This window comes from Lutra lutra, chromosome 16 (assembly GCF_902655055.1).
Source record: "Lutra lutra chromosome 16, mLutLut1.2, whole genome shotgun sequence".
NCBI classification, from domain to species: domain Eukaryota; kingdom Metazoa; phylum Chordata; class Mammalia; order Carnivora; family Mustelidae; genus Lutra; species Lutra lutra.
This window is the reverse complement of record NC_062293.1, coordinates 19,562,370-19,628,831: the sequence shown is the minus strand read 5'-3', so window position 1 is coordinate 19,628,831 and position 66,462 is coordinate 19,562,370. Positions and strand designations below refer to the sequence as shown.

At 51.2% G+C, this 66,462-nt stretch overlaps 7 protein-coding genes across 13 annotated transcripts in view; 4 read left to right on the top strand and 3 right to left on the bottom strand.

The window, feature by feature from the left end:
• The window catches only part of AARSD1 (alanyl-tRNA synthetase domain containing 1), a 9,088-nt gene extending 2,086 nt beyond the window's left edge, over nt 1-7,002 (bottom strand). The window contains exons 1-10 of the mRNA XM_047706234.1: nt 6,862-7,002; nt 6,596-6,727; nt 4,261-4,420; nt 3,537-3,594; nt 2,960-3,116; nt 2,751-2,867; nt 2,402-2,532; nt 1,939-2,005; nt 1,660-1,751; nt 1,132-1,186 (exon numbers count right to left, since the gene is read on the bottom strand). Coding sequence (XP_047562190.1) covers nt 1,132-1,186; nt 1,660-1,751; nt 1,939-2,005; nt 2,402-2,532; nt 2,751-2,867; nt 2,960-3,116; nt 3,537-3,594; nt 4,261-4,420; nt 6,596-6,727; nt 6,862-6,900 — 1,008 coding nt within the window. The 5' untranslated portion in view covers nt 6,901-7,002. The remainder of the gene's footprint in view (nt 1-1,131; nt 1,187-1,659; nt 1,752-1,938; nt 2,006-2,401; nt 2,533-2,750; nt 2,868-2,959; nt 3,117-3,536; nt 3,595-4,260; nt 4,421-6,595; nt 6,728-6,861) is intronic.
• Nucleotides 7,003-10,814: 3,812 nt separating this feature from the next.
• On the bottom strand, nt 10,815-16,574 carry PTGES3L (prostaglandin E synthase 3 like). 5 transcript variants are annotated; one of them, XM_047706242.1, is made up of 8 exons: nt 16,404-16,574; nt 15,929-16,042; nt 15,756-15,822; nt 15,551-15,649; nt 13,391-13,480; nt 11,861-11,914; nt 11,320-11,347; nt 10,815-11,015 (listed from the first exon to the last, which is right to left on the bottom strand). In XM_047706242.1, the coding sequence occupies exons 1-8, from the start codon at nt 16,409-16,411 to the stop codon at nt 11,008-11,010; spliced, it is 468 nt and encodes a 155-aa protein (XP_047562198.1). In that variant the 5' UTR covers nt 16,412-16,574; the 3' UTR covers nt 10,815-11,007. The 5 variants fall into 5 exon arrangements, with proteins under 5 accessions (XP_047562198.1, XP_047562199.1, XP_047562197.1 ...); XM_047706243.1 differs by lacking the exon at nt 11,320-11,347 and having other exon boundaries at nt 15,929-16,064; XM_047706241.1 differs by having other exon boundaries at nt 10,815-11,347.
• Nucleotides 16,575-16,799: 225 nt separating this feature from the next.
• RUNDC1 (RUN domain containing 1) lies at nt 16,800-25,610 on the top strand. The gene is made up of 5 exons (XM_047706233.1): nt 16,800-17,438; nt 20,266-20,424; nt 21,439-21,637; nt 22,833-22,952; nt 23,345-25,610. Exons 1-5 carry the CDS (start codon nt 16,941-16,943, stop codon nt 24,208-24,210), a joined length of 1,842 nt encoding a protein of 613 aa, XP_047562189.1. The 5' UTR covers nt 16,800-16,940; the 3' UTR covers nt 24,211-25,610.
• Nucleotides 25,611-31,196: 5,586 nt separating this feature from the next.
• On the top strand, nt 31,197-34,899 carry RPL27 (ribosomal protein L27). Its single transcript, XM_047706245.1, has 5 exons — nt 31,197-31,299; nt 31,540-31,622; nt 32,522-32,691; nt 34,591-34,701; nt 34,812-34,899. Exons 2-5 carry the CDS (start codon nt 31,542-31,544, stop codon nt 34,858-34,860), a joined length of 411 nt encoding a protein of 136 aa, XP_047562201.1. The 5' UTR covers nt 31,197-31,299; nt 31,540-31,541; the 3' UTR covers nt 34,861-34,899.
• A 1,516-nt stretch (nt 34,900-36,415) lies between these two features.
• Nucleotides 36,416-45,337, top strand: IFI35 (interferon induced protein 35). 3 transcript variants are annotated; one of them, XM_047706238.1, is made up of 7 exons: nt 36,420-36,635; nt 43,253-43,351; nt 43,720-43,867; nt 43,962-44,068; nt 44,164-44,350; nt 44,449-44,567; nt 44,769-45,114. In XM_047706238.1, the coding sequence occupies exons 1-7, from the start codon at nt 36,621-36,623 to the stop codon at nt 44,958-44,960; spliced, it is 867 nt and encodes a 288-aa protein (XP_047562194.1). In that variant the 5' UTR covers nt 36,420-36,620; the 3' UTR covers nt 44,961-45,114. The 3 variants fall into 3 exon arrangements, with proteins under 3 accessions (XP_047562193.1, XP_047562194.1, XP_047562195.1); XM_047706239.1 differs by having other exon boundaries at nt 36,422-36,635; nt 44,449-44,555; XM_047706237.1 differs by lacking the exon at nt 44,449-44,567 and having other exon boundaries at nt 36,416-36,635; nt 44,769-45,337.
• VAT1 (vesicle amine transport 1) lies at nt 45,244-52,257 on the bottom strand. The gene is made up of 6 exons (XM_047706236.1): nt 51,773-52,257; nt 48,522-48,729; nt 47,949-48,119; nt 47,764-47,853; nt 46,982-47,223; nt 45,244-46,837 (listed from the first exon to the last, which is right to left on the bottom strand). Exons 1-6 carry the CDS (start codon nt 52,178-52,180, stop codon nt 46,754-46,756), a joined length of 1,203 nt encoding a protein of 400 aa, XP_047562192.1. The 5' UTR covers nt 52,181-52,257; the 3' UTR covers nt 45,244-46,753.
• A 1,295-nt stretch (nt 52,258-53,552) lies between these two features.
• RND2 (Rho family GTPase 2) lies at nt 53,553-57,252 on the top strand. Its single transcript, XM_047709136.1, has 5 exons — nt 53,553-53,788; nt 54,272-54,359; nt 55,164-55,273; nt 56,062-56,196; nt 56,442-57,252. Exons 1-5 carry the CDS (start codon nt 53,687-53,689, stop codon nt 56,694-56,696), a joined length of 690 nt encoding a protein of 229 aa, XP_047565092.1. The 5' UTR covers nt 53,553-53,686; the 3' UTR covers nt 56,697-57,252.
• The last annotated feature ends 9,210 nt before the right edge of the window (nt 57,253-66,462 follow it).

The following is a 66,462-nucleotide window of genomic DNA, read 5'->3' as shown; positions in this document are numbered from 1 at the left end:
ACCCTTGCAACCTGGCCACCGCCTTCCCCCATGCACCCCGTGCCTGCCACTGACTAAAGCTCCCTATTTCCCTCTGCCTGGCGGCCTTTGCTCCCCTGTCTGTCTGAGGACCACTAAGCAGTCCTCTGACCCCCTGACCTGGGGCCTCCCCACTCTTTCAGGTGACCTGCTCCTCCACCCCTAGCACTGACCACCCTCAGTATGTGGACATACACGTTTGCCTCCCAGACTCCAGAGTGAGGTCCCTGAGAATCAGTACACTCTACATGGAATTATGAAAAGAAACAGCCTCACAGAGGGGCTGTCCAGTTCAATCACACTCCGGACCCGCCCTAACTCCCTGCCAGAAGAAGTGGGTGGTCACCGGATGCTGAGGACGACCACAATAACATAAGACGGTTTCCAGAAAAGATTTGTATAAATTATCTTATTTAATGCTCACAAGAACTGTTTGGCCCAGAGCAGGGACCCCAAAAAGTGGGGTTTTTTGGAGTAAATGTAAAAGAGGGACTGGGAGGGGCGCCTGGGTGGCTCAGTGGGTTAAGCAGCTGCCTTCAGCTCAGCTCATGATCTCGGGGTTGTGGGATCGACCCACACACATCGGGCTCTCTGCTCAGTGGGGAGTGTTTCCCCCCTCTCTCTCTGCCTGCCTCTCTGCCTACTTGTAATCTCTGTCAAATAAATAAATAAAATCTTAAAAAAAAAAAAAAAGAGAGAGAGAGACTGGGAAATCACGAAGTTGTGACTATCAGGATGGACAGGGGCCCTTGAAGCCAGAGGCAAAGGGAAATGGAACGGACGGCCCTCAAAGGGCCTCACCAGCCCCATTACTTCTAAAACCAGGCTTTGAACACACGTCGATCTGTGTGGCTTAGAGGAGTTCCAGCTCTGGTAAGAGGAACTCAGAAGCTGGTAACTGTCGCAGCCCCAGAAAGGTCAATATCCTAGATCCAACTCAGCACCTAAAACAGAGCTTGGCTTTAGCTAGTGCTAAAAAGCTAAAAACAAAAACAAAAACTAGTACCAAATGAACTTCTATTCCCTGCCCTTTATGTGTTCATGTGAAGGACTTAAACTAATGTCCCTCACTTCGGTCTCCACTCAGGACAGAGAATCTCACGCTCCTCTTACCTCTGACCCAATCTCACTGGCGATGATATTCATGAACTCAGAATCACCCTCCTTCCTACAACAAAGGACACAGGCATGACAGCTGGCTTGGAGCGGGAGCTGGGAAATCGCACAGAGCCCCGTTCCTCCTCACAAGGCTGGCCTTGCTGCTGTCTGTGCAAAGTCCCCGACTCCCTTAGCGAGGGCTGAGAGTGCGGCTGACGGCCAGCAACAAGGCCTTCTCAGCAGCTCACAGCTTGCTTTGCACTCGTGTGTGCCTCTCTCAAACCAGATCACCCAGAGAAGGAGAGAGCTGGTAGACGGTGAAGGGGGTGAGGGAACCTGGCGGTGAAAGTTAGTCACAGCACCGCCGGGAAGATGCTCTTATCGAACCAAGGACGTCTGGGGAGTAAAGGTATACTGGAAGGTAATGCATCTCCTAGGGTCTGCTCAGTCTGGAGAAACCAGTGGGCAACCCGCCTCCCATGATGAACAGCACAGGGGAGAGGCTGAGCCCCGAGCCCAGCGCTCCCACGCCTCGTCTCTCACCTGTGTAATGTGACCACACCGCCCCAGTCCGAGCTGTTCCGGAGACTGTGGGCCACATGCACGGCCAGGTCTCTGAGCAGATTCAGGTTGTTCTGAAATGGATGCCATCACTCAGCGGATAGAAGGATTAACAGGCGAGTTCACCATCTTCCCACCACTTGGCTCTCCCCTCCCTCCCGCTCTGCCAAACCCCACAGCCAGCTGGGCCGAGGGCTCAGGCCTAGGGAGCCTACTCCAGGCAGAGCCGCTGCCCTCTGCACCCTCTGAGGAGTAAGTCACCTTTTGCAAGAGCTTAGTTGAGTTCTGTAGCTTCTTCACGGCTTCCACATGTTCCTCCACTCCACACCTGCAAGGGAAAGGCGCCTGGTCACCCACCCAGCTTTCCAAAAGACTTGTGGTGCGAGGCGTAAATCCATGAGGCCCTTCTTGACAGTGCACCTCCCTCCAGATGGGGACCCGGGGACGTTCCTAAGCAACTGAGAAAGAAGATATAAAGGAACAAGCCATTTTGTGTGGGTCTGACTCACTGTCCCAAGTGCTTGATCACTTATGATTGCATCTCACCCCACTGTGATCAGAGATTATGGTCTTCCCGACCGGTAGGAGAGCTGAGCTTGGGGCATGCAGGACCTCAGACATGGGGACAGGGCAGAGACAAGGAGCAGGAGGCAGGGGCAGGGAGCCAAGGCAGGAGGCAGGAAGGAGGGGCAGGGGGCTAAGGGGCAGGGGGCAGGGACCATACTTCAGCAGCGCAGTCAATGCTTTTTCACTTCCGTGGCTTCTCTCCATCCACTTCAGCACCCGGTTCCCGGCCAGAAACGCCAGGTTGGTCTTGTTCTTTTTCCCTTTCTCGGTGCCCAGAATTTTAATAACCTACATGAGGCAAGGGTGGGAGCATGCGCACATGCATGAACCACAGTGGGAGTGAGACCTGAGGGTAGGAGCTCCCTACACCTGCCCCCAGCTCAGAAGCAAGAAAGGAATGACTTCACCGAAGCCTCCTCCACTGTCCCCCTCGATCACTCCCAGCTAGTCATGATCCCCACTTCCCTAACACCCTCCCTCCCACTCAGGAGCCCTTCCTCACCTACCTGAAGGTCACTGAGATTGCTGACATGGGTCCCACAGCACATGTTGGCATCAACACTCTCGATGGTAACAACTCGAACGGGTCCGGCATGATCGTCCGGCAAACCCCGGCCCCTCACCTGGAACACGGAGGGAGAAGGGGTGTCTGACTTCTGAGGAGGGGCCCTCGGAGGGCCATTCTACAGACGCTGCCCGATCGGCTCTCCCTCACCTGCTCCACCTCCGGGTCACCCAGGCTCAGCTCTCGCACGTTCACAGGCAGCCGGGCCCTGATTTGTTCATTGACGCTCTGCTCAATGGCAGCCGCCTGCTCCGCAGTCACAGAAGGGCTGTCCAGTTCAATCACACTCCGGACCCGCCCTAACTCCCTGCCAGAAGAAGTGGGTGGTCACCGGATGCTGAGGACGACCACAATAACATAAAAGACGGTTTCCGGAGAAGGTTTGTATAAATTATCTTATTTAATGCTCACAAGAACCTGCAAGGTAGAGACTGTCATTTCCTTTTCACAGGCGAGGGCTAAGAAGGAATGTGAGCAAGACCGTGTAGCCAAAATTCACCCCCTAGGTCTCTGGGCTCCCAACTCCATGTCCTTTTCTTCTCCCATCCAAGTGTGTCCCCTGAGACACACAAGGTCACCCGCTACCCTATGTAAGGGGAAGAGGTGAACACAGCAGATTGTGAACACTACATTTTCTTTTCTCCCCTTACCCACTAACCCATTACTGGGAAAGGAGCTGGCAGCTGGGGACCTGTGACCTATGGTTAGTCTTCTGCCCCCTGCTCACCATGATGTGGTCTTCAACCCAAAGAGACGGTCAGCAACGGCTGTGATGAGATGCTGCCCTGAACAGAAAGAGCGAGAGACATGGACCAGTGAGCCGTGTAGCTGGCCATATATCCCCACGGTATCATCACAGACACTTCCGGCTGAAGACGTGCCGAGCACCGGCTCATACTCTTGACAGATACTTCACTGAAAATCCTCAAGAGGGGACACCTGGCTGGCTCAGTCAGTTAAGCACCCAACTCTTGATCTCCGCTCAGGTCATGATCTCAGCGTTATGGGATCGAGCCCCACACCAGGCTCCACTGTACATGGAGTCTGCTTAAGATTCTTTCTCTCTCCCTCCTGCACGATCTCTAAAAATAATTAACAAATGAATAAATAAATATGAAAATCCTCATGACAGGGCACCTGGGTGGCTCAGTCTGTTAAGGATCTGCTTCAGGTCATGATCCCAGGGTCCTGGGATCGTGACCCGCACTGGGCTCCCTGTTCGGCTGGGAGCCTGCTTCTCCCTCTGCCTGCTGCTCCCCCTGCTTGCTCTCTGTCTGCCCCTGTTCATGTTGTTTTTATACCACTTATCATATCCTGCCTGAATGGGAGCTGATTCTGAGTGTCTGTCCTTTACAAAAGGTTACTTCCTAGAGAACCCAAATCAAATCTCAATCATCACGGCATCCCCACGCATGGCAACTGGCCCTCCTGCCCCACGCCACCCCACCTACCCGAATGCTGTTGCATGTGGTCAAACCTCCGCTCCCAGTCCACCCGGACCTGGACCTCAGTCCCGGGGGCCAGCGGCGTCTGTGTGAAATGATCGGCCTGGGCCCCCCGGCGGGTCACTCGTAGCACAGAGATGTCATTGATTGTACCGCGGTCATCAGGCTGGAGAAAGACATAAAGTTAATCAGTGGCGGGAAGCAGAGATCACCTTAACTCCTGGATACAAACACCCTCTAGGGAGAGTGTATAAGAAATACTCCCAGACTTTGAGATTCCCTAAAGGAGAAGAGGCAATGGCAAATGAGGTGGTCGGTCCACTTTGTTCCATGAGAGACTCTGTTCTCTTTACCCTGAACACCCATACATATTGTTCTTCAGAACAAAATAACAGAATTGAAACAAAGATTATTAACTACAGCAATGAAGATTTTAGTAAAATCCGAAGAATCTTAATCATCACTCTCACTGCCTTAATTTAGATTCTTATTCTTCAATAGTTTCTAAAATTATTTGAATTTTCCTCCCTCCCTCCACTCCATCCTTGGCACTACTAACAGAATTAGATTCAAAAACATTCACTCATTTCAGGGACGCCTGGCTGGCTCAGTCAGTGGAACCCATGCCTCTTGATCTTGGGGTCTGAGTTTGAGCCCCATGAGGCACATAGAGTTTACTTTAAAAAAAAAATAAACAAAAACAGTCATTCATTTTAAAAAAAGAAAAAAAGGTATCTAGTGCCAACTGCTTACAAGACACTGCTACCAAGAATACAATGTAAACCAGACCAGGCCCCTCATGGAACTTCAGGGTCTAGAAAAGAACAGACATACGCCCAGGTCATTGCAATATGACCCACGACAAGTCACAGTGTAAAAAGTACACTGTTCTAGAGCTCAGAGGAAAGAGACCTAATAGTCTCAAGGAATTAGGGAAGACTTCCTGAAAGAAATGATGTATAAACTGAGTCCTCCTATAGTTGCCTGAGGTCACAGGTCTTCCTTCAGCAGAAAATCCCTATAATAATGATAACACCCAGGGGCACCTGGGTGGCTCAGTGCGTTAAAGCCTCTGCCTTTGGCTCGGGTCATGATCCCGGGGTCCTGGGATCGAGCCCCACTTTGGGTTCTCTGCTCAGCAAGAAGCCTGCTTCCCCCTCTCTCTCTGCCTGCCTCTCTGCCTATTTGTGATCTGTCTGTCAAATAAATAAAATCTTTAAAAAATAATAATAATGATAACACCCATATGACATCAGAACTTTCTATCAAGTTTACTAAACATGTTCTCGTGTCATTTCTTTGCATAAGTACCTCCATGGCTCACCAGAGCTTCTTTTTTTTTTTTAAGATTTATTTTTTTTATTTGAGAGAGCAAGAGCAGCAGTAGGAGAGGCAGAGGCAGAGAAAATCTCAGACTCCGTGCTGAGCGCAGAGCCCAACGCGGTGCTCAATCCCACGACACTGAGATTACAACCTGAGCCAAAAACAAGAGTCGAATGCTTAACGGACTGTGCCACCCAGGCACCCCTCACCACAGCTTCTCGAATGAAGTCCACACACCTTAACACATCCTTCAAGTCCCTCTGAACTGGCTCCAATTTACCTTCCCAAGGTCATCTCCAGTCTGCCATCAATACACACCACAGGACCCAACTACACTCAACGATTCAGTTAGCTATACATGTCAGATTCCTTCGGGCTTCCTTGCCTTTGTCTGTGCTGTTATCCCTGCTGGAAAAGCCTCTTCCATAATGCCCACCTTTTTGCTGCTATTACCCCCCTTTCCCGTGTTCACACTGGACCTTGTTCCTACCCCATCACAGCACCGATAAATCCATCTTCTGCTGCGCTCCCTTGGGGGAATCTTTTCCAGTCCCTGGCACACATCCTAAGCTAATGCCTAGTTCCTTTGCACTTGCTATTCTTGTTGCCTGGATATATTTGCCCCTCACTTCACTTAGGTCTATGAAATAACTTGCCCCCTACCTAGGAGAACATCCCAGCACTGTCTTTCCCTCAAGCTTTCATTTTTTTTTTTATAGCACTTACTATACCGGGCATTCTATTTTATCTATTTACCACTTCGTTTGTCTTCTCCGATAAGTATTCTACATAGGTACAGATGCTACCTTGTTCACTCCTTATCCTTAGTCCCTGAAATAAGCACACAGCATACGTTACAGCCCAACAAATATCTGTTGGGTGAACTAATGACCGGAACTGAACGAACTTCGATCTGTATCACGGCTGGGGTAGAGGGGCAGGAGGGCGTTTCCCACCTGAGCAGAAAGGAATGAGGGGCTTCCTGGGAGGGGATCGCGGTGAGGCGCGGGGCTGGTACCTGTCCCCCGCCCTCGGGGAAAAGCAGCGTGTCTTCCAGCACCACATGGAAGCCACTCAACACTTCTTTCTTGCCGTTGCTTCCTTCGGTCTGCAGCTCGGCGGGGCTGCAGGAGACCACGGTGGTGGTGAACTGCACATAGAGGGACAGAAAATAAGCCCGACGCCAGCCCTCAGGCCACCGGGACTGAGTCTCCCTCAGCACCCTGCTCCACGCGGCGCCCTCCTCCCGCACCGCCCCACGCGCCCTCGCCCAGCCAGCCGTACCTCGCGGGCGTAGCTGTCCCGCTGACACCGGAACGCCATCGCCACCGTCTCCCGGGACGCGGGAAGTTGCACACACTGGAACGCCGGCGGGCCGACGACGGAGAGCCGCGTGGGTCAATATTCACTGCGGGCGCGTCTCCTCTGCGCAGAAGCAAGAGGGCAAAGGACGGGGTGTGGCTTGGACAAATTTACTGCAAACGCGATTTGCGATTTGCAAGTGTTCTGGGGCGCCTACCAACTGTGCGAAGACTTTGGAAAGGACCAGAAGACCAAATAAAACAAAACTAAACGCGACCTGAACTTGTCAAAGCACTCAGTTTAGCCCCGCGCATTCTCGGCTGGGTGGTACCGATTTGGATAGACGGCAGGGCTGCCCAATAGAAATTAGTGCAAGCCCCATATGCTAATGTTGTATTGAAAGCTGCAGATTCAGAATATTATGTCAATGTGTAATAACGAATGCAAAAATGAGTGAGATTTTTTCCGCACAAAATTTTCGAAAGCCGATGTGTATTTTGCACTTAAAGCACATCTCAGCGTGCAGTGGCCACATCTCAGTGCTCAATAATCACATGCTCTCAGTAACTACAGGTCACTAGTGCTACCTAACTGGAGAGTGTAGATAAGCAAGGCTAACGCAAATTACAAACTGTAATCAGTACCTTAAAACGTTAAACGGATTAGATGTTAAAATTAACTTCCTGCTCTCTTGAATCAGCTAATAATAAAGTCTGAAGACTTCAGGTGTTTCAAAATTTAGGACTTTTAGGATTTTAAGCAGTAATGCCGAGCATACCCTATGTGTTATGTAACACACTCGAGCATCATGTCATCAAACACATTTATGCTGAGAAATAAATGCACTACACAAAATAAACAAATACTATAAGTAGCACGTCATTTTAGGTTAGGTTTTGCTGCCAAATGAGTTTTGCTGTCAGGTTTTTTTTTAAGTGGGTTTTCAGAACTTTTTGGTTTTCAGAATTGTGGGTAAGAGGAGGGACACATGCTATACAAGCTCAAGTCCCAATTCTGCCACTTATTATGACCTGTTCAATCACCTATGAAGAAAAGACCTAATTATAAGGTTGATTTGAGGTTCAAAAAATTTTAATGAGATAATATATAGACTTAGTAAATTGTAAAGCATGATACAAATATAACTTTGTATTATCAGAATTTTTTAATGTCAACAGTAAAATGGGCAAACATACAGACAGAACTCCTTAAAAGAAATACCAATTACTAATAAAAATAAAAATGAACACCTTATAATTAATAAAAGTACATTAAATCAGGTATACCTTTTTACCTTCACAAATATCTAAAAGGTTTTGGAGAATGCTGCACTTGGTGGAAGCAGGAAGCCGTTCAATTTCATCTAAGAGCAACTTGGCAACAGCTATCAAAATGTTTAAATGTACCTACTCTTGGGTGCCTGGGTGGCTCAGTGGGTTAAAGCTTCTGCCTTCGGCTAAAGTCATGATCTCAGGGTCCTGGGTGTAAGGACCTAGTTTGTATTTTTCTATTTTAGCCAGAGGCTTCCATTGAGGTTAAACAATAACATTGTTTTTTAACCCTAAACTGTCCCTGCTCCCCTTCTCCCAGGGAACTTACTTAAGTCCCGGAAACCAGCCTCAGGTAACAAAGCTCAAATACAAAGGCCAGGTGGAGACATCCAATCAGTGGGGGCGCATACTGTCTCCTAGCTACCAAGGTGATGGGCTAGTTTCTATGGCTACTGTGGGGTGAATTGTAATTCAATTAGCCACCTGTGTGTGGCCAGGCCCAACCACAGGGACTTTGCTCAATAAAAGTTAGTCTGGAAAGCAGGGAGGAGTCGTCCTCTCTGTAAGGGGCGGCCCCCACCGGTCTGTTTGACGGTCGGTCTGATTCTTGATACTTGGCGAGAAATAGAGCTTTGCATCAGTCTAGCTCCTTTAATCACGGACTCAGTATTGGGGCATAACACTGGGATTAAGCCCTACATCGGGGCTGTCTGCTCAGCAGGGAGCCTGCTTCCCCCTCTCTCTCTGCCTGCCTGCCTGCCTACTTGTGATCTCTGTCTGTCAAATAAATAAATAAATAAATAAAATATTTTTTAAAATAAATAAATAAATGTATCTATTCTTTGACCTGGCAATTCCACTTCTAGAAATCTACTTTACAGATATTCTTTCCAGATATGTAAAGATACATATTTTTAAACGTTCATTACAGCATTGTTTGAAAACTGAAAAAGGGGCGCCTGGGTGGCTCAGTGGGTTAAGCCGCTGCCTTCGGCTCAGGTCATGATCTCAGGGTCCTGGGATCGAGTCCCACATCGGGCTCTCTGCTCAGCAAGAAGCCTGCTTCCCTCTCTCTCTCTCTCTGCCTGCCTCTCCGTCTACTTGTGATTTCTCTCTGTCAAATAAATAAATAAAAAATCTAAAAAAAAAAAAAAAAAAAGAGTTGAAAACTGAAAAAGACCAACAACAACTTAAATGTCCCTCAATAAGGAATCAGCTAAATTATGGACAATATACTCAATTGAATACCATGTAGCCATGAAAAAGAGGTGGATCTGTATATATTAATTTGGAAAGAGTCCCAATATATATTAAGTACAAAAAGCAGGGCTCAAGATGTGCATAGTATGATTCTAATTATGTAGACACACTGCTTTGGTTTATCTGTCTATATGTCTATATGGCTCAGTCAGTTAAGCCTCTGCCTTCAGCTCAGGTCATGATCTCAGGGCCCTGGGATCAAGTCCCACATCAGGCTCTCTGCTCAGCGGGGAGCCTGCTTCCCCCCCTCTCTTTCTGCCTGCCTCTCTGCCTACCTGTGATCTCTCTCTGTCGAATAAATAAAATCTTAAAAAAATAAAACAAAATAATTAGAAACTGTTAACTCTGGTTACAGTGGGACACCTGGGTGCCTCAATTGGTTAGGCGTCTGCCTTTGGCTCAGGTCATGATCCCAAAATACTGGGATCGAGCCCTATGTTGGGGGGAGGGTCCTTGCTCCCTCCAAGAGCGGGGAGTCTGCTTGTCCCTCTCCCCCTGCCCTGCTTGTGCTCTGTCTCTCTCAGTCTCTCTCTCTCTCAAATAAATAAAATCTTAAAAAAAAAAAAAAGTGGCTACCCCTATTGAGGGAGTACAAATTCTACTTTAAATTTTATACCCTTTAGGGCACCCAGGCTCTGAAGTGGAAGCTCAGTCGGTTGGCCTGAGTCAGTTCCACTTGGGTCATGATCTTGGGGTCCTGAGATTGAGCCCCATGTCGGGCTCCCTGCTCAGCAGGGAATCTGCCTCTTCCTCTCCCCCGCCCCTCCATCCCATTCATGTGAGCTCACTGGCTCTCTCTCTCTCAAATAAATAAATAAAATCGCTTTAAAAATCTTTAATAAATAAATTTTATACCCTTCTATACTTGGCTGCCATTAAACTATGTCTATATATTAGCAATATAAACCCTATAAAGTTCAATTTTTTAAAAGAAATCTTAGTACACTACTATGAGTTCAAGGGCAAAGTCTGGGTATGGCGTTTTTTTAAGTATACATTATGCACTCAAAAAATGTTTATGGATGAATGAGGTAGCTGATGAACAGAAAAGTAGACATATAGGCATTAACTAATGTAACAATCAGCTTTGAAAGTATAAGAATTTCTGGAGTATGCAGAAAGCTGAGGTGGGTTTCTGGCTAGTTCTAGGGGTGGCAGTAGGTACATGGTTCTAGGGGTAGCAATATAGCAAAGGCTGGTTATGGTCTGAGAAACAGGAGCACTGACCTGGGCATGGGAGAGTTCCCCAGTTTGGTTACAAGCCTGCTCCCAACATCTTTCTGCTTCCAAACTCAACAGTGAGGACCAGGATCTGTGACACCACCCCTCCCCTGGAGAGGAACAACAGAGGTAGAAGAGGTCTGCCTCCAGGTGGAACAAGTGCAAGAAGAAAAGAAACAGAAAACAGTTCTTACGGATTTATTATAATCTATCTGCTGCTTCTTTGGCTTTTGCTCTACCAAGTATATACACATGCTCGAATACTCAACAGAGACCTGATGACTGGTCCAAACACAAAGATTACAGGTAATTGGTAGAAAGTCAGGAGCGCCAACAGCCTACTCCTCTCCTATCCTGCCATCTGATGCAGCCATACTCAGGTGCCTAGGAAGAAGAAATAATACATGAAGAGGACCCTTAAAAAGAGCTTCACGAAAGGGGCGCCTGGGTGGCTCAGTCGGTAAGGTGGCCGACTCTTGATTTCAGCTCAGGTCATGATCTCAGAGTCCTTGGGATCGAGCCCCACATCAGGCTCTGGGTTCAGCAGGGAGTCTGTTGAAATTCTCTCTCCCTCTTCCTCTGCCCCTTCCCCCTGCTCACTCATATGCGTTCTCTGTCAAATAAATTTTTTAAAGAAGGAAGGTGCCCCAAGCTTCCTTCCCAGCTCTGCCGCAGAGAAGTTAATTACTTGTTGTATCAGCACTGTCAGAATCATCCTAGGGAAAGAAAAAAAAAGACAAAAGCACCTGTAGAATCTGCAAAGCATGAGCATTTGTGTTCATCAACTCTTCTCACTCCTTCCTGCTCTCCCAAGTTTTCTTTTGTGATTTTCTAAATCACACAACTTCCTGGCAGGCTAATACGGAAGGGTTTATACTTTGGAAAATAAAATCAACCCCTGGTGTTCAGTAAACAGTGCTGTGTCAAGCATCATTTGGTTTCAGAATTCCAATTCATGTCACTGCTCCCGACAGCTGTAAAGACAGTCCAGGGGGCCAGGTCGGCTCTAGGATAGAGAAGCAAAAGGGAGACGGGAGGGTGGAGGGTCTTGCTTTGTTGGGGTTTTCTACAGCCTGGAGAAGAACATTCAACCTCCTGTGTCAAATTCAAACTTGGCTGCCATGCATTGAGATCTACTGTGTGCTAGAGAACAGGACAAGAGCTTTCTAGTATCTCATTTTTTTAGCATTAAAAGGAAACTGAAGGGTCAAGAGGCAGGCTTTACTTACATCCAGGTCATCCATGCCAGGGGGAGGTCTCTTGGTGCTGACCTTCTTCAAAAGCTAGTGGAAAGAGGAAAGCAATTACGAGAGAAAAGAAGGGCAGGGGGAGAGCAACCTGTATGCTGATGGGCCGCAGGAGAATCTCCCAGTCAAAAAACTGCCCCATCTTTCCAGCCCCTAACACATCACCAGAACAAACTGGAGAAAAGTAAATAGATCCCCTTTTCATTTATTTTTATTTTTATTTAACATTTTATTGTATTTTTTAAAGATTTTATTTATTTATTTGACAGAGACCACAAGTAGGCAGGGAGGCAAGCAGAGGTGGGGGGGAGGGGAAGCAGGCTCCCTGCTGAGCAGAGAGCCTGATGCGGGGCTCAATCCCAGGACCCAAGACCTGAGATCATGACCTGAGCTGAAGGCAGAGGCTTAACCCTCTGAGCAACTCAGGCGCCCCTAACATTTTATTTTTATGTAACACCTGATATGAGGCTCAAACTCACAGTCCTGAGATCAAGAGCTGATGTACGTTCCACCAACTGAGCCAGCCAGGTGCCCCGATCCCCTTTTTAAAAGGAAATCGAGGGGTGCCTGGGTGGCTCAGTGGGTTAAAGCCTCTGCCTTTGGCTCGGGTCATGATCCCGGGGTCCTGGGATCGAACCCCACGTCGGGCTCTCTGCTCGGCAGGGAGCCTGCTTCCCCCTCTCTCTCTGTCTGCCTCTCCATCTACTTGTGATTGCTGTTTGTCAAATAAATAAATAAAATCTTTAAAAAATAAATAAAATAAAAGGAAATAGACACACAGAGCATCCTCCTTACTAATCCATGTTAGGGTCTGTCAGTGTTTCTGCAACTTGAATAAACAGTAGCTGAAATTCTAAAACCAAATAATGTATGGCAGGGTGCAACTTTTTTTTTTTTTTTTTTTTTTTTTTTTGACAGAGAGAGATCACAAGTAGACGGAGAGGAAGGCAGAGAGAGAGAGAGAGGGAAGCAGGCTTCCTGCTGAGCAGAGAGCCCGACGTGGGACTCGATCCCAGGACCCTGAGATCATGACCCGAGCCGAAGGCAGCGGCTTAACCCACTGAGCCACCCAGGCACCCCGGCAGGGTGCAACTTAATGGAAAACTAGTAATTTGTTTTATGATGTGAATTTTTATACTGCCTAGTCTGAGCTTCCCATGAAGTTGTGCAGCTCAGAAAACACACATACACAGAGAAAACAGGAGAACAAGAGTTACAGAAGAGTTGGGAAAGGTTTTGCCAAACTTTCTCTAAGTAACTAATAACTAGTAACTAGTGAGTTACTAGTGAGTGAACTAGTAACTAGTAACTAGTGAGTGAACGCATATATGTGGTCTCACTAGTACTCCTTTCTCTCATCCTACTGAATAAACACTGCCCACAACATGTAAAGAATATGAGCACCAATGAGGGGAGTTCGTGTATGTCTGTCTAGCCCTGGTGACAGTCCTCCAGAGAAATGGGTCCAGGGAGACACAGAGAATGAGCAGGAGGGGCAGGAAACGGTATTACCTCTGCATAATGCTCCACCTGAGCCAGCTCCACCTCTTCATCCCCTTCCCAGTCCCTCCAGTTATCAAAGTCCACGGACAACCACACCGGCTGCAAGAGGAAAGCGCAGAGCGTCATAGGGGAAGCGCAGAAGTGGGGGAAGAGCAGAGCCTTATGCACGGAGCATACGTGGGGCAAAGAAGGTCAAAAGGGGGCGCTGTCTTCCCAAAAGCACCTCTTGGACTACTCCCTCTCTAGAATGCCGTCATCATCATCCACAAAGATTTGCCAGGAACCTACTAAGTCCCACGCACAAGGCCAGGCATTGTAGGGGACAGAAAAGCATAGAAATTCTGCCCTCCAGAAGCCGAGTGACTAAAGACGTAAGTAATACATCTGGAAAGATAACTGGGTCATAAAGTAGCTAGGAATCAACCAAGCAAGACCGACAAGCTGCATTGCCTGGAGTCGGGAGAAAACTCTTGGAGACCTGTGTTCCACGTTCCTACACTTAGATAGGAAGTTACTTCCTCATTAATTTAACAGCTGCTTATTGAACACATACTATGTGCCAGTCTCTGAGCTTGGCATTGGGATTATTCAAATGTTTTTGATATATAGCCCCAGCCATCACGAAGCAAGTGGGGAAGGGAAATTTAAATAAATCATTATAATACAGTGTGGAAAGTTTGGTGGGGGCTTACACAGGGGATACTGTGGAAACCCAGACAGGAGCTATAGGAACCTAGGCTTCTTAGAGTAGCAGAGACTCAAAGGATGAGCCAGGGTTGGGTGGGCACAGGTACTGACGATGGAGGCTTTCCGGGAAGAAAACACAGCTTGAGCAAAGGTAAATTAGTGAGAAATAGCCTGGTGTGTGGCCAAAGAGCTGCAGGCCATTTGCTACGGCTGGAATGTGAAGTTTAAGGCAACGGCTAATGGGATATAATGCTACAGAAGGGAAGAGTAGCCAGGTCATGAGCTTATATGTCATGCTATAGTGTTTGGATTTCAACCCAAAGATCAAATGCCTGAAAGAGGGCGCCTGGGTGGCTCAGTGGGTTAAGCCGCTGCCTTCGGCTCAGGTCATGATCTCAGGGTCCTGGGATCGAGTCCCGCATCGGGCTCTCTGCTCAGCAGGGAGCCTGCTTCCCTCTCTCTCTCTCTCTCTCTGCCTGCCTCTCCATCTACTTGTGATCTCTCTCTGTCAAATAAATAAATAAAATCTTTAAAAAAAAAAAAATGCCTGAAAGAGGGAACTAACGAAAAGGATTAAAGTGCCGTGGTGCGCATGCTCCATTTAAAGCGCCATCTCAAGTCATTTGAGAATTTATTTTTTTAATTTTTATTTTTTTTAAAGATTTATTTATTTATTTATTTGACAGACAGAGATCACAAGTAGGCAGAGAAGCAGGCAGAGAAAGAGAGAGAGGGAAGCAGGCTCCCCACTGAGCAGAGAGCCCAATGTGGAGCTCCATCCCAGGACCCTGAGATCATGGCCTGAGGTGAAGGCAGAGGCTTAAGCCACTGAGCCACCCAGGCGCCCCTAGAATTTATTTATTTTTTTAAGTAATCTCTGCACATGGGGCTTGAACTCACAGCCCTGAGATCAAGAGCCACGTGTTCTACCTACCGAGCCAGCTAGGCACCCCTGGCATTTGGAAATTTAGACCAGTGTGATCAGGGTCTCCATTTTCTAAGAAAAGCTGATAATCTGGAGTTTTATATGAAATCTCCACATTTTTATAGGTCAGCAACTAATCAAAACTAAATGTCAGTCACCAATCAACATAATTTGTAAATACTGTGAAGACTACGAAAACAAATCCGAGAGCCAGATCAGTCAGGAGATAGCCAATTTTCAACTTTTAGTGGGGAAGAAGTCACTGGAGGGTCTTAGGTGGAAGAGTAACAGGGTCAAATGGATGTTTTAGACCATGCTGGGAGCAATGCGAAGGATGGATTGAGGGTGGGGCTGAAAATATGCACTGAGCCTCACCCAGTGATGGACGAGGCCTGAATTAGGAAAAGATGAAGTAAAAGCTCAAGAAATATTTAGGAAGTCAAATAGGACTTTTGAGTGATTAAATGTTGGTGGGAAAGGAGCCAAGGGTGATTCCCTGACTAACGTCCCCAGGTGCAGAGATAGCACAGGAGAAAGAGCAGGCCCCACACACTTACCTTGATATCCTCCTTGGTGAGTCGGGGCCAGGCCACCTTCTCCTTCCATTTCCTCACAAAGCAAGTAATGGAGCGACCAGAGCGCTTATCCTGGGAGTCCTGCCAGATAGAGAGCATCATTCATAGGATGTGAGGTTTAGAATGAATCTCCCAATTTTCCAGGCAGTCTTTCCATCCAGACATGACTGTCCCACCCCACAATTACCTTGGAGTTCACCTTAGCATAGAATTCAATCTCATTGTACAACTCCACTCCATCGGCATTCTTGCAGCTGAGGAGACAATGGAGCTGAGGAAATGCCGGAGGCTGAGCGTGGGGGCATCAGGTGAAGGGACAGGTTCCTGGAAACCAGGACCTTCAGAGAGGAGTGCCGTTACCTGAACACAATACGGTGGTCTTCGATGAGCACATGGACATCGGTGCTGTCCTCAACACAAAACTCCATGAACACATACTTGGGCCTGTCGTACCACAGCGTCCGGGCATGCTGCCTGCAGAGGAGTTGCGGTGGGGCTTCATAGGAGTGGGAGAGGGAAGACTGGGGCATTTGGGAAAGGCCGGAAGGAAGGGAAAATTTAGGGACGTTTTATGCTATGGCCCTGTCATAGTGGAGCTAAATGAGACAGAAGGGGGTGAAAGGGGAGTGATGGGAGTTGGGGGTGGGGGAGACGTGTGGAGTGAGGGTGAAGTTGGGGAGAATCCAGACTGCCAGAGTTGTGAGGGAGAGGGAGAACATTTCTAAGCCCCAAAATTACAGAGACCTGGAATGTGGAGTTTCCATGGGACCTCGCAAGACCCAGAGAGCCCAGAAAATGTGGGACAAGGAATCTCCAAGGAAAAGTTAACACTCACCTTGCCATGGCGGCTCCCCGCTACCCAGTGGCGCTTGGACTCTGAGCCAGGGACTGCTATCTTTAGATCCTGGGAACGCCCCCAGCAGCTGGCTCTCCTTATATGGTCGGGGAAGGCTTTAGAGGAAGGGGGAACAGGGCCCTACAACCAAGGGATCTGCACTCCGGAGAGACTCTGGATGAGCATAATCCCGACAGCCCTTCACATCTGTGTCTCCAGAAACGGACAGATTAGGAACAGACGACCCACCGGCGGGGAACCAGGACAAGCGCCACACTAGATGCACACTGAATGACTTGGCCCTGGTTTCATTCATCTGTTTCTCCAAAGCTCAGTGCATTCAGCGTCTGATTCACAGTAGGCGCTCAATAAAAAATTATTGGCCCGAATTAAATCCCCTGGGAAGGCCCGCCCCGCGTGACGAAGAACTGTTTGACGTAGAGCCCCGCCCATCAGCTCCTTCGGGTTTCCCGGACAGCGCGCCGTTGCCATGGCAGTGAGGGGGCGCGGCTGACGTGCGGCGGCGTTTCCGGGAATATGGCGGCCGTCGAAGCGGCTGCGGAGCCGGTAACGGTGGTGGCAGCTGTTGGTCCAAAGGCGAAGGACGAAGAGGAGGAGGAAGAGGAGTCGCTGCCACCGTGCGAGGCCGTGCGCTGGGCCCCCGTGGGGGCAGTGGCGGAGGCCGCGCCTGGGACGGCCGCGTTCTCGGAAGAGGCGGCGGCTGAGGAGCCCGGCGCGGCCCCGGGTTCCCCTCCGGACTCGCCCGGCCGGACGCTGAGGCGTCTGCGGGCCGAGCGGCGACGGCTGGACTCGGCACTGCTTGCGCTGTCCTCGCACTTCGCGCAAGTGCAGTTCCGCCTGCGCCAGGTGGTGCGCGGGGCGCCCGCGGAGCAGCAGCGCCTCCTGCGCGAGCTGGAAGACTTCGCGTTCCGCGGCTGCCCTCACGTCCTGGGTTATGGGGGACCCGAGGACCCCACCAGCGACGACGGCGATGGACTGCCAGATGACCGGCCACGATTGCGGGGCGAGAACCAGGTGAGCAGCTGGGGCCGGACCCCGAGAGACTTGGGAATAGGAGGTTGGGTGGCTGGCGGCGATGCTGACCGGGACCGAGGTAGCAGTGGTGAGAAGCCGGCTGGACTGGGTGAGTACGACGCGCGTGCGAGACGAGGGGGCGAGACGGTGTGTGAGTCCTGCTGTGAAGGGCAGGGGGACAGAGAGGCCTGGGAACCTGATGGCAGCGGTGTCCATCTAAGGAAAGAGATGCAGACGCGGTGACGTGAGGGACCGAGGAGTGGTGAGCGGAGACTATTCAGAGGGGAGCAGCAACCAACCAAAGCACTGCTGCTCCGGCTCACCTTGCCGTTGCCTCGTGATATACCGAAGACCCGAAGACATTTGCTGATAAGTACCCCGACCTGGGGTTGAGAACACTGGTTAATGTAGTGTAAGTGAATTGGAATCCATGGAAAGTTAGATCTGCTGCCTGTTCCTGCTTCCCTGGAATCTGGAAAACGCCTTTGATTTTTAGACTTTGTGTGGGTGGGAGCTTTGGTGAACAGGGGATCACTAACTAACCGAAAGAAACACTACTCCTGATTATATACATTTCCTAATGCCTGTATTTTAAACCTCCTTGCCCATCCTGCCTAATAACTAGATACCATAAATGAAGCCAGCCCCTTTACTAACTGTGATGAGATGTACTCAGTTAGCCTCCAGTGAGTAATGAGAGTCTGTATCCCAGGCCAAGAGAACATTTCCTTGCAGTCTTTGACTCTCGAAGTGCACAGTTGCGGATAGCTTGTTGGAGGTGTTCAAGAGACTTGCTGTCTTCCACCTTTTCCTTCAAGTTACAATCTATTTATGCCTTTCTTCCCACTTAAGTTAGTTTTAACCAAGAAGACTTATCAGTAGCAGATATTGACTTGTTTATTTTAATCTGAAATGTTTCCAGTGCAATCCTGTGTTTACTGTTCCACCCTTCTCTCCACATACCCACAGCTTTTCCCCATTCTTTCTCCTTGGGCTGGCTGGACAGCTTCTTCTAGTCAGAGCTCATTTTTTGGATTATGTTGCTCTGTACCTGTTTTATGTGTATTAGGAGCTTACCCTGTGCCGGACATGGTGCTAGGCATTGGGGGTGCAAAGTCAAGGCCTTTGCCCTAGAACGAGTTCATTGACTGGGGGACAGAATCCTCAACAAAGAATTGCAGTGCGAAATGAGCTAGAGAAGTGTGTACCCAACGCAGAGCAAGAAATGGTCAGCTTTTCCTAGGGAGATCTAGGAAACCTGAAGGATAGTTAGGTCCTCCCACAGCAGGTTTCTAAGAAACCACAGCACAGAAACGTTTGGGGAGGAAGTATCCTGAGAAAAGGCTTGCTTTCATGTTGAGTAAAGCTAAAGCAAGTGGACTGCTTTTTAAATAGCTTGAACGAGGGGTGCCTGGCTCTCTCAGTGGTTAAGCACCTGCCTTCGGCTTGGGTCATGATCCCAGGGTCCTGAGATGGAGCCCCGCATTGGGCTTCCTGCTCAGCGGGAATCCTGTGTCCCCCTCTCCCACTTCCCCTGCTTCTGTTCCCTCTCTTGCCACGTCTGTCAGATAAATAAATCTTAAAAAATAATAATAAATAGCTTGAACAAAAAGTTAATTTGTTGTTTTTCATTTATTCTCGCTCATATCTTCTGGAGGGCTTGGTAAGTGCCATCTGAAGGTTAAATTTAATATCCTGTAGACTGCTGGTTTAAAATACAGCTCTATACCTACACAAGAAGGGCTAGCTTTGCTTTGTTTTGCTTTTGACACTCAAGAAAGTTAAGGAAGAACTAGTATTTGAGAATACTTTGGCAACATTTTACCACCCTGAAGGGTTTTTAGTCATTTAAATGCAGAAACTACCTCATGGCCAACAGTAGAGAAAGGAATCACTGGTGGGGGAAACTTACCAGATATTTTTTTGTTTTTTAAACATAGTTGCCTTCCCACTCCTATTACTTGGCTTTTGGATTTTATTTTTTCACTGCCCCAGGCACCCGCTTTAATTCTTTTGTTTTGCAGACGTCTATAATGCACTGGAGGGCTTTAGAGCCTTAAGAAAACTGGTTATGAGTTATAAATGCTTTCTCTACACCCTTCCTTATCTCTAGATTCTCTTGCAAAATTTGGCTGTAGGAAGTATTCAGGAGTTGATCTGTGGTAATTGGCTGTGGAGAATGGCATGTTTAGTTCCTGGGAGGCTGTCTTGGCTAAGATAAGTTTGTCTCAGTCCTAACTAGACATTTGGTTTGGGGGGGGGGGCTATCTTAACAAAAGGCTCCATTGTATTCATATTCTATTTCTGACAGGGACAAACACTTTCTTTGTTTTTTTTTTTTTGTTTTTTTTTTTGTTTTTTTTTTTTTGTTTTTGGGACAAACACTTTCTTAAAGAAAACACATTTACTAAATTACCCTGGAGGAAATCTTTGTTCTCTCTGTTTTTGTTTGTTTGTTTGTTTTTTTACCCTCTCTCATGAATTCTGCATTTCATTGGGATTATTTGGAAACATTTTATGTTTCACGAGTCATTTTTAGCTTGAGAAGATTCTTTTTTTTTTTTTTTTAAGATTTTATTTATTTATTTGACAGAGAGAAATCACAAGTAGGCAGAGAGGCAAGCAGAGAGAGAGGAGGAAGCAGGCTCCCCGCCGAGCGGAAAGCCCGATGCGGGGCTTGAACCCAGGACCTGGGATCATGACCTGAGCCGAAGGCAGCAGCTTAACCCACTGAGCCACCCAGGCGCCCCTAGCTTGAGAAGATTCTTAATGTGCCCTGATTTTTTCCTTTTCCTGTGAGATAGACCTAAGTATTTTCTTGTTTTAGAGTGAACAGGAAAAACGGGAACGTCTGGAAACCCAAAGGGAGAAGCAGAAGGAACTTATACTACAGCTCAAAACCCAACTAGATGACCTGGAAACCTTTGCTTATCAAGAGGGCAATTACGACTCCCTGCCACAGTCCGTGGTCTTGGAAAGACAGCGGGTGAGCAGACACTAGAGCCACCTTCACCACTGCCTGAGGTTACCTGGTCCCTTCCAGAGCTCACAGGAGCATTCTTTCTTAGCTTGTTTGCCCTTGGCCTTCCTGAGAATCGCTTTGCTGGCCCAAATCAAAGAGAAATGGGACAGCCTTTATTCACACATGGAAACACAGGTTCCAAAGCTTTATAATATGATAATTGACCTCTTTCCTTTTGGTGGTTATTAGTAATAATAGTAATAACATATAATAATAATAATAATAATTTTCCATCTGATCATTAAAACACTTCTACTTAGACACATCCTACAGTGTAAATCACCTTTTTTCCTCACCACCAGTTGATAAATATTCCAGGAATCCAGACTGGCTGTAATGCCATATTTATTCAAGCAGCGCCTGGGTAGACAGGTCAACCTGCAGGCAGAAATACGGCTACAGTCTCCCCTACAGACAGGATTTGTCTCTCACTCTAATGTGGCTGTTTCTCTGGTTGAGCTGGACTTATACGTTATCTGGATTTCAAACTATCCCAAATATTGTCACTAGGTTATATTTGGTATATAGGGTATATTTGACACACTGAAGTTCAGTAGAGATTTTTGTTTAGTTGCCTAGAGTAGGGCAAGAAGAGAGAAGGAGGACTAGAAACTATAGGAAGTCAGTATTTATTCCCTTGGAGGCCTGGGGGGATGCTAACTATGAGGCTTTTTGGATCATCATTCTCTTCAGATTATTCACACTGTTGATGCCCTGAAAGTAGCCTGGCCTGGTAGAAAATTTGCAGTTGAGAGGAGCCATTTCTGTCCGAGAGGAACCGAGGGTCCTTGTTGCTACAGGAGAAGTAGCTCCATCCTCTCACCTTGGTCACCAATTGCATTGCTTTCTCTCACAAATTTGGGAGTTCTAGCTTTGATTTCCGTTTAAAGGGTACGTAGCATACTAGCAAATACTCTTCTTCCTAACCCGCTCTTGGAAAATTCCAAAGGCTGTGCTCATTCCTTGTGGTCTTGATAGGTGATCATAGATGAATTAATAAAGAAACTGGACATGAATCTGAATGAAGACATCAGCTCACTGTCCACCGACGAGCTCCGGCAGCGTGTGGATGCAGCTGTGGCTCAGATTGTCAACCCAGCCCGAGTGAAAGAGCAGTTGGTTGAGCAGTTGAAAACTCAGATCCGAGACCTCGAGATGTTCATCAGCTTCATCCAAGGTCAGAGGAGGGGATGGGAAAAGAAGGGTGGACAGATGTCATAATAATTATATATAGGGACGACTGGGTGGCTCAGTCCGTTAACCATCTGCTTTTGGCTCAGGTCATGATCTCAGGGTCTTGGGAATCGAGCCCCATATCAGGCTCCTTGCTCAGCAGGGAATCTGCTTCTCCCTCTCCCTCTGAGTACATGTGTCGTGTGCTTTCTCTCTCTCTCTCTCCCAGATAAATAAAATTTTTAAAAAATAATAATTATACATAATCCAAGTACTGGTACCTGAAGATGCCAGTTCTTGATGTACTTTGTAGGAAGTTTGATCACTCAGTAAAGGAGCCAGCATGGTAGAATGGAAAGAACAGGGATTTTGTTTTCTTTCTTTTTTTTTTTTTTAATTTACTTTTAAAGATTTTATTTATTTATTTGACAGACAGAGATCACAAGTAGGCAGAGAGGGAGGCAGGCTCCCCACGGAGCAGAAAGCCTGATGTGGGGCTTGATCCCAGAACCCTGGGATCATGACCCGAGCCAAAGGCAGAGGCTTTAAACCACTGAGCCACCCAGGCACCCCTGTTTTATTTCTTGAAAAGATTTTATTTTTAAGTAATCTCTACACCCAATGGGGTTGCTCAAACCCACAACTCCAAGATTAAGAGTCGCATGCTCCGCCAACTGAGCCAGTCAGGCACCCCAAAAACATGGATTTCTTTTTTTTTTTTTTTCCTTTTTTTTTTTTTTTTCTTTTTAAGATTTTATTTATCTATTTGACGGAGAGAGAACACAAGCAGGAGGAGAGGCAGGCAGAGGGAGACGGAGAAGTAGGCCCCCTGCAGGCAGAGGGAGCAGGGAACCCGATGCAGGGCTCAATCCCAGGTTCCCAGGATCACTACCCCAGCTGAAGGCAAACGCTTCACCAACTGAGCCATCCAGATGCCCCAAAAACATGGATTTTAGAACCAGATAGTTCAGGTCCCAGTTCTGCCACTTCCTGGCCTGGGGTTCTTAGGCAGGTTCCTAACTTCCTTAGCCCCACTGTCCTCACCCATGAAAGGGTGACTCATGCCTCCCTCATTCAGCAAATATGTATTGAGCTAGTCACTGTTCCACACAAATCAGATGATATTTGTAAAAAGTCTTACCATGTGGGAAACACTGGGGAATATTCTTTTTTCTCCGCTTTGTAACTGCTGACTACAGATGAAGTGGGAAGCCCGTTGCAGGCAGAGAGCGTGCCCTGTGAGTGCAAGGCCGGTGGGAAGACTGGAAGTGGCTCCACAAGAACGGGTGGCGGCAGGCTGCCTCCAGGAAACAGCCGGAGTAAGTATGGCTTCCAGAACAGGCGGGTCTAGAGAGATAAGAAGTAGATTAGTGGCTGCCCAGGGTTTACAGACTTGAGGAGAACGGGAATGGGAAATAATAACAGTACAGGGTTTCTTTTTGGGACACTGGGTGCACAACTCTGTATATATACTAAAAACCCCTGCTTTGTACGCTTAAATACATGATTTATATGGTATATGCTCTATATCTCAATATAGCTCTGATTAACCCAAAACAGTTAAGCCCAGCAACCTCCAGGGTGGCTCTTGGCTTCACGGGGGACCCATACTGTAGCTCAGAAGCAAGACTAGATCTCAGCTCGTGTCTTGCTGAGTGCACTTCTATGCCACTATGGTCCCCGCTGATGAGCCATTGCATTTCCTAAACAGCGAAGGCAGAAGACGTGAAGAAGGTTCAGCAGTCAGGGCTGCGCCTCATGCAGCGCGCGCTGGCCGTGCTCCAGATCTTTGCCGTGAGCCAGCTGGGCTGCGCCACGGGCCAGATCCCCCAAACCCTGTGGCAGAGGGGCCAGGCTGACGGGGACTACGCCCCCTTACTGAAGAGGCTGGAGATCTCAGTAGACAGGGTGAGGCAGCTGGCCCTGAGGCACCAGCCACACGACCACGTCATCACCTCCGCCAGCCTCCAGGACCTGTCCCTAGGAAGCAAGGACGAGCTGACCACAGCTGTGCGGAAGGAGCTGACAGTGGCCGTCAGGGACCTGCTGGCCCATGGCCTATACGCCGCCTCACCGGGGATGAGCCTGGTCATGGCCCCCATCGCCTGTTTGTTGCCGGCCTTCTCCTCAGCCCCCGAGGCCATGCACCCATGGGAGCTCTTCGTAAAGTACTACCATGCTAAGAACGGCCGCGCTTACGTGGAATCCCCCGCTCGGAAGCTCTCCCAGTCCTTTGCCCTGCCAGTTATGGGAGGCACCGTGGTGACCCCCAAGCAGAGCCTTCTGACAGCCATCCACATGGTGCTGACCGAGCACGACCCTTTTAAACGCAGCGCAGACTCCGAGTTGAAGGCCTTGGTGTGCATGGCCCTGAATGAGCAGCGCCTCGTGTCCTGGGTGAACCTGATCTGCAAGTCGGGGTCCCTCATCGAGCCCCACTACCAGCCCTGGAGCTACATGGCGCACACAGGCTTTGAGAGCGCCCTCAACCTGCTCAGCCGCCTCAGCAGCCTCAAGTTCAGCCTCCCCGTGGACCTGGCTGTGCGCCAGCTCAAGAACATCAAAGATGCCTTCTGATGAGAGGGTCCGGCCCTGCGCCAGCACCTTCCTTCGTGGAGTGGGGGTAGATGGTCAGTCTTTCGGGATAGAAACAGAGGCGGAGTCAGGCTTACAGACGGTCTCCCCAGCCAAGGGACTGCACAGGCTGTTTTCCCCGCCAACTTCACATCTCCAAGATGCCAGAGACCCATTCGTTCAAAGGTTCTGCCCCGGTGTGTGACACGTAGACACTTGTATTTGAGCTGATGTAAAAGAAATCAGTTCTGGCACACAGTCACTGGACCTCCTGATCGTGCCACATCTGCTTTTTACAAAACCTAGGTTACTCTAACCATTCTCTTAATGGTGGTGAGTGACATGAGTGAATTGTTGGTCCCGGGAGACACTCAGCTGGAGGCTCCTGTCAGTCGTGCAGGGAGCCGCACTGGTTTGCTTGGAGCAGGTTCACGAGTCCTTAGGCCAGAATTTAAATTCCTTTACGAGTACCGACACCCCTTTCCTCCTGACCCCGGCTCAGGGAAGGCTGTGTATGCTCCACAGTTGCCTCTCAGACTTGGAGTGGGGAGATCTGGGAACAGCGTTTCTGAGGGAGTTCACCGCAAGTTGATTTACATGTGAGCCCTTTTTTGAGGGTCAGAACTGAAATCTTGTTCTTGACAAGATGGCCCCCTTTTCCCACAGCAGAGACAATGGTCTTTTGGATTTAGAGCTGGTTATTTATGAGGAACAGCAACCATTGTTGGTACCACATCCCCTGGCAAATAACCTTTCCTATGCACAGGTCCCAGCAGGGCGCTGACACAGTCTTTTGGGAAGTAGATATGCCAGAGGTATACCCGAGAGAGAGAACCCCTGCCCCCCCGGGTCAAGTGTGAATGGCGGTATGCTGTAGTGATCAGCAGCAACTCTCCCAGGGTTAGGATTCCACTTGGCCCGGAGGCTGGATGATGGAGGGGGTCTGGTCACGCAGTAGGGACAGCAGTGGGGGTGGGACTACAGCAGATCACCGTCGGCAGACAAGGGACTGAGCATTTCCTTGTAAAACTGACTCGAGTGATCCTGTCTGGTCTTCAGTGTTTTAGCTTTTTGAGTTCGTATTTATCATCCAGCTTGCTGACTGCTCCGGGACTGACCAAAGATGGGCGAAGTGTATCACTTTCTGGAAAACCAAATGGGATCTCAGTACCGCTGATTCAGCCTCATTTCACGTGTTCAGTTGCCGGCTGCACTTTGTGTCTGCACTATTACGTAGTGCATTTTAACTTATTTTTTTTCAGCGACATGTTATTTAAGATGTAGGATTGATAATTCACGAGAATTAGTCCTTCTGCGTGAAACAGGATAAGTGTAAAATGAGAAAAATGATATATCTGTGGTTGCTAATAAAATCATAGTATTTTATGTAGCTTCTCTACAAAGACCTTGGAGACTCTTGGCTTTGATTTATAAGTCTGTCTGTGCATTATGAGCCCATCTGATCCAAACCAGTATTTCCTTGGTGATGTCTGCCTCTTGGCCTTTCTGCCCCTTCTTGGCCCTCCACCCTGGATCAGCTTGGCTTTGGTGGTGTTTTCTCTCCCCCAGACATTATCCTCCCATCTCACCCAGGCCTTCAGCCCCATTCCCACAGCACACCTCCCCATACATGCCACTTCAGAAGCTGGTGTTTTTATTTTTTTGTTTTTTTAAGATTTTATTTATTTATTCGACAGAGACACAGCAAGAGAGGGAACACAAGTAGGGGCAGTGGGAGAGGGAGCAGCAGGCTTCCTGTGGAGCAGGGAGCCCGATTTGGGACTCGATCCCAGGACCCTGGGATCATTCCTGAGCTGAAGGCAGATGCTTGATGACTGAGCCACCCAGGCACCCCTATTTTTATTTTTAAAGATCGATTAATTTACTTATTAGAGAGCATGGTGGGTGGGGGCAGAGGGAGAGGGAGATCCTCCAGCAGACTCTATGCTATGCACAGAGCTTGACAGGGGGCTCAGTCTCACGACCCTGAGATCACAACCCAAGCTGAAACCGAGAGTCAGACACCCAACCAGCTGCGCCACCCAGGTGCCCCTGGAGCTGGCACTTTTACATTCATTTGTCTAGATACCTTTTAGGGTGGCTGATAACTGCCACAGGTATGCAGCACAGCCCTGGATCAGCCCAGTATTATCTCTCTCTCTCTCTCTCTCTTTTTTTTTTTTTTTAAGATTTATTTATTTGACACAGAGAAAGAGAGATCACAAGCAGAGAGGCAGGCAGAGAGAGAGGGGGAAGCGGGCTCTCTGTGGGCCTCGATCCTAGGACCCTGAGATCATGACCTGAGGCAGAGGCTTTAACCCACTGAGCCACCCAGGTGCTCCAGTATTACTTTTTCTAATCCTTATAAAGACTAATATGTATCAAGGTTTGTGTTAGCATCAATGGGAAGCATTTTTTTTTAAATATTTTATTTATTTGACACAGAGAAATCACAACTAGGCAGAGAGGCAGGCAGAGAGAGAGGAGGAAGCAGGCTCCCTGCCGAGCAGAGAGCCCGATTCGGGGCTTGATCCCAGGACCCCGGGATCATGACCTGAGCCGAAGGCAGAGGCTTTAACCCACTGAGCCACCCAGGCGCCCCAATGGGAAGCATTTTTAAGTCATCCTAATTTTTTAAAATATTTTATTTGACAGAACACAAGGATGGGGAGCTGCAGGGAGAGGGAGAAGCAGGTTCTCCACTGAGCAGAGAGCCCAACATGGGGCTTGATCCCAAGACCCCAAGATCATGACCTGAGCCGAAGGCAGACGCTTAAAATGACTGACCCACCCAAGGACCCATTATGTCACCCAAATTTTTTTTTTAAGATTTTTTTTTTTTTTTTTTTTTTTTGAGAAAGAGCATGAGCGGGCAGGGGAGGAGCAGAGAGAGAAGCAGACTCCCCAATGAGTGGGGAGCCCAGCATGGGGCTTGATCTCAAGACCTTGAGATCATGACCTGAGCCGAAACCAAGAGTCAAACACTTAACTGAGCCACCCAGGTGCCCCATAAGTCATTCCAATTTAATTCTTACTACTTGTAAGGCAGGACAATATTCTCCTGATTTTATAGCTGAGTAAATTGAAGTTAAACATTTCATCCAGGTTTATGGAGTGGAAGAGCTGAGATTTGAATTCAAGTTGCCTGAATCCAAATCCTATGGTCTTTATAGTCCATCATGTTATCTCATTGTATCCTGCTGCTTCCGGATCTTTTGTTCCTCTCCTTTATCCACCTCGCTCCACCATCACTTTGGGGAAGAGAAGGTATTTCCCACATACCCACCAGAAATGGATATTGCCAAGGGACCGGGCCACAAGCAGATGGACAGACAGCTGCTGCTGTTCAAGTTCTTCATGAAATGTAAAGGCAATGTGTAGAAATCGAGACAATCCCGCCAGCATCCCATCGTCAGATATGTGGTAGTCACTGATATCATCTGCATTATTACTTAAGACATAGCCCTGTCTTTGGCTTTGGGTGAGGCACAGAGGACAAGGAGGAGAGAAGGAAACAGCCTAGGTCTAAGCATATGCAAGAACAGAATGAAAAAGAGCCATGGATATATATCCATGAAAGGACAGCGTCAATTGTTACTAAAGTATGATCTGCAAAACATCCTTTTTTTTTAAAAAGATTTTATTTATTCATTTGAGACAGAGAGCATGAGCATGGAGAGAGGCAGAGGGAGAGGGACAAGCAGATACCCCGCTGAGCCAGAAGCCTGATGCAGAGCTTGATCCCACGACCTAAAATGACTTGAGTCAAAGAGAGTTAACCATCTGAGCCACCCAGGTACCCCCACAAAGGATTTTTAAAGATTTCTAAGGCGTGGGCACCTGGGTGGCTCAGTTGGTAGACCATGCGATTCTTTTTTTTTTTTTTTTTGAAGATTTTATTTATTTATTTGACAGAAAGAGGGATCACAAGTAGGCAGAGAAGCAGGCAGAGAGAGAGGGGAAAGCAGGCTTTCCGCTGAGCAGAGAGCCCAATGTGGGGCTCGATCCCAGGACCCTGGGATCATGACCTGAGCCGAAGGCAGAGGCTTTAACCCACTGAGCCACCCAGGCGCCCCAGACCATGCGATTCTTGATCTTGGGGTTATAAATTCAAGCCCCACATTGGGTGTAGAGATTATTTAAAATCGTTTTAAAAAAAGTTAGGGTGCCTGGGTGGCTCAGTGGGTTAAAGCCTCTGCCTTTGGCTCAGGTCATGATCCCAGGGTCCTAGGATCGAGTCCCGCATCGGGCTCTCTGCTCAGCAGGGAGCCTGCTTCCTCCTCTCTCTCTGCCTGCTTGTCTGTGATCTCCATCTGTCAAATAAATAAAAATAAAATCTATTTAAAAAAACGTTTAAAAAAAAAGTCTAAGGTGTTTTGCATTCATTCATTCTTGAATACCTTCCAATTGCCTGGGCCAGGCTGGATACTGAGGAAAGAGGTAAATAAAACAGACCACCTGCCCTCAGAGAAGACACAGTCTAACCAAGGAGATACCAAACCAACTGGAGATTTGCGTAGCTTGTGAAAACAGAAATTGCTGGGTCCCATCCCAGAGAATTTTATTCAGTAGTTCTGGGGTGAGGCCTGAAAATTTACAATCCCAACAAGTTCCCGGTTATACTGATGCAGCTGGTCTGGGGACCACACTTTGAGAACCACTAATCCAAACCAAAAAATTTTTTAAAGATTTTATTTATTTGAGAGAGTGCATGTGTAAGCTTGGGAGGGGGTGAGGACAGAGGGAGAGGGAGAAAGAACCCCAAGCAGACTTTACACTGACACAGAGCTCGATCTTACGACCCCAAGATTATGACCCGGGCTGAAATCAAGAGTCGGACACCCAACCGACTGAGCCACCCAGGCACCCACAAACCAAATACGTTCTATAATAAAGATGAATATGGATTGGATTGCTGAGGGAGCACAGAAGGAAGAGATTGATTCTGCTCAGGAGAACTCTGGATAGGATTTGGATAGGTTTTTGCCTGGCTGCAGTGGAGGAGAAAAAAGACCCCAGGGCTCAGAAGAGGTTGGATATTTGAGTGGTTGAGGGATGGGCAAGGGCAGTATGTGAGGGTGTGGAGTAGGAATTTAGACTGCAGGAAAGGAGAGGTGAGTTCAGACTTTGGTATAGAGAGCCAACGAAGGATTTCAAGCACATAAATGGTGGATTTAAGAGTTGTGTTGAGGGGGCGCCTGGGTGGCTCAGTGGGTTAAGCCGCTGCCTTCGGCTCGGGTCATGATCTCAGGGTCCTGGGATCGAGTCCCGTGTCGGGCTCTCTGCTCGGCAGGGAGCCTGCTTCCCCGCCCCCCCCCTCTCGCTCTCTGCCTGTCTCTCCACCTACTTGTGATCTCTCTCTGTCAAATAAATAAATAAAATCTTTTAAAAAAAATAAAGAGTTGTGTTGAGGAAAGCATCCCAAAATCAGTCCTATAGATCATATACCTCCACCAGACTGAAACTGTTAGCTCCTAGGTTGGAAATCCATCTTTCATAAACATAGCAAGCAATGCTGACCCGCACAAAAGTTTGAGAAGGAGAAGAAAAAGATCTGAGGCTGGATTGATTAGGGGGCAGGTGGAAAAAGAAAAAATTCAAAACACAAGGAAAAATTCGCAGGATTCAATACTAATTTGATTTGGAGAGTGTTTGTGAGAAGAGTCCAAGGCAATTACAAGATTTCAGGATCAGGTTTCTATTTTCCAAGAGAGATACAGCAAAAGAGGCAGCAGCAGCAGATAAGGAGCTAGGAGCAGACCATGGAGGTGGAAATGGGCAGGTTGGTGTGGTGCAGTGGGTTGGGAACAAGAATTTACTCTTTCATCACCATCTCTGTGACTTTGCTGCTCTGGAACTGTCCTCTCAGAGGCCAGAGTAGATGATCTCTGAGGTCCCTTCCAACTCTAAAATGTCATATTTCAAATTAAAACAGAAGATTGTAATTGAATATAGAAATATAAGTATGTAATTACTGTGATAAGCCATTGGAATGGGGTCGTGAGGGCTGCAGGGGAAACTGGTCCCTGGAGAGCCTTAAGACAAGAGTTGATGAGACCCTGATTGTTCTCACATTTTGCCCAAGACCAATCCTGTAGATTCTTCAATGTTCCAATAGGCAAAACTGTAAGATGGTTTCCCTTTCTCTTGAACTCAGAAGACAACTAAGGGACCATGTAAAAAAACACTCTTCCAAGGATGCCTGGCTGGTTCAGTGGGTAGAGCATGTGATTCTTGATCTCGAGGTCCTGAGTTCAAGTCCCACGTTGGGCAGGGAGCCTACTTTAATAATAATAATAAAACAAAAACATTTTCCTGTAAGTGATGGAAAATAATTCACTTTGAGAACCAACTAGACCTGCATTCAAACCTAAATTTCAATCTCATCTATGCTACTGATCAGGGTCAACCTCGGATAGGTAACATATCCTCTTTGAATCTCAATTTCCCCATATCTAAATGGGAGGAAAATAGCCAAGATGCAGAGTTGTGAGAATTAAATAGGCTATCGGCTTACCTAAAAACCCTAGCACAGAGTAGGTGCTCAGTGATTATTACCATCATTGTCCTTCACCTCTCACTGCTTATTCTAGCCGGTAATGTCTGTGACATCACAACTCTAAATATTGGGGGTAAGCACCCTTGTCTGATTGATCTTCGTCTCTCCCTCCTTACGCCTAACAGTGCACACTAGTACAAGTCCTATTTTGCTGACATGCAAGGCATAGATGTCAATTTAAAGCTGTGTCCCCTCCTAGCGCCCGAAAAAGGAACTACAACCAAGGGTACCGCAGAGCGGCGGAGTCAAAAATCCGCGGGCATTAGGACCTTCCTCGCCGCTCCAACCTACGGGGAAAAAAGGGACGCCTTTGCTCTTGCCCACTGCTGAGGCTACTAATAAAGTTTGATTTGAATAAATGAGCGCCCAAATTCCGCTCTCTCCGCTAAAGCTTCTTCCGCCCACAACAACTTTGGAGAAGCGGCGCAACCTTGCGGGGCGTGACCGGAAGTGAGGTCATCGCTCCCGGGGGTGAAAGGTTAGCGGAAGTGCCCTTTCTTCCTTTCTGCTGTAGGCTCGAGTGGCTGGTGTCGGTGAGTAGAGGTTTGGGTAGGAGGTCCCAATCCGCCGCCATCCGCCCCCGGGGGGTCTAGCTGCGGGGCGGCTCCGGGCGCTCTCCACTGCTTGGTCTCTGGCGGCTTCGTGGCGGTCCGGTCCTGCCAGCAGGGCCTGCGGGCGGCCTGGGCCGAGGCGGCCAGGAGCGCAGCCCCAGTTTCCGGACCCACAGCCTCGGCTTGCGCGTCTCTGATCGGTCCGTTCTCCTTTCTCTGCAGAGATGGGCAAGTTCATGAAACCCGGGAAGGTGGTGCTGGTCCTGGCCGGACGCTACTCCGGACGCAAAGCGGTCATCGTGAAGGTACCAGCCTCGCGAGCCTCTGCGACGCGTTTGCATCTCGGGAATCGGGCCGGTTTCTGAGGGCTTGCAAGCTTGGAGTGCGAGAGCTGGCCTGGGGGGGATTCGTCCCTGAGCGTTGCGGGTGGGGGTGAATGCGTGAGGGCTTTGGAGGGAGGAAGGTGCAAAACAAAAACAAATGGGAGTGGAAGTGGGCGCCCTCTACCAAGGAGGGTTTTAAGAAGTAACAGTGGCCACGTTTATGGAGCGCTCGCTTGGTGTCTGGCATCGCCCTTCAGAGGTTGTCAACGTCCGGTCCCTGAAGTCATTGTAGGGGATGCCTTTCTGTTGCCGAGGTGTTACCTTAAGTGCTGCGGCTGGGAGTCCGTAAGAGGAGGAGAAATTGTTTCTAGTCCAAAAGATCACCCTTCACGGGTGGCTTTTTGTAGCCTCTAGTGAGGCTCCCTGAGCTCTGGCCACACACACCTGCTGCTGGCCGTGGTGGGGTCGGGGTGCATCCTTTGTTCCCCTGCCCCCCTCACTCTGACTGGTTTCTGGAGTTAGACCACCAGTTTTGGGATCGTGCCTCTGTCCCTCACTAGCAGTGCCGTCGTAGGGGAAGCTACTCGATGCAGAGATGCTTGATAGAAAGCAAGCACTGCATCAGTGTTAATACTGCGCCTTTTAATTCTCTTACCACCTAGGAGGTTTTCCAGACTGTTGTGGGAATGAATACCACCCTTCCCTGTTACTCTCTCTCTCTGCGCTCTGGCATGGCAGTCCCCAACGTCTTCTTTGGGGGGGATTTTCCCAGAGTGGGTCTCAGACCTGGGAGTGGGGGGTGTTCCTTTTATGCAAGCCCTCCATCTGGCACAGGGCCTAAGTAGGCCCTCAGTCAGTGACACGTGATCTCACTCGTTCAGAACATTGATGATGGCACCTCAGACCGTCCCTACAGCCATGCTCTGGTGGCGGGAATTGACCGCTATCCCCGCAAAGTGACAGCTGCCATGGGCAAGAAGAAAATCGCCAAGAGGTCAAAGATCAAGTCTTTTGTGAAAGTTTATAACTACAATCACCTCATGCCCACAAGGTGAGCATTTCAAGAATGGGAATGAGGGGGGCGCCTGAGTGGCTCAGTTGTTAAGCGTCTGCTCTCGGCTCAGGTCATGATTCCAGGGTCCTGGGATCGAGTCCCGCATCGGGCTCCCTGCTCAGCAGGAAGCCTGCTTCTCCCTCTCCCACTCCCCCTGCTTGTGTTCCCTCTCTTGCTTTGTCTTTCTCTGTCAAATAAATAAATAAAATCTTTAAAAAAAAAAAAAAAGAATGGGACTGAGGGGTGCCTGGGTGACTTAGTCAAGGGTCTTGCCTTTGGCTCAGGTCATGATCTCAGGGTCCTGGGATGGAGCTCCACATCGGGCTCCCTGCTCAGCGGGGAGTCTGCTTCTCCCTCTCACTCTCCTCTCTGCATATGTGCACACTTGTACGCGTGCTCTCTGTCAATTAAATAAAATCTTTAAAAAGAAGGAGAAAGGGGTGCCTGGGTGGCTCAGTTGGTTACGACTGCCTTCGGTTCACGTTATCCTGTAGTCCTGGAGTCCATTGAGCTCCCAGCTCAGCAGGGAGCCTGCTTCTCTCCCTCTGGCCCTCTCTCCTCTCATGCTGTTTCTTTCTCTTTCTCCCTGAAGTAAATAAAATCTTAAAAAAAAATAGATGAAAATTTTTTAAAAATGGGAATGAAAGGGATTCTTTTGCCCCTTTGCCCTGCTGAATAAGGAGACAACCTTGCAACCATTCTGGTGTGAAGAAGAGACATTGTTTTCATGTGTCACTTACAAAGTGATGGTGGTTTCCAATGTTTGTTGCCTCTTTGGTCCAACGGGGAGCTGTGTTCTACCATTTTCCTATGGCGACTTCTCTGAGTTGGCTAAGCGGGATAGAAAATCTCTTCCAAACTTGCTCTTTATCTGTCTCCTCCCCTGAAAATTCTGTAAGTGTTAGGTAAAGATCATTTCATTCGTTTTAATTCAGAGTAAACACGGGCACGGGATCTGGCCTGCTCTCTGCCACTCTCCACTTTCCAGAATAGTTATTGAAGGCTTTCCAAAAGGGTTGGGAGATAAAGGCAGCAAGCCTCCCCCACCACCACCACCACCAACTAATTCCACAGTGCTGCCATGCCCTCTAGTTTCTGGCCTTCCACAGTATTGTGCGCTGTACACACTTGCCTTGGTGCATAGGTTATATGGAAATACAATGGTTGAGAGTCCTGAACAATAATTGGCAAAACCCAGCAGTGTATGCCTTACAGTTTGCTGCCGGGGGCTGCATGCTTACTATCAAAGCCGTCTTAAAAGGACAGAGCTGGGGCGCCTGGGTGGCTCAGCGGTTTAAGCCGCTGCCTTCGGCTCAGGTCATGATCTCAGGGTCCTGGGATCGAGTCCCGCGTCGGGCTCTCTGCTCAGCGGGGAGCCTGCTTCCCTCCCTCTCTCTGCCTGCCTCTCTACTTGTGATCTCTGTCAAATAAATAAATAAAATCTTTAAAAAAAATAAAATAAAAAATAAAAGGACAGAGCTGTTTCTTAGGTGCTGGGAAGCAGTGAGACCTGGGCAGCTAGCTGCCCGGCCTCTGCACTGTCAGCAGTGAGGCTTCCCCTGCCTGAGCACAACCCGAACAATACTAAAAAGACTCCTAATAGAAAGCTGGCCAACTGCCGTGATCATAGTGAGGATGTAATAAAGTGACAGTCCTTAACTAGAAAAACAGTGACTTTGGAAAGTTGAGAATGAAATGTGAAGTATTCTAGTAGTATGAATCTGTGTAAATGAGTCCTATTCAATTGGGAATTCCCAAAGAATATTCTCGGGACTTTGGCACAGATTCTGTGGATTGCTCCTAAGGAGACAGACCTTGACACCCCAATGTCCCAGGGCTGTGTGAAGGGCCCTGGTGGCCTGTGGGCTGATCTTCTGTTCCCATCATTGTTTCCAGGTACTCTGTGGATATCCCCTTGGACAAGACTGTTGTCAACAAGGATGTCTTCAGAGACCCTGCTCTTAAACGCAAAGCCCGACGAGAGGCCAAGGTCAAGTTCGAGGAGAGGTAAATAGACTTTGGTGGAGGATATTGGAGTATGGTGGCCTTATCGTCCATGAAGGGAATTTGGTTTCACTGTTCTTCTCAATGGTGTTCCTTTTCTCCCCCGCCTCTAGGTACAAGACCGGCAAGAACAAGTGGTTCTTCCAGAAGCTGCGATTTTAGATCTGTTTTGTTTCAGTCATTAAAAATACACCCCCCCCCCCAAAATTTCCTGTCTACCTGTGGCGTGTGTTATTAGACTGGGGAAGAAGAACATTCGTGTGATGAGACATTGGGTGGTGGATGAGAGGCTGTGGGAAAATATATATAAAATAATGCCTTAGTGAGACTTGGACTACTTGATCCTCAGCCTGATCATCCTTTCGTCATTTGGATGCCCTTGATGTGTAAGGTGTGAGCTACTGAACTGTTTGCCCTAAAAATGAGGTACTCCTGACTTTGTGGGTGCATGGTAGAACCTGGGCTGCTTTGCTCCCTGCCCCCACACTGGGAACACCCACAGGCCCCGCTCAGTGGGGCCTTCCAGTTGAGAGCCACCACTCTGAGGACCTCAAGCCAACCGCAAAGTGCCATAATCCCACTCTGAGGTTCAGTAGTTCAGAATTTCTGGGAGGTTACCTGCCAATAGCTGTGTTGATCTCATGAGGCCCACCCTGGAGAATTGCTCTTGACGGCAGGGGTGGGGACTAATGAAGGCCTGAGCCCCAGAACAGCCATTCCTAGTAAGATCAGAAGAGTTCCCCAGATGGCCTAGCAGAACCCGGCAAGAAAAGGTGTGATTCGAGGCTCTTGGGCATGGTTGTGTTACTGCTACAGGAAAGGTACGTGGCCCTTCAGTCTGCCATTTTACCGTTCATTGGATACCTGTGACCCTGCTCTACTGGGGAGATAGGCTCTCTCCAGCTGGTCTGGTTCTAAGACCCTTGATGGAAGCAGGAGTCCCGACAGGTGTGTTCACCAAGCACTGATTGAAACATACCCGCCTGGGATGTGGAACAAGGGCTGGGTCTGTAAATTTACTGGAAAAATCCTGGACTGGATAGTAGGAAAACAAATCTGTGCACTGAACTCTGATTCCTCACCCATAAGTACTGGGCATCTCTCAAGACAGACTCCTAAGTAGCTTGCCTACTCAGTCACAAATGGAAGTAAATTTCAACCTTCTGACTAGAAATTCAGAAGTTCTTCACTCTACCTGGAGGCCCAAGTTCAAATACTATTCCAGCCAGGTTTGGATATGTGCTTGACTTCTAGCAGTATGACCTGGAGCAAGTTTCTACACTTCCCTGCCTCAGATGGTTAGACTAATCATCTGTAAAATGGCAAAAACAACCAACTTTGTGGGGTTGTTGGGAAGACGGAGTTCATTCATGTGAAGCAGAGTCCGTATTGGGCACAGAACAGTTCACAAATGGCTGGCTATTAGTACAACTTGGAGAGGCTTTAACTGTCCTGGTTGCATTTCTCAATCTCAATTAGTCTGCGTGTGTCCAGCATCTTTCTAGGCTCCAGGGAAATACCTTGACAGCAGACAGAATTCTACCAACAGGCTTGTACTGGCCTTGATAGGCTGGAATGAGTGGTTGATAGGGGCCCACGTTCTTTGGGCTGTTACTTGTGGGTGGCTCTTCTCAGGCCTCACCTTGGGTGAGGTCAACTTCCAAGCCCAGAAGGGCTCCTCCTCCCAGGGGCGGGGAGACCAGCTGGGGGCGTGCAAACACACGGCAGGGGTTTTGCTGAAATGAAAGTGGAAGCAAAACCTGCAGACAGAACCGTCGGAAGTGTAACTCAGGCCCAACTTGGAGGGGACGAAGCCACCTCCGAAGGTACAAGCAAGAGTTTAGTTACAGGGGACACTGCCACTTTATACCCAGCTCTGAAGCCTCGGCCCTTGTCAACCGGACTGCAGGCCCACGTCAGTGATGTATGATGATGCGGTAAGTGAAGAGGAGAGTATTGGCGGTGGAGGGAGAAGCAGAAGTACAGTCCTTGGCTGGGAATCTGCAGGATTCTCGGGGTCTGGTAGCCTCTTTGTTGCTTAGACCTGCTAAATATCAGGGGAGAAACACGGCTGGGATTACCTCTCCCCTAATCCATTGCCTCAGAGACAATCCTATAGCCTGTGCCTCAGAGCTCATGAATTCCTTGTGTGAATGCGTTTTTCTGAGAGAATTCAGTTCTTAGGTACTTAAAGGGTTCTGTGACCCAAAAAGTTTAGGACTCGTTCACACCCTTATCTCCTGAGATAAACTTCCCAACAAACTTCCCCTCCTTATATTTCATCCTAGAATTGAACAGTTCCTCGCCTTACAGTTCATTTCAGGTGAATCCTGGGTCCTCTTCCGGCTCACAGGCAGACGTATTCCTCCTCCAAGAGCTCCCCTAAGCCTTGCAAGCTGTGGTCTTCCCTTTCCTGACCCGTGATGCCCCAATTGCTAGACTAAGATTGGTCCCCCGTCTAGCCTGCTCACCCTTGATCCCCAGACAGCCGTGGAATGAATGAATCTCCTCCCCTCTCCAGCTTCTGCAGTCTTTCCCTTGCTGCTACTACTCCATCTGTTATAAATACACAGATGTCTTGCTTGGGAATTTTTCATTTTCCCCACAAGTGTAATAAGAGAGATCACAGGCTCAGGGAGCCTGGCTGGTTCAGTTGGGGAAAGTGGGTGACTCCTGATCTCAGGTTATGAGTTCAAGCCCCACACTGGGTATAGAGGTTACTTAAGAAAAAAAAAGGGGGGGGGGGTGCCTGGGTGGCTCAGTTGTTAAGTGTCTGCCTTCAGCTCGGGACATGATCCTGGGGTCCTGGGATAGAGTCTAGTGTCGGGCTCCCTGCTCAGCCCGACAGGAGGTCTGCTTCTCCTTCTCCCACTCCCCCTACTTGTGTTCCCTCTCTTGCTGTGCTTCTCTCTGTCAAATAAATAAAATCTTTTTTTTTTTAAGATTTTATTTATCCATTTGACAGAGATCACAAGTAGGCAGAGAGGCAGGCAGAGAGAGAGGGGGAAGCAGGCTCCCCGCTGAGAAGAGAGCCCGATGCGGGGCTTGATCCCAGGACCCCAAGATCATGACCTAAGATCATGCCTAAGCCGAAGGCAGAGGCTTAACCCACTGAGCCACCCAGGCACCCCAAGATTTTATAGTTTTTAAAGTAATCTCTACATCCAACATGGGGCTCAAACTCATGACCCCGAGACCAAGAGTCACACACTCTTCCAAAACCGAGCCAGTCAGGTACCCCCATGCGTTTTTATGTGTTAATAAAGATCCTTATGAAATAAAACTTTTTAAATCAACAGAATAGGAATCATACTTTCTATACAGTTTTATATCTTGCTTTTTTGGCTTATTGTGAGCATTTTTTCATATTGTTAAATGTTCTTTATGTCTTTTAATTGTTTACATGATATATTTAGCTATTACCCTATTGTTGGACACAGATTTCTTTTTGTTTTGTTTTATTGTTTTGGTTTGTTTTTAAAATTGTATTCATTTATTTGTGAGAGAGACAGAGAGAGAGAGAGCACAAGGTGGGGGAGGGGTGCAGAAAGCTAAGCAGACTCCCCGCTGACCCAGGAGCCCCACATGGGGCTCGATCCCAGGATCGTGACCTGAGCTGAAGGCAGATGCTTAACCCACTGAGCCACACGGGCCTCCCTATTTTGTTTTTAATGAAAGTTCTACACCCAACGTGGGGCTTGAACTCAGACCCCAAGAACAATAGTCACATGCTCTACTGGCCAACCCATCCAGGCACCCATCTTTTTGTCTGTTTTATTTATTTATTTTTTAAAAAAAGATTTATTTATTTATCTGACAGAGATCACAAGTAGGCAGAGAGACAGGCAGAGAGAGAGAGGGGGAAGCAGGCTTCCCGCTGAGCAGAGAGCCCAACGTGGGGCTCGATCCCAGGACCCCGAGATCATGACCTAAGCCGAAAGCGAAGGCTTTAACCCACTGAGCCACCCAGGCGCCCCTTTTTGTCTGTTTTAAATAAAGCCACAATAATAATCTTTGTACATGAACTTCTGGCCGTTTCCTTATAAGCAGAACTGTTTCTTTGGCGCTCAGTGGTCACTGAGTGTCCTGACGCCGGGAGTGTTGCTCGTGTCTCATCTTAGTTGGCCTTAATTAGCAACGTTTGGCCCAGCTGCTGGCTCCCCCTCCTTGAAACCCTTCTTCACACTCCTGTTCACCCTCCAGGTGCACTGAGCCCTCCCCTGTATTCTTGGCTGGTGCTTCGTTGTTCCCCTGACCTCTTAGTCGTGGGCACCCCAGAAATCAGCCCTTGGACCTCCCTCTGTCTATACCTCCCTCCCTGTTGTTCTCAAGTAGTGTGAGACTTTCTTGTGAACTTAACTTAGCTTTGTGACTCTGTGACTATGTCTCCTCTACATGACTAAACCCCAAATGTGTACTTCCGGCCCGGACATCTTCCCTGAATACTAGATCCCTAGAGGCAACTGCTACCCTCCGTCTCTACTGACATGTCAAACAGGCACTTCGTACCTAATGTGTTCTCAATAAACCCTTCATTTCCTGCCCTAAATCTCTTCTACCCACAGTCTTCCCCATCTCAGAAAATGGCTCTCATTCCTTCCAGTCGCTCAGGCCAAAAAGCTTAGAGTCATCCCAGACTCCTCTCTTTATTTTTGTTTGTTTGTTTGTTTTTTTAAAGATTTTATATATTTATTTGACACACAGAGATCACAAGTAGGCAGAGAGGCAGGCAGTGAGAGAGGAAGGGAAGCAGGCTCCCTGCTGAGCAGAGAGCTCCATCCCAGAACTCTGGGATCATGACCTGAGCCAAAGGCAGAGGCATAACCCACTGAGCCACCCAGGCGCCCCAGATTCCTTTCTTTCTTCCACACTCTTTTTCCGATCCATCAGCAACTTCAACCCATCTAGACTCCACGGCCCCTCATGGCCTCCATTACTCCCCCATGGTCCAAACCCCCAACATGGCGCTCCTGGATGCTGTAATGGCCTCAACAGTGGTCTCCCTGCTTGTGCCCTTTCCCCACATCAGTCTAGTCACACAACAGCCAAGTCATCCTGTCTGTGGCTTCCCACCCCACATTGTGTGAAAGATGTGGCATGGTCCAACTCCATCTCCTCCTCTGTGACTTCCTCTCCGGCCCCCAGCTCCTCAATTCCTCTACTCCTACTCATTGGCTTCCTTGCTATTCCTCAGATCCGCCCGACAAAAACTCCCATCTCAGGGCCTTTGCACTTGCTCTTCCTGTGCACAGAACTTTCCCCCACGTGTACACATGGCTTTCTCCTGCATCTCCTTCAGGTAAATGATCCAGTATCATCTCAGCAAGGCCTATTCTGATCACCCCATTTAAGATGGCCTCTAACATTCTCTATCCTCCCCTGCTTGGCTTCTGTCCACAACACTTACCACTAGCATACTGTAGATTTTATTGATTCTATTTACTGTCCGGCTCATCCTCTAGAATATAAACTCCACAAGGAAGTTGTATCTGTTGTGTTCATCACTGTGTTTCCAGAGCCTAGAGCAGTGCCTGGCACTTGGTAGCGGCTCCGTAGCTAATTGGCGAATGAGCGAATGAGAAAGCAAATGAGCACGTGGAGCCCTTTAGCCTCCTTTCCTTGAAACGCTGCTTCATCCCTCCTCTTCCTCTGTATCTCTGACAGTCCCCAGTCCTGGCCCTGGCCCTCCTTATCTTTGGCCAGGCCTTCTTTTTTTTCTCTCTGCCATTCCTTTCATCTCCCTTGACCCCTGACTAAATATAATCCTCAAAGATTAGATTTCTAAGGCTCTGTCCCTCAAAGAGTTCTTCCTTCCTCTTGGCTTCTTCCATCCCCACATGTTGTTCCAACCCAGAGTCCTTTCCACCATGTCCTGTCCTTGACCCCTTGTGTCTTCAGTGGCCTTGGGTTTGACTTACTTTGGCCCATTAATTAGCCCTGACAAACCTCAAGTTCCTCATCTATAAAATGAGGTTCGATAGGGTCGCCTGGGTGGCTCAGTCAGTTAAGTGTCTGACTCTCTCACACATATAAATAAATAAAATAAAATCTTTTTTAAAAATGGGAACATAGGGACGCCTGGGTGGCTCAGTTGGTTGGACGACTGCCTTCGGCTCAGGTCATGATCCTGGGAGTCCCTGGATCGAGTCCTGCATCGGGCTCCCAGCTCCATGGGGAGTCTGCTTCTCTCTCTGACCTCTCCTCGCTCATGCTCTCTCTCACTGTCTCTCTCTCAAATAAATAAATAAAATCTTTAAAAAAAAAAATGGGAACATAGAGGATACTGGAACCACATTCCCATGTGAGAAAATCTGGGTTGGAGCTGGGAAGAGGCTGCAGCTTTAGTGGGGACATGCTCTCTCCAGTTTGTGAGTCCCTAGCACTGCCTATCATCTGCAGTGACTCTCTGCAGTCATTGATGTCATCTGACCGGCCTTTAAGGCACCTTATGTGTAGAAATATGAAGAACTGGGTACCTTTCTCACTCCTCATAAAGCAGCATTATTTGATCAAGCTCTAGCTTTCCTCTGCTTAAAAATAGAGCAAACTAGAATCCCCAGTAGCTCGGGCACTTGGGTGGCTCAGTGGGTTAAAGCCTCTGCCATCGGCTCAGGTCATGATCCCAGGGTCCTGAGCCACGCATCAGATTCTCTGCTCAGCAGGGAGCCTGCTTCCCCCTCTCTCTCTGCCTGCCTCTCTGCCTACTTGTGATCTCTGCCTGTCAAATAAATAAATAAAATCTTTAAAAAAAAAAAAAGCGAACTCACACTGAATGTCTTCAGTGCCCTCTGTAATATGCCCCCATTCTGTCATTCATTCATTGCAGTCCTTCATTCATTCAACACACATTGACTGAATGCCTGTTTTGTGGCAGAGACTCTGCTGGACACTGGGGATACAGAGATGACTGGGACAAGAGTCCTGCCTTCCCAAGTGAGCTCACGCTTCTCTGAGCCAACCTTATTTATCAGGCTTCCCAACCACAGAGTGAACCCTGCCAGCTAACATCTACTCCATCCCACAAACAAAGGTGCATTTATTCGTGTCCCTGGTGTCATTCCCTTGCCCATGTTGTCCCTCTCTGTCTCTGGACTCACTCCAAATCACACCCAGCCTGAAAGGCTGCTTAGTACAGTGGAAAGAGTGTCAGTCAAGGGACAAGCTGGGAGATGTGGGGTAAACTGCTCCCCCACTCTGGGCTTGATTTCTTTTTTTGTGGCTGTGGAGGGGATGGTGCTTGATTTTTTTCACTGGAAAGCACAGATTAGCAGTCTGGAGTCAGCCTGGATAGGGCTGAATGACTTTGGGGAAGTCACTTAACCTCTCTGAACTTTGGTTTCCTCATCTGTAAAATAAGGTTAAGAGGGAATTTATCTCGTAGGGTTGTTTCAAGAAGTGAGTGTTGGACGCCTGGGTGGCTCAGTGGGTTAAGCCGCTGCCTTCGGCTCAGGTTATGATCTCAGGGTCCTGGGATCGAGTCCGGCATCGGGCTCTTTGCTCCACAGGGAGCCTGCTTCCCTCTCTCCCTCTCCACCTGCCTCTTTGTCTACTTGTGATCTCTCTCTGTCAAATAAATAAATAAAATCTTAAAAAAAAAAAAAAAAAGAAGTGAGTGTTCCACTCCATATAAAAAGCTTGGCACAGGGCACCTGAGTGGCTCAGTGGGTTAAGCCTCTGCCTTTGGCTCAGGTGGTGATCTCAGGGTCCTGAGTGTCGGGCTGTGCTCAGCGGGGAGCCTGCTTCCCCCCCACCCCCATGCCTGCCTCTCTGCCTACTCGTGATCTCTGTCTGTCAAATAAATAAAATCTTAAAAATATATAAAAATAAAAAGTTTGGCACAGCACCTGACATACAGTAAGTGCTTAATAAATGTTAGCTAGTAGGGGCGCCTGGGTGGCTCAGTGGGTTAAGCCTCTGCCTCCAGCTCCGGTCATGATCCCAGGGGGAGCGTGCTTCCTCCTCTCTCTCTCTGCCTGCCTCTCTGCCTACTTGTGATCTCTGTCTGTCAAATAAATAAAACCTTAAAAACAAACAAACAAACAAATAAATAAATAAATGTTAGCTAGTAGTATGACATTTTACCACTGTAAGCCCCCACTCCTTCTGGAGGCCTCCCTTGTGATGTTAAGTCCTATGGCACGGTCCCTCCTCCACACTCCCGATGTCCTCCACAGTCCCTTGTGTGAGGGTACACTGTCTGGGGTACTGTTTCCTTCAGACCCGAGGACTGGCCTCTTGTCCCTGTGTCTCCCTGTGTCAGTGCCCAGCACCCCTCAGTAGGAGCTCAGTCAGTGTTTGTTAAAAGCAACGTCTCTTGTAAAAAACAGTTGTGACTGTACCCAAGGTTCCTCCTGGACCCCCCAGAGAGCAGCCAGGCCCCCAGAGATGAGGCCAGCCCAGGCCCAGCCCGGGGGCAGGGGAAAGGGGTTGGGCTGTTCTGGAGCTGAGCATCAGCTCTGCTGGTGGGAGATTTCACAAGTAGGGTCCCCTCTCCCTGGGCTCCTTCTCGGGGAAGGCAGGCGGATGCGTGGTCATGTCCCCGCTGTTCTAACAGGCCCTGGGTGCCCTTCGGGAGGAACAGGCCAGACTAAAGGGCCGGCTGCGGGAGCTGCAGCAGCGGAGAAGGGAGCTCAGGGACCAAGCCCGAGACCAGGTAAGCGGGGTAGGGGGTGTATGTGGCCTGGGAGGAAGAACTAGAAGTTAGTTTCTCTCCTGGCTCTGCCGTCTCCTTGCTGTGTGACCTCAAGTATGTGACTTGAACTCTCTGCACCTGCTTTCTCATCTGTAAAGTGGAGCTACCAAACTTGCAGGGCTGCTGTGCAAGGACAAGCGCAGATCTTGGGTCTAACGTGCCAGTTCAGGCGTGACCTAACTTCATCTGCTCATTCACCCAGCTCTTTCAATAAATGTATTCATCCCCAGCATCGATCATGTGGAACGCTTTCCTCCTGAGATGGGGCGGGGTGGGGGGAGCTCTCCCACCCTTGAAGGCTGCATCAGCCTCCCCTCCCCCACCTCCAGGTCCCATTCGTGGCAACTGCAGTCCCCCTGGTGTTCCGAGGACACACTCAGCAGGGCCAGGAAGCACCCAAGTGTTTGGTTTCCGAAGTGAGGATCTCCTACCCTCTGCCAGGAGGCTCTGCTCTGGTCACCTTCGGTGACCCCAAGGGTGAGCTCTCCAAGAGGCCCCAGGAGGGAGGTTGGGAGGCTTCCCTCACCCCCTCACCTACCCACCCTGCACTGACCCTGCTCCCCTGCCCTAGTGGCCCAGAGGGTGCTGCAACAGAAGGAGCATGAGATCCACATAGAGGAATGCCGGCTGCGGGTTCAAGTGCAGGCTCTGGAGCTGCCTGTGGTGACTGCTGTCCAGGTGACAGAGCAGCAGGGTCCTGGGACACGCAGGGCTGCCATGCACTGGGGCCCCGGGAAGCAGGGGCCGGACCTCTCCTTCCTGTCCACCCCTAGGTGTCCACTCGGGTAAGCAGGCGGAGCGTGCTGGTCAGTGGGTTTCCTGCAGGGCTCCGGCTGAGTGAGGAGGAGCTGCTGGACAAGCTAGAGATCTTCTTTGGCAAGACCAGGAACGGGGGTGGTGACGTGGAGACTCGGGAGCTGCTGCGAGGGGCTGTCATGCTGGGTTTCACTAAGGACACAGGTGAGGGCCCTGCCACGAGACTGGGGTTGATGGAGGCCTCAGGCCCCAGGGGAGTAGAGCCCTGGATGCTAGAGGTCCATCCCTCTCTCTCCCCACAGTGGCCCAGAACCTGTGCCAGATTGGCCAGTTCACAGTGCCACTGGGCGAGCGCAAGTTCCCTTTGAGAGTCTCTCCCTACCTCAGTGGGGAGATCCAGAAGGCTGACGTAAGTGGGAAGGTAGAGCATCGGGGGCTGGGCCCCACACCTGTCTGCCTGCCAGAAACTTGCCCAGGAAAGGATCAGAGCCCCCAAACCCCATTGTCCTTCCCATTGCTAGCCTCTCTGGCCTCCTTGCCCCTCCCTTACCCCCAGGGGCACCACCTGTCCCCGGTCTCTGACTCTCAGGAGACTTTGCTCATCTCCCGGGTCTTTTTCCAGATCACATTCTGGCCGGTACCCCAGTCAGTGCTAGTGCTCAACATTCCCGATGTGCTGGATGGCCCGGAGCTGCAGGATATCCTGGAGATCCACTTCCAGAAGCCCTCCCGTGGAGGTGGGGAGGTGGAAGCCCTGAGAGTCGTGCCCCCGGGACAGCGGGGCCTGGCAGTCTTCACTGCCGCATCAGACTAAGAGCCTGCCCTCCTCGTCGCCCGCACCCCTCTGCCAAGCCTCTCGAACCAGACTGGAGTTGGGCGCACGGGTGCAAGAGATCGTGCGGGTCAACGGCAGCAGGGATTATGGGTTGTGAAACACTGCCCAACAATAAAAAGTGGTGTAACCTTCTTCTCATTTCATTTCCTGAAAGGAAACTTGATTTGAGCACGGCAGGAGGAACCCTAACCATCCACTCTTGGCCCTGGCCTTCTGGGAGCCCACCTTCCCCTCCAACTCTCAAGAGGCAACATCCAGGACCCAGGGTTTGGCTTTTTATTGACACAAACACAAAGGCAGCTTCGGTAAAATGGGGTGGGGTACACGAAAGCAGAAATCGCACTTCACACGTTTAGGCCTTGTTTAGACAATGAAGAGGCTGAGCCCCTCCCCCCACCTCCCCGGGCAGTGGCTGGGCAAGACCCCTACCTAATTCCCTATCAGAGAGCAGACGGAGTTACACCCCTACGCCAGGAAGCCCCACTTTGGTTCCAGCGGCCCAGGTCCTAAACCGCCCCCCTCTTTATTCCCCTGTTCCATCTCCCCACCCATGTAAACAAAGTTTGGGGCTGAGTTCGAAAAGCTGCCCCCTGCTCTGAGAAGGCAGTGGGCCTCCCTGGATGACATGGGAAATGGGATTTGGTTTTTACTTTGGTCCCAGAACAAAAAACAGATGGCATCACCTCTCAGAGCTCTGGCTGGTAAGTGCCACACTTGCCTGCAAGGCTGGGAGAGCTTCCCCGCCTTCTTCTCCTCCTCCGACACCCAGAGAGAAATGACAGCCCCAGAGACAGGACATGGCACAGACCCCAGGCGGCTCGGGGCTGCCCCCGCCCCCCCGCAACTGGCATGCACACAGATTTTTGGCAGTGTTGTGGGACTGGGAGGCAGCAAAACCCCAGCTCCAGCAGAACGAGGAAGGCACTGGGGAGTACGGGGTAGAGAAGGAGGTGTGAGACAGGGACACCCCCCCACACACATACACGCACAGGTTTTCTGTTGCTAAGGCACTGAGAACAACTCCAGAGAACTCAGTGAAGGGTGGGGAGCGGCAGGAGGGTTGATGGGGGGGACGACTCTGTGTCCCTCCCACAGAGTTGTGACCTAAGGGAGCAGTATGAGTCCTACCCTTGTTGTAAGAGGCAACCTTGGTTACAAGGGGCAGAAAACCCAGAGGTGGAAGAAGCCCAAGTGTGCTTAAGGAGATGGGGGCAAGAGGACAAGGCCATGCAACGAGGTGACAGAGTTCAGAGGGGGGCACTGGTCGGCCTGGGTTGAAGGGACATGAGGGCAAGACAGGGACATGCTGGATTCACACAGATCGGCCCCATATCCTGAGCTGACGTTTCAATTCTTTGGGGGTGGGGTGGGGGTGGGGCAGGGGCAAGAGTGGGAGATGAGGCGGTGGAGGGGGAGCATACAGAACTGGACGGAAAGGGATCGGCTAACCTTGGCACGAAAGCAGCACAGCAGGCCCAGGGAAAGGGTGGGGACAGGAAGCAGCCGGCCTCCCTCTGACCCTCCCTGTCCCCTTGGCGGGGCCCAGACATCCAAGTGGTCACTTCCCAACCTCTTCCGAGGGCAGGAAGGGGGGGGCAGCCCTGCCTCAGGAGACAGAACAGGGCAGGGGAGAGGCCATCAGGATGGAGACCTTCAGGGGAGAGAGGGCAGAGCATGATGACAGAGGATGAAATGTGTGAGTTTGGAGACCAGCACAGTGCGGCCCCTGGTGTCTCTCTTCCTGGGGCCCTGAGGGTCTGCCAGCCTCCGCCCTAGTTCTCCTTTTCTGGTCCAGGCACCAGGAGGACTTTGCCCACATTCTTCTTCTCCTGCATCTGCCTCATGGCGTCTGCCACCTGGGGAGGAAGACAATACCCGGCTCCCAGGGCTGCCCAGTGCCACCCCCCCGCCCCCCGAGAGCCAGCCAGAAGGAGGCAGCCCTTCTCTTCCCAGGAACCCCAGCCCCCAGAGCCCCCACCCAACGCAGGGGTCCCACTCACCTTCTCAAAGGGCCACACAGAGTCGATGTGCGGTTTGATGCGGCCCTGGTTGTACAGAGCCAGGAGGCGGGCCACCACGCCTTGGACCAGCTCCACCTCGCCCTCCAGGTAGCCCAGGTGGAAGCCACACACGGCACGGTTGGCGGGCAGCAGCTGCAGGGCCGTCACGCTGAACTGGTTCCACCACGTGCGCGCCAGGGCCATCAGGTTCCGCTTGGGGCCCGTCAGCAGGTTGGCCATTCCTGTGGGACAAGGCAACGTTGCCCGCGAGTCCGGGTGCCCAGAGCATCCCTGCCAGAAACAACGCTCCTCGGCCCCCAAGGGCCAGTCACAAGCATCATCCCCAGCAGTGCGGTGAATGACAGGAGGACCCCCTGCCCGCTGGCTGCCAGGCCCAGATGCACTCCAGCGGACTCGAAACTGCCCCCATCTTTATTTGCTGATTTTTGTGGGTGTGACTTTTTCAGATGAAAACGCAGCTTGCCCAAGAAGCCCAGGAGAGCAGGACAAAGGAAGGCAGGCAGATGGATTTTGCATCCAGAATAAACCCCAAAGAGGAGCACGGAAAGAACACAGAATTCACTGCGTGTGACTCGCAGGAAAAGGAGCAAATGAGAATGCCATCAGCTGCACCCCGGAGGCAGCGATCTGGACGCCTTACCCATCCTCACTCTAACCCTGATGCCCGCTTGAGTCCCGGAGTCCCTGGGCCTCCGCAGCCTGCCCTTCAGATGCAGGGGCTTCCCCTCACAGCCCTCTCCACCCCCGGCCTGCAAACTCACCATAGGTGACCACTTTGCCCATGGGTTTGAGGAGGTTGTAGCCCTTGGCAGTATCTGACCCACCCAGAGGGTCCATGACGATGTCCACTCCTGTCGGGGGGCGGGGGGAGCCAGGAACAGCGTTAGGTGCCCCTCCCTATCCTAGGCCATCCTGCCCCCGCCCAGACCCCAACCCCCAGCTGCACCTTTCGGGGAGATCTTCTTGATCTCATCCACGTAGTCAGTCGTGTGATAGTCAATGGGGTGTGTGACCCCGTTCTCCTTCAGCACCTCGTGCTTGCTGGCCGAGGCCGTCCCGAACACCGTCACGTTCTCCACAGTGCGGCACAGCTGCAAGGCGGCCATGCCCACACCCCCTGCAGCAAGACCCTTCCATGAGGCGGGAACTGGAGTCACCCCGCCGCGCTCTCCATTCTTGCCCCTCAAGGACTCTGCTCATCATCCTCAATGGGCCTAGGAGCATTTTGAGGCTTTCTCTCCTCACAACTGGGTCCAATGGCCATGACTTAGAAATGGGGGGGGAGGGTAGCCGGCAAAGGAGGGGCCGCCAGCTGAGGGCACGTTGCTATGGATAGCACACCAGGCTGGACCTGGAGCCTGAATGTTACCACGGCAACAATAAGGCAGAGGCCTCTGGGAGCCATAGGCCAAGGCCGCCTGGTGTTGCCATGACGACCGTCCAGACAGGCTGCAGGGAAGGGGCCCCAAGGAAATCTGGGTGGGGTGAGGAGGGGGGATAAAGGGAGGGGGCCTGTCACCTGCGGCCATGTGTACCAAGACGCTGTGGCCCGGCCGTAGGTTGCCGAAGTCAAAGAGGACCATGTAGGCTGTGATGTAATTGACCAGCAAGGCAGCCGCTTCCTCGAAGGTCATGGCCTCAGGCATGTGGAAGGTCTGGGCTGAGGGCACAGTCACCTCCTCCTGCCACATGCCTGACCGGATCAACACCATCACCCGGTCCCCTACCTTGAAGAATGAAAGAAGAGCATCATTCAGTCCCTTGCTCATTCACCCACTGGCGATTTATGACCTTCCACTACGTACAAGGCCCTCTTCCTGGCAATGAAGTAGCAATAAAAGCAGCCACAGTCCTCATGCTAATAGTAATAATAACACCATGGAAAACAATAACAACTTACCCTTACTGGAGTGCTTGCCAGAGGCCAGGCCCTATTCTAAGAGCTATAATAAGCCTATTACATATAAATAGTCGATTAATCCTTCCCAGCTCTTTGAGGTAGATACCGTCCTTATCTCGACTTTACAGATCTTATGCTTCTCTATTGTGTAAGACCCCTGAATGCAAGAAGCTTATACTTAGGGCTGCACGAAGTATTGTTAAAGACATCAAACTGTTTTGGTCAAAAAAATGGACTCTGCTGTTTACTGACAGTGTAACCTTGGGCAAATAAAAACTATTTAACCTTTTTTTTTTTTTTAATTTTTTTTAATTTTATTTATTTATTTATTTTTAAGATTTTTATTTATTTATTTGACAGAGAGATCACAAGCAGGCAGAGAGGCAGGCAGAGAGAGGGGAGGAAGCAGGCTCCCTGCTGAGCAGAGAGCCCGATGCGGGACTCGATCCCAGGACTCTGAGATCATGACCTGAGCCAAAGGCAGTGGCCTAACCCACTGAGCCACCCAGGCGCCCCCTATTTAACCTTTCTGAGCCTCAGTTTTCTTGTCTGTAAAAAATAGAGCAATTATGAGGATTAAGTGGCAAAAAAAAAATCACTCAGTAATTTTTAGCTCAATGTCTGGCAGAGCAAAGAGTTCACAGTATTAGGTAATAACAACGATAAAGTCCCTGTAAAGCCTCTAGGGTTGGTGCAATTACCTCATGAGAAGCATTTGAGCCAGCACTACTGGGGGCCCAGAAAACACCCTCACCCAGAGACAGGGAGCTGGGGTGGTGGACAAGGACAGCCACACAGCCCCAGTCCAAAAGGAAGAGGCAACCTGTCCCTGCAACCAGCCCTGGCCACCTGTACAAGAGCCTCGTTGCAGGAGGGAAAGGGAGCTAAGAAAACAGAATCTCTCCCTCCAGCTTAGCCTCTGGGGTCAAGAGGAGGGCAGAGGAAAGGCAGCAATCATTGGAGAAAGCAAGGCCTCTCCTCAATCTGAAGGCCATGGAGAGAAAAGGGTGGGTGCTATTCCAGGACAATCCAGGTCTGTTTTGGTCCCTGCCAGGGATGATGGGAATTCTGTGTATTAAGGAGACTTGGGATCCATGGAGAGAGGGCACGGGGTTCCCACACACACCCCTTTTCATGTCCTCAAAGCCCCATACCCCACTGATGAGGACTGAAGGCAGGCTGGGATGTTTCCTTTCAAGCACTGGCCTGAAATGAGGTCTGGGGAATGGAAGCATTCCACCCTAGGACTCAGGACTAGGAAACTCAGAAACAGCCCAGGACTGCTGGAAAGTGCAGTAGTCAGCGAGGGTTGTGACCCATGTGGCCCAGAGCCAGGCTCACCTACCCAGGCTAAAGCCCACCCCTCGGCCCATCACAGGGCAGGGCCATGACCCCTCCCCTTTCCAGACATCAGGAGGGAAGGAGGGCTCTCCCTACAGAATCCAGCCTCTTACATCAGGTTCTTGCCCTGGACAGGATATCCTGTATTTACTAAGCGGAAAGTGTGGGGAGGGAGGTTAGGTGGGTGGCCTTCAAACATGAACTACAATTCCCCCCCACTCACCCACCACACACACAAATTCCTCTTAGCACCTTCTCAAGAGCGGGATTACTCAGAAGTCAGTGGAAAGGGTGGGGCCAGAGCTGGATAGAGGCAAAAGCCCTCTAAGGAGGAGATGTGGACATGCACAATAAATCCAAGAATTCCAGCTCTGGGACCTGGAACTGGCAGATCCTGCAAGAGGAAGGCTGCGTCTGAGGGGGCCGCTCTTGCAGGGAGCTGATTCCAAAAAGAAACACCCGAACAAATGACGTGCGAAGGCTTCACCCCGGGGTCCCTCAAAAAGTCGCTCATTTGGAACTCTCCGCTGTCCGGGTTTGTGGCCAAGATTAATGATAAACGAAAGGAGAAACAGACCGGCAGAGCTGGGCCAACCTGCTCCCAGTGCCACACCCCCACACCCCAGTCCAAATGGGCACCGCAGGGGTTTCTGAGCCCAGGGTCCTCCCGGAGGAAGGGGAAGCCAGAGTCGTGTTCCCCCCACTCCCGCCCCCTCAACGTTCCCAAGGGCAGCCTGGGGTCGTGGCTCCGCTGGCTGAGTCGCTGGAGAAGGAGATAGTGCAGTCACGGGATACAGAGAGCCTAAGACAAAGATCCAGAGACCCAATCTCGCCCCCACCATCGCCAAGATCAGAGAAGCAGTGTAAATCCAGTGGAAGAGCGGGTGGCAGGCTCCCTCTCCTCCATGATGGGCGTGCCTCATCTCTTTAGCCCTGCTCTGGGAGGGGCCTCCTCACACCCCCACAGACCACGGGGCTGCATGTGACTGGGGCTCTGGCAGGGTCATTCGTCCCCGCCCAACCCAGACTACACAGCTCCTCAAGCTCCCTCGGGGGTAAAAGCATTAATCCGTAGTCAGGGTCACAGACCACAATTACCCAGGCAGTGTTTGCTGGCGGGGGGTACAGGTGTGGTTTTAATCCGGGTGATGGCAGGGGGCGGGGGGCGGGTGGGGGAGAGCTGTAAGGTCATTGTGCGCATGCGCACGGGTGCCTTATTGTGTCCCCCCCCCACCACCACCACCCCAACCCTAAACCACCACCACCGCTGCCGCCGCTTCTGGGCGGCGGCCACAGTTAAAAATGGTTGGGGAGGGGGCGATAACTTTGTCGACACTACCTACCCTCCAATATAAACCCAGTTCCCCAGGGCCCTCGTAACACAGGCTCCTTCCCAACGCCTTCCATGACCGTCTGCTCGGGTCGATGCCAGTTTCTTCCGCCCTGCCACACCCCCGGCCCCCGCCCACTCGAGCCCCACTATTCTGTGGCCTGGGCAGCCTCGCCCTGCCCTGCCCTGTCCCGCTCACCTTGCGGTCGTTCACTCCCTCGCCCACCGCGATCACGACGCCGGCGCCCTCCATGCCTGGAGTGAGGGGCAGCGGCGGTAGCCGGTCGTACAGCCCCTGCCGGGCCATAAGGTCGGCGAAGTTGAGCCCGCAAGCCCGGACGCGCAGCGTCAGCTGTCCGGGACCGGGGGCCGGTGCCACGGCAGGTCGGCTCTGCAGCTTCACCTTGTCGTAGCCGCCGAAGCCGGTGAGCACCAGGCACCGCAGCGGCGGCGGCGGCGCGGCGGCGGCCCCCTCGGAAGTCGCGGATGGCTGGGCGTCGCCAGCGGCCTCGGCTTTCGGGGGCTGAGAAGAGGCGTCTTCTCCGGCCCCTGCTTCGGCCTCCGCCACCACGGTGGCCACCTCGGCTACCTCTCTCTCCGCCGACATGTCTGGGACTCCCGACGAGAGCGCAGCTGGACCGAGGGTGCACAGCTGGGGAGGGCGGGGCGCGCGGCGGGAGGAGTGGCGGCTGCGGACAGCTCGGGGGCGGGGCGCCAGGCCGGGGGCGGGGCCTCGCGGGCTTACTTAAAGGGCCAGCGGCACCGCGCAGTTGTTGCAGGAGCGCGGAAGGTGGAGACCAGTGTTTGGAGAGAGACCCGCGCGAGGGCATTCTTAAGGTCATGCAGACTGCGACTTAATTTTATTTATTCATAATAAAACTTATGCAAGTTAATATGTAAAAGGGCAGTCTGAAGGACAATCACAAAACCTGAGCTTACATCAGATTTGGGGAGCCAGCCACCTGTGGCCTAGAACACAACTAAGTTGTTCTTCAGGCTCAAACTCTAACCATATGTGACCCATTCTTGTGGTCTTGCAGTGGCAACTTGGAGCAAGGAGACCGAGTCTTTAAAACTTTCCATCTGACTGTTAAAGCTCTGTGCCTCAACTTTCCCTTCTGTAAAATGGTGATGATATTGCTTGCTCTAAAAGATAAAACTAAATGGAGTATAACCGATTTAAAGAAGCGCTTTTAAAGGGTAAAAGATGTCATGCAAGCGCGAAACAGTGGTGTGATTATCGTTAGACTCTGAATCAAGCCTTAAATGACTAGAGCTTGTCTCTGGCTCCATCAGGACTGTCACTGTAGGCAATTCTATCTTCCTCCCCATCTCTGTCTCCCCTAAGTATCCACCAGAGGACGCAGCTCCCCCAAAACTTTCCACCCTGAGCTCGGCTGGAGAAACTAGTCCACACTTCCCTGTTAGTCCAGGCCCGCGGTTGAGACACCCCAGCCCCAGACTAGGCCGTCCGTTGCTATGGGGACGGAAAGCCATGATGTCACCATTGACCTGGTGGGTGTGCTGGAGTCCATACCTTCATATCCCCAAGACTCCCTGCCGGGACGCTGAGAGAGAAGAGGGAAGAACGAACCAAAAAGACTCCCTCCTTCTCTACCATCTCGCGCCCCCTCATGTTCAGGAAGTGGATGGCTGCCCCCGCGCGTGTCCGCACTAGCACACCGGCGTGTACGCGTGGGCACGCAGAAGGCCCGAGCCTCGCGCGTTTGCCGCTTTCGCCCTACACCTCAGAACTTCGCCCGAACTCTACCCCGCGCCCCTCTCCAAAAAGGGGCCCACCCCAAACCTAGAAGGGTTCCCCAGATCACCCCCGCGCGCGGGACCCCTGCTCCCGGCCCTCGGATTCCCCAGGCCCCGCCCTGCTCCTCTGGGCCCCGCCCCCCCGGCTGCGCGGGCGGGAGGCGGGGCCGGGGGCGCGGCCGTCGGGCTGGGGGCGGGGCTGAGGGGGGAACGCGGCCCCGGGCGGGGGCTCGGCGCGGGCCCGCGCGATGCCGGTGTCGGCGGCCCGAGCGGCTGCAGCTGCAGCGGCGGGGGAGGCGGCAGCGGGGCCCCGGAGGGGGGCTGCGCAGGGGGCCGGCGCGTAGCCGGGACTATGGAGGGGCAGAGCGGCCGCTGCAAGATCGTGGTGGTGGGGGACGCGGAGTGCGGCAAGACGGCGCTGCTGCAGGTGTTCGCCAAGGACGCCTACCCCGGGGTGAGGGACCCGTGTCTCGGGAGGAGGGCGCTGAGGACGCGGGGGTGGGTGATTAGGGCCCTAGGGACGGACCGAAATGGGTGCCTGGGTAACCAGGGTCTAGAGAGAGGGGCTTGGAAAACCAGGGACTGAGGGAGACATTGGGAGCTCTGGGGGACTGCAGAAGATTGGGGTGGGAGGAATTGGGGAGCAGGATGAGAAGAATGGGGTTTGGGAGAACCAGAGGATCCAGGAGGGGACACTAGGGGAATGTCGGGGGTCCTGGGCATTGGAGAGGGGAAGAACTAGGGGCTGAAGGGACCGGGAGGGGGTCTGGGACCTAGTGGATATTCCGCTGAGGCGGCCGCTCCCAGGATCTCCCCTTTGCCCAACACCAGACCAACTTGTGTCCAGGGGCTGGGCTGCACGGTGTGTGGGAGCGAGGATGGCATTTGTCTGGGATGGAGACTGAAGGATCTCATCTTGACCCATCTCTCTCTGCAGAGTTATGTCCCCACCGTGTTTGAGAACTACACCGCGAGCTTTGAGATCGACAAGCGCCGCATAGAGCTCAACATGTGGGACACTTCAGGTAGCCAAGTCCCGGGGGGGGGGGTCACCCTGACTTCCTCGGCCCCCACCTTTGCCCCTCCCTTGGCTAGACCCTTAGGCTCCAGTTAAGCCCAGTCCATCCATCCAATTTGAGGAGGAAGGAAACCCAATTTTCTGCTTAAAGCTGGAGAAACTGAGGCAGAGCTTGCAGAGACACATAGAAACCTTGTCCTGTGGGAGAAAGCCCAGTATCCAATCCTCCCAGCTGGATTCTGCCTACCTGGGAAAGTTGGGAGGAATGGATTTATTTTGGAACATGTTTCTTAGGAGATAGGGCTGGGTTTAGAAAAGACATTTAGAATTTCTTTGCGGGTCGGGAACTCATTCTATAGACTGAAGTATAGAAATCTGAGATGTCCCAAGTGGGTGGGAGAACTCTGCCCCTGCCCCTCCCCCTTCTCCAAAAAAGGAGGATGGTTTTTATTTCACTCAGCTCCCCTGGAGGGCTTTGGAAGATGTCTGTCAAAGCCCAGAAAGCACATGCAGAATTTTGAGAATGTTGAGAGATTTCATGAGCTTCTCAAAGACTCAAAAAAGATTAAGAATGATTACTTTTAGAGAAGCCCCTAGGGAAGTGGAGAGCTGTTTTCTGCCATCTAACCTTCCCTCTGCCTGCTCCCCTCCTTGGAGAAACCCAGACTCCTTGATGGGTATTAATTATTGCTCTTTTCCATTCTCTGCTCCTAGCGAGCGTCTCAAGGGTTGGTAAGGTCTCCCATTTCCTTCCAGGGCTCCCACCCACTCAGAACCCTTGTGTGTCCCCTCCCTCCCTGTCTTCTCTCAGGTTCCTCTTACTATGATAACGTCCGGCCTCTGGCCTATCCTGATTCAGATGCTGTGCTCATCTGCTTCGACATTAGCCGACCAGAAACACTGGACAGTGTCCTCAAGAAGGTGGGAGCCTGGGGAAGCAGGACAGCTAGACTGAGGGGGACCAGAAACCATGGTCCTGATACAACATGGGCCAGAAGGAAGGAGTGATACCTAGGGCATGGTCATCAGCTGGAGAATGTGTGAAGCTCTCATCCTTCCCCATTCCCGTCACCCTCTACTCCTGACCCCCACTACCCCTGCTTCCTGGAAGTCTGTCCTCCAAGCTGGATTCAACATCTGGGGGAGATAGAGGAGGGCAGGGAGAAGTACTCAAGAGATTCCTTATCCATCCTCCCTGTCTCCTTGGGTGTGAGAGCACCAGATGGAGGTGATGGGAGTGCTGCTTCAGGAGCTCAGGAGAGCCCTGTGGTCCCCTCTCCAGGCCTCTATTTCCATGAGAAAAGCCCCCCATTGAATGGACAGAGGTCAGCTAAGAGCCCTAGTTCCCAGGTGGGGGAGGGAGGGCAGATTGGTCTGTTCTCAGGAACAAATCTGGGAAAGGGGTTGGGAATGGGAAGGTTTCAGGCCTGTAGACCCTGGTAGACCCTTCGTGGCTCCTGAGAGATGTAGGGCCCCTGACCCTACAGCCCTACCCTGGCCCTGTCTGTCCTCCCTCCCCTTCTTCTATACCCCATCCTGCTGCTAGCCTAAGCCCACCATCTCCACCTTCTTGCTCGCATGGCAGAGTCGAGAGGGGTGCATGGTTTCTGCATGATGTGAGGAAAGGTGCTCTCCTGGCATGGAGCAAGGGTTCACCATGTGCCTCTTCCCACCCCACCCCTCCATAACTGTTTTCTTCCCCTAAATAGTGGCAAGGGGAGACTCAGGAGTTTTGCCCCAATGCCAAGGTTGTGCTGGTTGGCTGTAAACTGGACATGCGCACCGACCTGGCCACACTGAGGGAGCTGTCCAAGCAGAGGCTTATCCCCGTTACGCATGAGCAGGTGGGACTCCTGACCTCTGACCTAGTCCTTGCCTCAACCTCTCACCTCTGCCCATCTCTGATTTGAAAACATCTTACTTGGCTCCTCCCCTACCTGGCCTCTGACCTCTGACCTCCAACGTGATCCCTTGACCAGACCCCCATACCCTCCATCTCCCCACTCCCATCTTCGTGCCCTCAGCCTCCCTGCCCCTCTCAGAGCTGCAGGCTAAGGCCCGTAACTGCCTCCATGCTCCATCCTTCCAGGGCACTGTGCTGGCCAAGCAGGTAGGTGCTGTGTCCTACGTGGAGTGCTCCTCCCGGTCCTCTGAGCGCAGCGTCAGGGATGTCTTCCATGTGGCCACAGTGGCCTCACTCGGCCGTGGCCATAGGCAGCTGCGTCGTACTGACTCACGCCGTGGACTGCAGAGACCTGCGCAGCTGGTGGGCCGGTCGGACCGGGGGACCGGGACCGAGAGCGAGATACACAAGGATCGAGCCAAGAGCTGCAACCTCATGTGAGGGGCCGGGATGAGGCAGAGCGTAAGGAGGGGCGGAGAGGGCACAGCGGTTCCCCTGCTGCACCTGACCTCCTGACCGCCTGACTCGGGCAGAGACTTCAGAGCAGGCCAAGGGAGCGATCCTTCTGGGCAGGGGAGCCGAAGGCAGAAGGGTGCCACCATTCCGCATGTCTTCATCCCCCTCCTCCCCATGGGAAGTGGAGGAAGCCAGCGGGACAGGCATCTGGGCTGGGAGCTGGGCTGGAGAGGGGGCTGGGGAAGCTGGCATCAGGCAGTGACTTCGGTGGAGGCTTAGTCTATGAAGGGTGCCTTCCCTCCACACCCCCAGTATCCATATCCTGGCCCTGGCTTCCTTCTGTAAGGAAAGTGTCCATTCTATGACCTTCCCTTTTCTTCTCCTTTCCCTTCCACTGCTGTTCTCACTCATCCTAACCTCCAGGCAACACACACTAAATTAAAAAGCAAGTTGAAAAGCCCCTCCCCCGTCTACCCACAGTCCTAGCTCCCTCAATCCCTTCCCTCAACTGTCCCCAAATAAAGCCCATGTCCACGGAAAACGGCTGTGGCATTAGTTTTGTTGCTTTCTAAAAAACCCAGTCTACCAGTTTCTAGCAGCAGGAAGGGAAGTTAGACTTCAGGAAGAACTTACTTGTCTGGGCCCACAGAGGAAAAAAAAGCCAAAGGTCGGATTAGCAGTGTCCTTTTAGGAGCCAGAGGTGGGGAATGAGAGATCTGGGGAATATTCATCTCAGTTAATGAGCCAGACAATCCTAAGGCCATCTGTGGGGTTTAGAGTAAACTGATGTGCAATTCATTCCTCAGCCCAGCTGGGGCCCCCTGCTCCCGTGGGAAGGGTCTTGCTGAAGTGGTCCAGGCCCCTCTTACACCATCTCCACCCCCCCCCAGCTTGGAATCTGCTGGTGCTCCAGGAGTTGTGGGGGTAGGGAAAGTTTCAAAAACCTTCCCGTCACAGAAGCTGACTCTTTTGTGCAGTGAGTTACCCAAGGGGACAGTAGTTTGATTCTGGGGTTTCCTTGGAGGTGGGGGCGGGGCTCTCACCTCTTTTCCGTCTTGAGCTCCGGGATGATTTTGGAGGGGACCTCAGCTGTGAGTTAAGGTCACTGCCCGCTGCCCCCCCCAACCCCAACCCCAGAGAGGAGGAAAGCCTGTGGAGGGGCTGGCTGGAGCTCTTGTTGCCTGGAAAGACAGTGCTGGTCTGTTTTCTTGGGAGTCTGGTTTCACATTGTCCTGTATTCCCTCCCTGGCTCTGGTCCCACTGGCCTCTTTTCGGTGACATTCTCCCCCAGGAACCATCACTGGCGCTCCCCTCCCCCAGCCCCCCGCCAGTTCTTCCAGACACATTCTGGGAGAGAACACAAACCGCACCCTCCCATCTGCTGGGTTCCCCCCGAATTCGCAGCCCATCCCTCCTTCACTCATTCAGAGGCTATGCCCTAAGCACTGACTGTGCCAGACACCGGCTTGGGATTATGAAAGGACCAGACTCCGTGCTCCGGAGGCCAGCCCAATGGGGAAGAGAGGTACCCCAGGTGTGACAGAGCCTTGTGGGTGGCAGGGCACCCAATCCTATGAGCCAGGGCCTGAGGGTTGCACAGGGGTTTGTATGGCGGGCATGGAAGGGGTAGGAAAGGCACTCTGGGCAGAGGGTATAGCATGGGCAGACCTGTGGCAAAGAGCAAGAGTGGCACAGTTGGGGGACTGCCATGGCAAGGAGGGCAGAAGACAAGGCTGGGAAGGTACATCAAGGCCACCGCAGGGCCCACGAAGGAACCAAGTCTTCGTTCTAGGATGTGAGGAGGCACCAGGGATTTTAAGCAGAGAATGAAGGGACCAGATTTGGCTTTTGGATAGACGAGTATCTGGATGAGGGGATGGGGGCTGGGGGGATCTGGCTTTGAGATGTGTCCTTTATTTTTTTTTTAATTTTTATTTATTTTATTTTTTTTAAAAGATTTTATTTATTTTTTTGATAGACAGAGATCACAAGTAGGCAGAGAGGCAGGCAGAGAGAGAGGAGGAAGCAGGCTCCCCGTGGAGCAGAGAGCCATATGTGGGGCTCGATCCCCGGACCCTGGGATCATGACCCGAGCCGAAGGCAGAGGCTTTAACCCACTGAGCCACCCAGGCGCCCCTTTTTTTTTTAATTTTAAAGATTTTATTTATTTGACAGGGAGAGACACAGTGAGAGAAGGAACACAAGCAGGGAGAGTGGGAGAGGAGGAAGCAGGCTTCCAGCCTAGCTGGGAGCACGATGCAGGGCTCAATCCCAGGACCCTGGGATCATGACCTGAGCCGAAGGCAGACGCTTAATGACTGAGCCACCCAGGCGCCCTGAGAGTCCTTTAAAACAGCTTCTCCTTCCCTATGCCAGGGCCCAGTCTCGAGAGGAAAGGAACCCCACCCACTGCTGGCTCATCAGACACCCCTTTCCCTCCTTCTCCTACAGGACCCTTTCCTGGTCCATCTCAGCTAATCTCCTCAAGGATTTTGGGACAGCTTCAAGGGTACTGGGCACCCAGACTAAGGTTAGGAGCTGACTCCAAGACCCTCCTCTGGGATCCCGATGGCAGGAGCAGGAGAGGGCTGGGGCCAAGCTGGGGGGCTCTGAGGTCTGAACCCTCCCCCATGGGGACCTGCCCTACCTCCAACCTAGTATTTGGGACCATGGCTTTTTTCCCCCACTTTGGACTTTGATACAAAGCCGACCCAAGCCTATAGCCACCAAAGTGCAGAGCATCTGGGCCCCTCCCTTCTCCCAACTGCCCTCTCCTGCCTCGATCAGGCGATGCAGAAGCATTTCAGTATCCGCCTAAAGCAAACGTAATTAGGAAAATAAATCAGCGGAGGAGCCCCCAAAGTTTTTTTTTTTAATTTAAAGATTTTATTTATTTATTTGTCAGAGAGAGAGAGGGAGAGAGAGCGAGCTCAGGCAGACAGAGTGGCAGGCAGAGGCAGAGGGAGAAACAGGCTCCCTGCTGAGCAAGGACGCTGGGATCATGACCTGAGCCGAAGGCAGCTGCTTAACCAACTGAGCCACCCAGGCGTCCCGCCCCCAAAGTTTAATCCATTTCCAATACCACCGGGAATAGGTCGTGGTCTCCTCTGCAGGTCTGGGTTGCCAGACGTTTGATTTCCGGGGAGGGGGCTGTGTTGCTGGGCGGAGGAGCCCAGTGGATGGGAGGAGGGAATGGGGCTGTTTCTAGATCCTCAAAGGCCCTGGCAGGCTGGAGGGAGAGGACTCTAACCCCACCCCCAGCCCAGATGCAGGAGTCAGACCCAGTCAGACCCCGCTTCCTCCTCCGCAGCTGTTTCCCCCACAAATTAGACACCCGTTTGGGAAACAATGTAGCCTCGTTAATCATTTAATGGAATAAACAACTAATCGCGCTGTGAGGCTGCCAGGGTTTCTTACCCGCAATCAGCCTGCCCTGGAGGGAGGAAGGAGAAGGGGTCAAGCGAGGGGCCGGGACGTGGTCTAACAACCCCTGAAACGCTTCAGCTGACTGAGGGGTCATCCCCTTCGGACTGCAGCCTTCCCCGAAGGGACAGTCATGAAAAAGAGCTGGAGATCTGGAAGCAGAGGGCCTGGCTTTCAGCTCTGCCACGTCCTCCCTGGGGAGACTTTGGTGAGGTTCTGCACAGGTCTGAACCTCTGGCTTCACACCTGGAAAAGGGCTGATGACCACATCGCCTTTGCTGTGTTGTTGAGGAAGAGTCAGAGAGGAGAAAGACTCTGGAAGAGCTGTTGGACCCTTTACTGGTGGCTAAATTGGGGTCAACTTTTTTCCTTACAGCTTTGACATCCTGACCACTTCTGAGCCTGCCCATAAGAATCAGGAGAGGCCTCTTGGAGGAGGCTCCTTGAGCCCAGGATTGAGAGTCTGAAGGAGCGCCAAAAGATAGGAAGGGGGAGGTCTCTGTGTTGTTCCCTCTTCTATCCTCAGGCCTAGACAGAGCTGTTAATGACTCCTCCAAAAGCTGAAGTTGTTTGGTCCCCGACTTTCTGAACCCCCCATAAACTTTACCGAACTCTCTGAGAGAGAACCCCGCATTGCCATGGTGACCTCACCCCAGACAGCCTTGCAGTGGTCCCGCAGGCTGAGGGAGGTGGGGGGAAGGGGTCATGTCCTGAGGTTCCCCGTGGTCACCAGGACTCTAGCAGGCAGTCCTGATACAGCTCTCCCTGTCCCCTCCACACTCACTTCCCCAAGAAAGGGGTTTGGCTCTTCTGTGGTGTCCCCCCAAGCCCCTTTCCCTCTCTGCCAACAAAAGAGTTCCTTCACAACAGTGTAGCCCCTCTCCCACCTTCCTCACAACAGTGTAGCCCCTCTCCCACCTTCCTCCTTCCAGTGGGGTCTATCTCCATCTCTAGTAAATCCCGACACCCTCTCCTCGTGGCTGGGGGTGAGGGTCAGAGAGAGGGGAGGCTCCAGGTCCAGGCGGGTGTGGTGGCTCCCAGCAGCTGCCCACCCCAGCAGCCCAAGGAAGAAGGGGCATGTGCGGGAGCGCCCCTCCCCCCACGAAAATGCCTCTGCTGTTGACTCTGAAATAACAGATGTCTGTCTGCATATTAATGAGATTGGACGAATAATTGGTGAGTTTTTCATTCAGTGTCAGAATGAACCCGGAGGCCTTATGTTCATGCACACAGACACCCACTCACCCTCCACCCTTTCCTCCCCCCCACCACCCTGCCTGACTCTCCCCTGTCCCCAGAACACAATGAGACAGACACAGATGCTGGCAAGTTTGACCCACGAAGAGGAGGGGCAGACAGGGAACTGGGGTGGCAGCAGGAGGGAGACCTAGAGGGTCTGGAGCTAGGTTTGTCAGTTTCTCCCTGTTTTTTGTTTTAGATTTTATTTATTTATTTGACAGAGAGAGCGCAAGCACAAGTGGGGTGGGGGGAGGGGGCAAGAGGGAGAAACAGACTCCCAGCTGAGCAGGGAGCCCAATGTGGGTCTCCATCCCAGGACCCCGAGATCAGGACCCAAGCCGAAGACAGACGCTTAACCGACTGAGCCACCCAGGTGCCCCTGGCTTCTTCCTCTTGATCACAGTCCCCCCGGGCCCTCCGGGGGGCCTAAGCTTACATCTGTGAGACTTCACCACCAGGCAAAAGGGGCTCAGAAGAAGGTGGGAGCCAGAAGGTAGAGAGGGTTGTGGGGAAAGGCAGGTGCAGCCTAGGGGGAGCAACAAAGCAGCGGCCTCCTTCAGCAACATTGTGCCAGCTGGAAGCCTGGAATCAGTGGATCCCACAACCTGCTTTAGCCCCTATGCCAGGGTGTGGGGCGGAAAAACAGGGATTCTGGACTTAGACAGCTATCATTTGCCCGCTGGGTGTTCTACATGTTTCCCAACCTCTCTGAGCCTCTCTTACTCTCCTCTGCTCCAAGAACATCTACCTTGCAAGACTGAAAAGATGCAATGAGATAAACCATGTCAAATGTCTGTCCTAGTGCCAGGTTTTAATAAGCCCAACACATATCAGTTCTCCCCCCTCCACCGATTCCCCCAAACACACCAAGACAGGTTCAAAATTGTTGCCTCCCCTGCCAGCCCCACCCGTGTTAGGGCAGGGGTTAATTAGGAGTTTAGTAATTATCCCGCCCGCCTGGAAATCAGGAGGGAAAGAAACAAGAGAGAGATGGGTGGGAAGAGAGGGGTGAGGTAGATAAGGGAGAGGGAAGTGATGGAAGCTCAGGTCTGGAACAGAGGGAAAGACCAGGGTGACATCGAACCACACAGCAGGGCTGGAGAAGGTACTACAGACGGGTGGAGTGAGTCTTTTTTTTTTTTTTTTTTAAGATTTATTTATTTGACAGACAGAAATCACAAGTAGGCAGAGAAGCAGGCAGAGAGAGAGGAGGAAGCGGGCTCCCTGCTGAGCAGAGAGCCCGATGTGGGGCTCGATCCCAGGACCCTGGGATCATGACCTGAGCCGAAGGCAGAGGCTTTAACCCACTGAGCCACCCAGGCGCCCCTGGAGTGAGTCTTTTAATGAGAGGCTAGAATCCAGATGGTAGATTACAAGTTCTGCCCTGAACTTGGCCTCGGAAGTCTCCTCCCCTCTTACTGCCTCAGTCTCCCATCTGTAAAATGAGGGACTCAGGTTATTCCCTAAGGTCCTACCTGCATGTGTGAGAACCTGAGAGTCCCAGAGGCCCCAGGGAGCAGGGGAGGACAGGCGGCCACCCCCACACCTACCCCCCTCTCTAGGGCCCGCCAGGCACTCTTGCTCCTCTCTTCTCTCCCTGGGTAAATGGATCTGCTGCACCAGCACACAACTGTCCATTGTGTCCTAATGAGGGACGAGCAGGGAAAACCAATCACTTATGATGCAAATGAGAGGCGGCTGCAGCGACCGGACTTTCCCTGAGTGCCTCTCTTCTGCCCAGACCCCGGGCGGCCCCCATGGACCTGTCTCCCTAGCCCCCAGTTCCCATTTGGTCCTGGACAAGGGGGGTTGTGGGCAGACTGGCCTTCCCATGGTCACTCGCTGCCACTCCCTGCAAGGAAGCCTTAGCCTTCGATTGGCCGGCTTCTCAGCCCACCCCAAAGGGCAATCAGTTTTTTATTTTACCTGGGGTGAAATGCGTATGACACACCACTAACCATCTCGAGCTGTACAGTTCTATGGCATTTCACGTGGTCCTCATGTAGCACGGCCACTCCCTCTCTGGGCTCAGGTGTCATACCCCCCTGGCCCTCTCCACACCCCCAGCCTCCAGTGGCCCCGGGGAAGCTGCTGGCCCTCAGCGGAGTCCAGGAGTAATGGAGGCTGGTGTTGGGGTAAAGGCTGAGAAAAGCCCAGAGCGGGCCTGGGATTGAAGGGGACAAGTCCTGTGCTTTAGGATGGAGTCCGAGGAGAAGACAGGAGAGAGCATCGCTGCTTTCCTACAACATAGCCCTGGGACCCTATCTTTAGGAAATGGCCTCTTGAATTTAAAAAAAAAAAATTGAAAAAAAAATTTTTTCTTCCTAATTTCTCTGGCATTTGGTTAGAAACCAGAGGCTGCTCTGGCACAGATCTTCGTTTCCATGACTTTCAGAGGCCCTGTGGGCTTGGGGATGATCCCACCAGCAGGCTTCTCACTTTGGCAGCTGCGGAGGGCCCTGAGACAGACCCCCAGGAGCCCTCAGCCACCATGGGAAGCCTCCCCTCCACAGACTCCGGGAACAGACTTACGCAAGGAAAGATTTTACACCTTTGTGGCCCAGTTTATTGCACAGACCTATACAGCTTAACAGCTGGAAAGACTCCCAGAAGTTGTAGCTTGAGTTTCTCTTGCTAATATGCGCTACCATTTGCTTTTATGTCGTTTTCAGGAGAAGACGGCAAACACCTGCTTACCTGTGTGTCTGTGTTACCTTCAGATTCACCCTTTCTCCCCTGTTCCCTCATCTAGGACATGTGGTCGTGTTTTAAAACAAAAACAGAACAAGATTCTCCTGGAATTAACCAGTGCCAACGTCTGTAGCACTGCAGAGAAAGAAATTTTACAGGGTCACAAACTTTCTTTTAGCTTCTCTGGCCCCTATCCCTGCTCAACTGGGGTCCATAACTCCCTCTCTCCCAGACAAACACAGCCCAGACAACATAATGAGGGTATTTTCATCTGTGTTCTAATGAATAGGGAGTCCCCGGCTAGTTAGTTCTGGCTCTGCCACCAATTAACTGGGTGACCTTTGACAAGGACCTGTTTTATCACCTATAAAGTGGGGATAACAATTTTTACCCTAGCCATCTCCCACGGAACAAGTGAGGAGGGAGAAATAATAGTTGTGCCAGTGCTTTGAACTTGCGAAGAGATTCTCAGGAACATCGTAATTATCTCTCCAGGGATGGCTGCGGCCATTTATCTGTCTTGAGTATCCCGCCTGGAGGGGGCCTTGTGGAAGACACAGGGGTAGGGGAAATGGATGTCCTCTGTCTGCGTGGGTGTTGGCTTGATTAATCACAAAGGAGTAGGCATCATGGCAGGCAAGAGAGAATCAAGGAGAAAATCTGTAGGTGTGGGCTGACAGGAAGTGATTCTTGGACACTTAGATTTCTTTTTTATTTTTTAATTTTATTTATTTATTTGTCAGACAGAGATCACAAGTAGGCAGAGAGGCATGAAGAGAGGGGCACGGAAGTAGGTTCTCCACTGAGTAGAGAGCCCGATGCAGGGCTTGATTCCAGACCCTGAAGTCATGACCTGAGCCAAAGGCAGAAGCTTAACCCACTGAGCCACCCAGATGACCCGACACTTAGATTTCTTACACTGTTTCTGGAGTAAATCAGGATCCTAGAAAAGTGGGTTGGAAGGACTGAAGGGAATTAGCACTCCCAGGGGCAGAAGACGGCGGGCTTCCCAGGGACTAGTGTTCCTGGTGGGGTGGGGTTGGGGCAGTTGGATAAGCCCTTCACTCAGTGTGTCCATTCATTCATCCTTGAACTCATTCATTCAGCAAATCCTCATTGGGTACCTAACAAAATATCTGCTGGGTACTGGGGCTGGGCTCCAAACAAAGATAAAATCATACTCATCTTGCCCCTAAGGATGTTCTGGTCAAATGGAGAAAACAGAATATACACATAAATAACTTACTGATGGAAGAAAGTGTCATTAAATAAAGCAAACTTCTGGGGTGTTCTGCAGGGTGGGGAGAGTCTGGCCGGAAAGATCGGTGGAGGTTCTGGGGAGGAGGTGTCAGTGGGCAGGACTGGGCCTTGGAGATGGCAGAGCGGGACTCACTGAGGACAAGTTACAGTGTGAGCGGAACCTGCGGGTCACCATGTCTGGTGGCCAGGGTGCCTGAGAGGGAAGCAGCAGGTGGGGCATTGGAGAGGCTGGGTTTCAGCTTGGGATGGCTGGTTTAGGAAACCCAGGGGAAGGGGTGGGGGCGGTAGGGGTGGGGAGGCAGTCAGAGACACAGTCTTCGGTATCCGCAGAAGACTGTCCCAACTCTTTCTGGTTCAGGTTCCACTGGTTCCGCCACCTGCAGGGGTTCTCACTTGGGCCTTCTGGAATCTCCCAGCTTCCTTTTCACCAGACAAATCCTACCCAAGCTCTAAGGGTCAGCTTGAGATGCCTCACCGAGGGGTGCTGCCACATAACCCCCAGAGGGCTTCTGAACCAGAAGGAGCAATTCTCTAAGGATTTTCCATGGCTTTCTTGCCTCCCGCATTGAATAGTAAGCAATCTGAAGGCCAGAAATGGGTCTTTTCTCCCTCCCTTCCACAATCTCGGCGCACACGCACACAGAGGCTACCAGGGAACTGGGCACGTAGTCTCCCCTCAATCACTAACCCGACTGTTACTCACTGCCTCCTAGGACTGGTTCCCAGCACAGTTTAGCTCCCCACAAATCTTTCTTTGAACAAGGCTTTGCCACCTCCTTTTGTCGTGTGACCTCAGGCAAGTTGCTTGGCCTCTTGAAGTGTCCTGTTCCTCGTTTGTAGGTTGGGAATAGCGCATGGCACTTAGTAGGAATGTGGCAAATGATAGTCATTAACGATCACTTTTGCTGTTGGCCCTGAGAGCTGGTAAGATTCAGATGGTCTGTGGAACCCAGGGCTGGCCTTCCGCTTTTCTTTCCTTCTGATTGAGTCCTCTTCTCCTCCCATCTGCCTCCTTCTGTTTTGTCCTCCTTGGGGCGTTCCTGTCCCCACTCGGTGGGTCTTGCCTGCCTTTCTCCCTCCAGGCCAGCCCTCTCTTCTCCCCTGAGAACCGGCTGGTGGCTGGCTTTTGCTAGGTGAG

Excerpts from the sequence above, each read along its gene's own strand:
- PTGES3L (XM_047706240.1), bottom strand. Across the intron at positions 15,823-15,928 it reads GACCACCGTATTGTGTTCAG|CTGCAAGAATGCCGATGGAG; the intron begins GTAACGGCACTC and ends TTGTCTCCTCAG. Across the intron at positions 13,481-15,550 it reads TCACCAAGGAGGATATCAAG|CCGGTGTGGTTGTCCGTGGA; the intron begins GTAAGTGTGTGG and ends TTCCTCTTGCAG.
- RUNDC1 (XM_047706233.1), top strand. The coding sequence starts at position 16,941 with ATGGCGGCCGTCGAAGCGGCTGCGGAGCCGGTAACGGTGGTGGCAGCT. Across the intron at positions 20,425-21,438 it reads TGGTCTTGGAAAGACAGCGG|GTGATCATAGATGAATTAAT; the intron begins GTGAGCAGACAC and ends TGGTCTTGATAG. Across the intron at positions 22,953-23,344 it reads GCCTCCAGGAAACAGCCGGA|CGAAGGCAGAAGACGTGAAG; the intron begins GTAAGTATGGCT and ends TTTCCTAAACAG.
- RPL27 (XM_047706245.1), top strand. The coding sequence starts at position 31,542 with ATGGGCAAGTTCATGAAACCCGGGAAGGTGGTGCTGGTCCTGGCCGGA. Across the intron at positions 31,623-32,521 it reads GCAAAGCGGTCATCGTGAAG|AACATTGATGATGGCACCTC; the intron begins GTACCAGCCTCG and ends TCACTCGTTCAG. Across the intron at positions 32,692-34,590 it reads AATCACCTCATGCCCACAAG|GTACTCTGTGGATATCCCCT; the intron begins GTGAGCATTTCA and ends CATTGTTTCCAG.
- IFI35 (XM_047706237.1), top strand. Across the intron at positions 43,868-43,961 it reads CACCTTCGGTGACCCCAAGG|TGGCCCAGAGGGTGCTGCAA; the intron begins GTGAGCTCTCCA and ends CCCCTGCCCTAG. Across the intron at positions 44,069-44,163 it reads CTGTGGTGACTGCTGTCCAG|GTGTCCACTCGGGTAAGCAG; the intron begins GTGACAGAGCAG and ends GTCCACCCCTAG.
- VAT1 (XM_047706236.1), bottom strand. The coding sequence starts at position 52,180 with ATGTCGGCGGAGAGAGAGGTAGCCGAGGTGGCCACCGTGGTGGCGGAG. Across the intron at positions 48,730-51,772 it reads AGGGAGTGAACGACCGCAAG|GTAGGGGACCGGGTGATGGT; the intron begins GTGAGCGGGACA and ends TCATTCTTCAAG. Across the intron at positions 47,854-47,948 it reads CAAGAAGATCTCCCCGAAAG|GAGTGGACATCGTCATGGAC; the intron begins GTGCAGCTGGGG and ends GCCCCCCGACAG.
- RND2 (XM_047709136.1), top strand. The coding sequence starts at position 53,687 with ATGGAGGGGCAGAGCGGCCGCTGCAAGATCGTGGTGGTGGGGGACGCG. Across the intron at positions 53,789-54,271 it reads CCAAGGACGCCTACCCCGGG|AGTTATGTCCCCACCGTGTT; the intron begins GTGAGGGACCCG and ends CTCTCTCTGCAG. Across the intron at positions 56,197-56,441 it reads TCCCCGTTACGCATGAGCAG|GGCACTGTGCTGGCCAAGCA; the intron begins GTGGGACTCCTG and ends CCATCCTTCCAG.